This window comes from Saccopteryx bilineata, chromosome 3 (assembly GCF_036850765.1).
Source record: "Saccopteryx bilineata isolate mSacBil1 chromosome 3, mSacBil1_pri_phased_curated, whole genome shotgun sequence".
Lineage (NCBI taxonomy): Eukaryota > Metazoa > Chordata > Mammalia > Chiroptera > Emballonuridae > Saccopteryx > Saccopteryx bilineata.
The window spans coordinates 71,465,896-71,537,984 of record NC_089492.1 but is presented as its reverse complement, the minus strand read 5'-3'; the positions used below and the strand labels follow the sequence as shown (position 1 = coordinate 71,537,984).

At 39.4% G+C, this 72,089-nt stretch overlaps 1 protein-coding gene across 2 annotated transcripts; it reads right to left on the bottom strand.

The window, feature by feature from the left end:
- Window positions 1–36,969: 36,969 nt before the first annotated feature.
- On the bottom strand, window positions 36,970–67,669 carry GDAP1 (ganglioside induced differentiation associated protein 1). 2 transcript variants are annotated; one of them, XM_066266343.1, is made up of 6 exons: window positions 67,489–67,669; window positions 66,066–66,258; window positions 44,528–44,701; window positions 42,175–42,269; window positions 41,077–41,191; window positions 36,970–40,111 (listed from the first exon to the last, which is right to left on the bottom strand). In XM_066266343.1, the coding sequence occupies exons 1-6, from the start codon at window positions 67,603–67,605 to the stop codon at window positions 39,729–39,731; spliced, it is 1,077 nt and encodes a 358-aa protein (XP_066122440.1). In that variant the 5' UTR covers window positions 67,606–67,669; the 3' UTR covers window positions 36,970–39,728. The 2 variants fall into 2 exon arrangements, with proteins under 2 accessions (XP_066122440.1, XP_066122441.1); XM_066266344.1 differs by having other exon boundaries at window positions 66,211–66,258; window positions 67,489–67,515.
- Between the last annotated feature and the right edge of the window lie 4,420 nt (window positions 67,670–72,089).

Below are 72,089 nucleotides of genomic sequence, written 5' to 3'. Positions count from 1 at the left end.
ACCAGGATTTTCAGCAAGAAAAACATGAATAATAATGAATTTTGAACTGTAATATGAAACTAAAGCCATGAACTGATAATTGGATGTTCCCTGACTTCTCATGTTGCTCAGCTGTTCAATTCTTCACCACTATGTTCATGGTCAGTACTGTGTTGAGTGTCCAGTCTACCTTGTATTCTGACTTGGTTGGTATAGAAAATCACCTTTCTTCTTTTGTCACACCAATTATTCCCAACTTGAGCAGGTTCACCTTCTGCTGTGTTGTAAGACATGTTTGGATAACCTCTTACTTTTTGTAAAATTGATTCCTAATCACTGATTAAACTTTAAATTCTTTTAGTGCAAGAAACAGAAACTGGCTCTAGCTGGATTCTGGGTAGCAGGAGCCAAGAGAGAGACAGTTATTGGAAAAACTCTGAGTACCTCTTGGAATCAAAGGAAAATTTAGGAATAGAAAGTTTTAGGGATTTCTGCATCAAATATATCGGTCTTTTTTCCAGAGCTCTACCATTTTAAAAACTCAGCCCCAAATAACCTTAAGTTTCCTGGTCATTCCTTTTGTTTTTGTTTTTGTTTTTTTAAGTTTTTTAAATTTTTTAAAATTAATTTTAATTTATTGTGTCAACGTGAATTCAAGTGTCCCTCTCAATATAACTCCCTCATCCCCACCCCCTTGTCCTCCATAGCCACCCCTCCCCCCTTCCCTTTGGGATTTGCTGTCCTATTTTCAGTATCTATGTGTTATCTATATATAAGTTCATTAATCACCGCACTTTCTCTGATCCCATCGTCTAATCCTCCTTCCCTCTGACAGCTGTCCCTCTGCTCCCTGTGACCCCGCCTCTGCCTCTATTCCATTCCTTAGTTCACCTTGTCCATTAGATTCCACATGTAAGTGAAATCATACAATATTTGTCTTTTTTCTGCCTGCCTTATTTCACTTAGCATAATACTCTCCAGGTTCATTCAAGCCATTGTGAAAGGTAATATTTATTTCTTTTTCACAGCTGTGTAGTGTTTCATTGTGTATATGTACCACTGCTTTTTAATCCACTCGTCCACAGATGGACACTTGGGCTGTTTCCAGATCTTGGCTATTGTAAACAATGCTGCAATAAACATGGGGGTGCATATCTTCTTTTGAATCAGTGTTTGGTATTCTTAGGGTATATTTCTAAAAGTGGAATAACGCGGTCAAAAGGCAGTTCCATTTTTAATATTTTGAGGAAACACCATACAGTTCTCCACAATGGCTGCACCAGTCTGCATTCCCACCAGCAGTGCAGGAGGGTTTCCTTTTCTCCACAGCCTTGCCAGCACTCATTATGAGTTAATGAGAGCCATTCTGGCAGGTGTGAGGTGATATGTTATTGTGGTTTAAATTTGCATTTCTCTGATGATTAATGACCTTGAACATTTTTTCATCTGTCTGTTGGCCATCTGTATGTCCTCTTTGGATAAGTGTCTTCTCAGTTCTTTTGTCCATTTTTTAATTGGATTGTTTACCTTCCTGTGTTGAGTTTTAGAAGCTTTTTATAAATTTTGGTTATTAACCCCTTATCAGATGTATTGGCAAATATGTTCTCCCATTGTGTGTGTTGTCTTTTTATTTTGTTTATGGTGTCTTTTGCTGTGCAAAAGCTTTTTAGTTTCATATAGTCTCATTTGTTTATTTTGTCCTTTATTGCACTTGCCCATGGAGAGAAATCGGCAAAAATATTGCTATGAGAGATATCGGAGAGTTTACTGCCTATGTTTACTTCCAAGATGTTTATAGTTCCATAACTCACATTTAAGTCTTTTATCCATTTTGAGTTTATTTTTGTGAATGGTGTAAGTTGGTGGTCTAGTTTCATTTTTTTGCATGTACCTGTCTAATTTTCCCAACACCATTTATTAAAAAGACTGTATTTACTCCACTGTATGCTCTTACCTCCTTTGTCACATATCAATTGACCATAAAGGTGTGGGTTTAATTCTGGGTTCTCTGTTCTGTTCCATTGATCTGTATGCCTGTTCTTATGCCATGACCAAGGGGTTTTGTTTACGATGGCCTTGTATATAACTTGATATTAGAAAGTGATATACCTCCCACTTTATTCTTCATTTTCAAGATTTCTGAGGCTATTTGTGTTCTTTTTTGGTTCTATATAAAATTTTGTAATATTTGTTCTATACCTTTGAAGTATGCCATTGGTATTTTAATAGGAATTGCAAGAATTTATAGATTGCCTTGGGTAGTATAGACATTTTAATGATGTTTATTCTTCCTATCTAGGAACATGGTTTATGCTTCCACTTGTTTGTATCTTCCTTGATTTCCTTTTTCAATGTCATATAATTTTCCGAGTACAAGTCTTTTACCTCCTTGCTTAAATTTACTCCTAGCTACTTTATTATTTTTGTTGCAATAGTGAAGAAGATTGTTTCCTTAATTTCTCTTTCAGACAGTTCATTGTTGGTGTATAAAAATGCCACTGATTTCTGAGTATTAATATTATATCTTGCCACCTTGCCAAATTAATTTATCAGGTCTAGTAGTTTTTTTACTGAGATTTCAGGGTTTTCTATGTACAGTATTGTGTCATCAGCAAATAATGATAGTTTTACTTCTCTTCAAATTTGGGTGCCTTTTATTTAATCTTCTTGTCTGATTGCTGTGGCTAAGACTTCCAGAATTATGTTGAATAAGAGTGGTGAAAGGGGGCACCCCTACCTTGTTCCTGATTTCAAGGGGATTGTTTTTCATTTTTGTACATTGACTATGATGTTGGCTGTGAGTTTGTCATAGATGGCCTCTATTATGTTGAGGTATGTTCCCTATATACCCACTTTGCTGAGAGTTTTGATTATAAATGGGTGTTGGATTTTATCAAATGCTTTTTCTGCATCTATTGATACAAACATGTGATTTTTATCCTCCTTTAGTTTATGTGATGAATCACATTGATTGATTTGCCAATATTGTACCAACCTTGCCTCCCCAGTATAAATCCCACTTAATAATGATGTATGACTTTTTTTAATGTATTGCTGGATCCGGTTTGCTAATATTTTGTTGAAAATTTTAGCATCTATGTTCATCAAGGATATTGGCCTATAATTTTCTTTCTTTGTAGTGTCTTTACCAGGTTTTGAAATGAGTATAATGCTTGCCTGATAAAAGGAGCTTGGAAGTCTTTTCTTCTCTTGAATTTTTTGAAATACCTTGAAAAGGATAGGTGTTAGATTTTTGAATATTTGGTAAAATTCTCCTGTGAAGCCATCCAGTCCAGGACTTTTTTTGTTGGGAGTTTTGATTTAATTTGTTGTAATTGGTCTGTTTAGGTTTTCTGATTCTTCCAGATTGAGTCTTGAAGATTATATGTTTCTAGAAATTTTTCCATTTCTCTTAAGTTGTTCAATTTTTTAGTATATATATCTTCATAGTATTTTCTTACAATTCTTTGTATTTCTGCAGTGTCAGTTGTTACTTCTCCTTATTTACTTCTAATTTTATTTATTTGAGTTCTCTTTTTCTCTTGATGAGTCTGAATAAAGGTATGTCAATTTTATTTATCTTTTCAAAGAACCAGCTGTTGGTTTCATTAATGTTTTGTTGGGTTTTTTTAGCCTCTATGTCATTTATTTCTGCTCTGATCTTTATTATTTTCTCCCTTCTACTTCCTCTGGGCTTTATTTGTTGTTGTTCTTCTAGTTCTTTTAGATAAAGGGTTAAGTTGTTTATTTGAGCTTGTTCTTGCTTCTTTTTTTTTTTTTTTTTTTTTTTTTTTTAATTTTTCTGAAGCTGGAAACAGGGAGAGACAGTCAGACAGACTCCCGTATGTGCCCGACCGGGATCCACCTGGCACGCCCACCAGGGACGATGCTCTGCCCCCCAGGGGGTGATGCTCTGCCCATCCTGGGCATTGCCATATTGCGACCAGAGCCACTCTAGCGCCTGAGGCAGAGGCCACAGAGCCATCCCCAGTGCCCGGGCCATCTTTGTTCCAATGGAGCCTTGGCTGCGGGAGGGGAAGAGAGAGACAGAGAGGAAAGTGCGGCGGAGGGGTGGAGAAGCAAATGGGCGCTTCTCCTATGTGCCCTGGCCAGGAATCGAACCCGGGTCCTCCGCACGCTAGGCCAACGCGAGCTTGTTCTTGCTTCTTAAGGTATGCCTGTAATGCTATGAACTTCCCTCTCAGGACTGCTTTTGCTGTGTCCTATAAATTTTGAGCTGTTTTATGTTCTTTTTCATTTGTTTCAAGAAAAAATTTAATTTCTTCCTTGACATCATTAACCCATTTGTTATTTAATACCATGCTATTTAGCCTCCAAGTGTTTGAATATTTTTCAGTTTTTCTATTGTAATTGATTTTTACTTTCATGCCATTGTGATCAGAGAAGATGCTTGATATGATTTTGATCTTTTTAAATTTATTGAGACTTGTTTTCTGTCCTAACATGTGATCTATCCTAGAAAAGGTATCATGACTACTTGAAAAGAATGTATATTCTGCTGCTTTGGAGTGAAAGGTTCTGAAGATATCTATTAAATCCATTTGATCTAGTGTGTCATTTACGGCTGCTGTTTCTTTGTTAATTTTCTGTCTGGAAGATCTATCCATTGATATTAGTGAGGTATTAAAATTCCCTACTATTATAGTATTGCTGTTGATCTCGCCCTTTATGTCCATCAAAATCTGCTTTATGTATTTAGGTGCTCCTATATTAAGCACATAAATATTTACAATGACTATCCTCCTGTTGGATTGCTCCCTTTATCATTATCCAGTGACCTTCTTTATCCTTTACTATAGCCTTCATTTTAAAGTCTATTTTCTCAAACACAAGTATTGCTAACCCAGCATTTTTTTTTCATTTCTCTTTGCATGAAATACTTTCTTCCATCCCTTCACTTTCAGTCTATGTGTATCTTTTCTTCTGAGGTGGGTCTCTTGTAGACAAAATAAGTATGGGTCTTGATTTCTTATCCCATGCAGCTACCCTATGTCTTCTAATTGGAGTATTTAATCCATTTACATTTAAGGCTATTATTGACATGTACTTATTTATTGCCATTTTATTCTTTAAATCTACAATCCTCTTTTTCTAGATTTTCTTTCCTTTGCTCTTCTTACGGCAGACCCCTTAACATTTCTTACAGCACTGGTTTGGTTGTAATAAATTCTTTGAGTTTTGTGGGGGGTTTTTCTTTTCTTTTTTGTCTGTGAAGCTTTTTATTTCTCCTTTAATTTTACATGATAGACTTCCTGGATAAAAAAGTCTTGGCTATAGGTTCTTGTTTTTCATCACTTTAAATATTTCTTGCCAATTCTTTCTGGTCTCAAATGTTTCTGTTGAGAATTCAGATGTCATCCTTATGAGGACTCCTCTGTAGATAATTCACTGCTTTTCTCTTGCAGCTTTTAGTATCCCTTCTTTCTCTCTTAACTTTGGCACTTTAATTATGATGTGCCTTGGTGTAAACCTCCTTGGGTTCTTCTTTAATCGTACTCTCTGTGCTTCTTGACCTTGTGTGACCTTTTCCTTCATCAATTTAGGGCAGTTTTCATGTATGATTTCTTCAAACAGGTTCTCTATCCCTTGTTAGTTCTCTTTTCCTTCAGGAAACCCTATGATCCGGATGTTGTTTCTCTTCATGTTTTCACAGAGCTCTCTTAGAGTTTCCTCTGTCTTTTTAAGTCTCTTTTCTTTTTGCTGCTCTGCTTCCAAGCTTTCGTTTATCTTGTCCTCTAAATTGCTGATTCAGTCCTCTGCTTCATCCTGCCTGCTGTTGATTCCTTCTAGTGCAGTCTTCATTTCTGATATTGTATTTGTCATTTCTGACTGGTTATTTTTTATGATATCAATGTTCTTTTTTTGATGCTTGCTATCTATTTATTTAGGTGCTCATTATGTCCATCTATTGTTGCTCTAAGATCCTTGAGCATCCTAATAATCATTATTTTAAATTCTGCATCTGGTAGTTTGGTTTCTTCTATCTCATTCAGTTCTTTTTCTGGTGATTTCTCTTGTTGATTAATTTGGGTCATATTTCTCTGTCTTTTCATTTTGTCTGTGCATTAGATAGCACTAACTTTGAAATTTTTGTGGTGTCTTTATAAAGAAGATGGGTTTGCTGGTACTGTCTGGCAGACCACCTGTATTCCTTGTTCTAGGAATGCTTCTTGAGGATACTGTTTTCCCTCTTATTGTATGTGAGTACTACATGTAATTGGTCCTTTCATGGTACAGTTATTCCTTCAGGCTCGCTGGCTCTAAGGGTCAACCTTAATCATGTGTATTACGTACTGTACATTGTCTATCCTGTTGGGCATATTTATTCTCCACAGTGTCTGGTGCCTGCTAGACTCCACCTTTGAGCATTCTGCTTATATAGGTAGCTGAGTCTAGGGTTGTTGCTGTCTGCCACCCACTATTGGTTGTACTGGCTCTAGATCTTCTTGAGTTGGTGTCAGCTGTTGTTTGTAACCTGCTGTGGGATACCTGTCTGCAGCTACTGCACTTTTTGCTGTTTGTGTCTACATTTTCTGTGCCTGGGTACTGTGGGAGGGGCCAACCATTGTATAAGGATCAGCTTCCTCCTGCTTAGAGATGACAGCAGCTCCATAAAAGCCCAAAACTCTGTAAGATATGGCTCCACTTTTCAGCTGCTCCTTCTCCACTTGCAGCTGCCTGGTCTTCCCACAGTCTTCTGTAGTGTGGGCTAAGATGGGCCTCATCCAACCAACCCCTTTACAGGTTGTATGCTTGGTAGGTTAGGGCAGCTGAGGTTGTGAATACAATATTAGTGGACCCCTTACATCAGGGATCTCTTGGTCAGGAGCTTAGTATGGGGAATGTGGTCCCTACTCCAGAGCATAATCCCTCAGCCACTGCTGAGTACTTAAATTGTATTTCTCCTCAGCAAGATAAGCAGCAGGCTCAGACCTAGTATGGTTGACAGTCCCCTCTGCAGAAGTTATTTCAGCTGGTAAGACCCCAGTCTCAGAGAGGAAGACTAAGAGAGTCCTCTCTTGCGGCAGACTATGCCTGCCCCAAAGGTAGCTAAGCCCCTTGACCAGATACAACAATAGACTCACAAGGACCCTTTAAATGCCCATGCTCCAAGCCTCTCTCCCTTTTCCCTGTTGAATCTAGCCCCACATAGCAGGATATCCAGCACCCAAACTGACTTACTATGAAGCTCCACCCTACTCAATGAACATGAGCCACTGTGCTGGTGCTAGTGCTAATCACAGAGAGTAGAACTTGCCTCAGTTGGATCAGGTATGAGGAGCTTTTCCTTAAGATATCACTCTAGCAAAGGTTGTTAGGTCCTGAACCAATGCTTTCTGCAGCTGGCCCCTGGTTGTGCCAGCTCTGGGCCTCTGGCAGGAACCTGGCACAGAGCAGTGGGAGACACTGCCCATGACTGGCCCTCAGCAACCTTTTTGGGGCTACAAGCAATCCAGAATTTTTGGCTGCCTCTGCTGGGCCCAGGTATACAGGGAAATACCAAGCTGCACTCCTAGGCTGGCTTTTACCCACTCTGGGTCTGGGGCAATGTCCTCTTAAAAGGCCAAGTTTCCCTGAGTCCTGTTTCCTGCAGCCTCTCTGCTGGCTGCTTGTTGGGCTCAGCCACTGAAAAAAACTTCTTCTAGAGTCTAGCGCCTGCAGCAATTCAGGTATTATGAAGGGTGGTGGGTGTAGCTCCACCCCTCAGCCCCAGGTGTCAGTCTTTCCAGACTTTTTTCACAGACCTCAGGAGGGTGTGGCCCCAAGAATCCGGTGAGTGTGGCCTCTGAGACCCAAAAGTGTGGTCTGCCTGCTCTCTGGACAGTTTCTAATGAGTCTCCCATGAGATGGAAGCACCAGTGCTAGAGTCAGGAGCCTGTTTGGAAACGCTCTGGTCTCAACACCAGAAAGCTGAGTCACTAATGCGCCCCCTGCTTTCTGGCCCCTCAGAATGACTCACGGCCATGTGAGTCACTAATGCGCTCCCTGTTTTCTGGCCTCTTAGAGTGACTCATGGCCATGCTTGGGGTAGGAAAGACTACCAAGGGCAGAATAGTTGCTTTTCCCCAGGCTGATGCCACACAAAGGGGATGTTCCACCCAAGAAATATGGTGACTGCAGTATTGGAGAATTGCTCAGCACAGGGTTTCTGGCGGACATCCCCCACAGTGTCTCTCACTGGGCCTCCAACTTTAAACTTTCCTCATGCAACTCAAGTCCTCTCAGCTCTCCCTGGGTAAGTGGCTGTGAACAAGATTTTCTGCACGGGGCCCTTTAACAAAGCCTGCATTTCTAAGAGCTCAGTCTCTTTCTCTTAGACAGAAGCCCTGGCTCTTTTCCCCACCAAATGCTGTCTGGGCACTTTTAGGCTCTGGGGCTCTAGGCTGGGGTTCCTGGCCTGGGACTGAGTTCCCACACCTCTCAGGGCGACCCTCCCTGCAGTGAGAGTCCCTCCAGACCCTTCACCGCTGCTTGCTCCTGGGAGCAGGGCAGCTCTTTCCGCATCTCCACCCTTCCTACCTGTCTCAGTGTGGCTTCTCCTTGCTATCTTGGACTTTCCTGATCATTCTTTCCCAATTCTTTAATTCCTCAGATACAGATTCTAATTGGTCCAACTTGTATGAAATACATGTATACTTTTAGTTCATCTGACTGTGTGGGTAGAGCCATGTATTCCTGACAAAGTCCAGCCCCTGTGTATTAATGCCAATTTCCAGAAAGCATTTATTGGGAGCCAGAAGGCAACCCCAAAAGTAGTCTCCTATGAGCAGCCTGTGCATGACTTGGGTCACATGAGGAGTGTGTTTGTCTGCTTTGTGTTAACAGCTGAAAGAGTTTCACCCTGGAATCAGCCCAAGGAAGTGCATTTTGATAATATTCCATATATTTCTCCTATTCTTGACATTGTGGGGGTGATTTGAGCTCATTCATATTTTTGAGCTAATGTTGAACCACCAGTTGGAACAATTTGATTACTTTAAAAATTAAAACAAATGTTTTTGCATTCAAGCCTTACAAACTGAAAATTTTAGGCAGAGAATTCAGAGTTGATTTGTACTATTTGGGGCAAAGTAGAAATGTTTCTAACAAGTTTCTTTTTGAAATTCAAGATAGATACCTTAACAACCAAAGTTAATGCTTACATGCCACTAAAGAGTTTTACTCTTTGATTTGCAAACTAATGAGTTTGCCTATTTTTCTAGAGACCCAGAATCTTTCTGCTTTGATACATCCTATTTGTATGGTTTAAAATTCAGATGCGTTCCAGGAATTTTCACAATCATGAAAATTATCCTCTTTAAAATTCAAGCTTCTCATTTGAATTGGATGGAGTAACAAGCAAAGACAGGCTCAGACTCGGTGGAAATTTCACCTCTTTCATCGCTCTATGCATTAACTCTGAATTGCCTCTGAAAATATGCTCCTGTGTTTTCCAATATGATGTTTCTCTTGCCCTCTTTGAAAATACTAGTCAGCTCTTATGTGTCAGTCTACCTGTTTCAGGATTCATATTTGTAATATTTTATATCACATCTCTCCTGTTTTAAATAGTGAGCTTTATAAGATTACAGACTGTGTCTTTTCACTGCTTAATATGGGTCAGTCTTGGATCCCATGTTATGTCATATTATAATGATACCAGAAAGCAGAGATTTCTAAGAAATAATTTTCAATAAATGGTCTGCCTATTCATTATATTTACAAGTAATATTGACTCCCATTTCCTTCACATAAGTAGAATAGAAATTGTATCATGCATGAAAAAAAATGACTGCCATTTGAGATGTTTTTAAAACAATTAATTTTAGTAGATTCTAATAATGGGTTGAAATATGGAAATAGGAAAAAGTTTTCATTGTCTGCAAAGAAACAGAATGGAAGTTTAGATACACTACAAAAACAGGATAAGAACTTGAAATACCTATGTTTTTGAGCTCACGTCTCTTGATAGATGGACAATTCAATTTTGTGTGAAGTCACCTTATGTTCTCTGTTTGAAATCACCTAAGCATCACTTGTTGACTATCACCTTGAAAAAAAGTATCATTAGATGATTGTAATCTCTTCTGGAACCAGGGATAACAAGAGAAATCTGGAAAACTATGGTTGTTACGGGAAGGTAGAAGGCATCTGGTATCACATTGAACACAGACATTCAACATGAACATCTTTTTCACCTACTTGTATAGGAGGTGCTCTGGTTCTTCTGGTCATGGAAAAAACCTGTGGTTGTCTTCCTTTGTATTTCACCACTCAGAAGGAACATCTCTTCAAAGATGGTGATAATCTTTTCCTTTGTTTCCCTACAGGACTATTCTTTAGGGAAGATTGAAAGATCATGCAACTAAATCAGTGGAAAATACTGAACTGATCTTGAGCAGATCTTGCCTCTGGAGATTGAGATGCAACTAGAATTTCAGTAACCACATGATTTCTTTAAAAAACCATCTTGCCTCTAGATGTTGTCAAGGATAAAGTTTTTTTATATACCTTTTTAATGTGAATTAATTTTTAACTACTTTTAAAATTTTTAAAATATGAAAGGTAATAGATGCACAAGGCACAAAATTCTAATATTCCCTTACAAAAGGATTATGCAAAGGAGTGTGTCCACCCCTGTTCTACCCAGTTTCTAACAATTTTCTTCTAAATGTACAATGAAAAGGAAAGTGGAATGAAACTGCCCAGAACAATAAATAGTTACATTATTTTGCTTCTTTATGAATGTGTTTTTTATTGGATTTTTCAGTAATAACCTATAGTCCTCTTAGGATACAAAAAGAATAAATCATTGATAAATTAGGTTACAAAAGAAAATAAAAAAAATTATCTACTTTAGGATAAGACTTCTGTGAATAAATTATTTTTATAACAAGAGAAATGATTGTCCACGGAAAGTGAATGCTTCTGAGACTCATGTATCTACCCCTGAGCTCCTTTGTCAGGAGCTTTTATAGGGTCTATCAGTTATCATTGCTCTATAACAAACCACCCCAAGATTTTCTGCTAAAAGAAAAATTTTGTCACAATTCTGTGAGTCAGTGATTTGGGCTGGCCTGGGCTTAGCTAAGCAGTTCCTATGCTGGTTTCACCTGGGATCACACATACGCCTGCAATGATTTGTGACTCAGCTGGGACTCATTGGCAGAAAGTGGCCTCAACCACGTGTCTGGCAGGTGGTTCTGGCTCACAGAACCTGGTCATGTGTCTCCAGCGCATTAACCCAGGCTTCTTCATAAGGTGCACATTTCAAGAGGGAAGACCCAGATAAGCAAGCACTTTCTTAGCCTCTGTTTGCATCACATTGGCTGAATCCCATTGGCCAAGTTATGTCACATGGCCAAGCCCAGAGTTAAGGTAGAAACGGACCACGTACGGGTACGGATATAGGAAAGCATGAAGCCATTCCTGTAAGAATCTACCACACAGGTACTAAGATCAAACTAAGCAAAATGCCATCAGGATAGAGTCCTATAATTTGTGGATAAGTGTGAGTGATAGAAAAAAAGGACTTAAAATAATGAAGTAGATATTTCCTACACATTCCCTGTGTAGCCTACTTAAAGAAGTTTAAAATTTAAAAAAAAAAAAAAAAAAAAAAAAGGCCCTCAGGACATGAAAGTATGTCATGGCAAGCAATCAAAAAGGTATCTGTTCAAAGAGAGAAAACTAATTGTCATAGAAGCAATAGATAAAAAGAGAAATAAGGATTAGAGAAAATCCTACTCTCCTACTTTCAGTCTGGAAGACAATGTATGCTTACAACTACACTCCCATTCCCGAATCTAAAACCTCTTCCAGGAAAACGGCGATCAGTAGTTAAGAAGAGCAATATGATACAGTTATAAAACGTGTTACATTTCCAGGTGTAATTAAGAGACACAGAACTGAAAGAAAAGAAATGAACCCCAAGAAAAAGGTAAAGTTTCTATTGTATAAGCTGCTGACTAACCTGGAGCCTTTAAGTCTTTCAAATATGCTTACCCATTTAAGCCAGAAAATGAAACTTCATGTTAGGTGAAGATTTGTGGCTGTGCCTTGACTCTACCCAGACAATAGAATAAATCGGAAGCTTAGTTATAGTGTCTCTGTTCCCAAGAGCAAGAATGATCAGAATGGCTCCTGCCAATAGGAAAGAAATCTATGTAAGTTCATCCTATCAAAATCTATATATGTCTTATCATGCCAGAGTTTTGACAAAGATAAAGGGAAAAGTTTTGGGATAGTGAAGAAAAATACTTCATCACAATCATGATAGAAAGAACCTAGGGATGAGTCTATTATAATATAATTTGAAGTAAACAGAATTTGGTCTCATCGATCTGTGTACTTCCTCCCTAACCTACATAACATTATACAACCTGAGATTCAATTCTTTCATCTGTGAAATGAGGATAAAAATACCTACCTCTGAGAGCCACTTTAGGGATGAAACAAGCAAAGTGAAACAGAGGACTAACACAATAATCAGACACCTTCAATACATGGTTCTGCAGACGTTTTTGTAGTTGACATGCTGTTTTTGTTAAAGATGATGAACAGTTAGAAGTCTTTATTGTCCGAAATTTTCTTTCAACATTTTACTTGGCTCTATTCTATGCTAATCTTCAGAGGTCAAAGGAAGCTTAGAGTTCCTCTTTGACACTTTCATTTTATAAGTGGAGAAAGTAAGGTCCTGAAAATCAAACAATTAATCCAACAATATGAATCTGGGTCTACAAATTACAAATGCTAAGCTTTTCCTACTACCTTATGTTGCTACAGCCAGAATCTGGGCATGAAAGGCCTGGCTACTTCCATTTTTATGTACTCCCATTATATTTAAAAAAAAAATTGGCCTCTGTCAAAATCCAACTAGGCCCTGGCTGGTTGGCTCAGCGGTAGAGCGTCGGCCTAGCGTGTGGAGGACCCGGGTTCGATTCCCGGCCAGGGCACATAGGAGAAGCGCCCATTTGCTTCTCCACCCCTCCGCCGCGCTTTCCTCTCTGTCTCTCTCTTCCCTTCCTGCAGCCAAGGCTCCATTGGAGCAAAGATGGCCCGGGCACTGGGGATGGCTCTGTGGCCTCTGCCTCAGGCGCTAGAGTGGCTCTGGTCGCAATATGGCGACGCTCAGGATGGGCAGAGCATCGCCCCCTGGTGGGCAGAGCGTCGCCCCTGGTGGGCGTGCCGGGTGGATCCCGGTCGGGCGCATGCGGGAGTCTGTCTGACTGTCTCTCCCCGTTTCCAGCTTCAGAAAAATGAAAAAAAAAAAAAATCCAACTAGCCTTTTTTTGCAAAAATGAAAAAGCCAATGCTAATATTCATATGGAATTGCAACAGATCCCAGTAACCAAAAAAATTTTGAAAAAGTTTACCATTTTAAAATTTACTACAAAACTATGGTAAGCAAAAGAGTATAGTACTGGCACAGAATAAATGTATAGATTAGTGGAATAAAGTGAAGACTCCAGAAATAAATCTGTACATCCATGACCAATTAATTTTCATCAAGGATGTCAGAAACATTCAATAGAGAAAAAAATATTCTCTTCAATAAATGGTGCTGGAACTAAAGTTGGACTCCCTACCTCACACCATGAACAAAACTTAAAAGGAATTAGTTATCTAAATATAAAAACTGCCTGACCTGTGGTGGCGCAGTGGATAAAGCGTTGACCTGGAAATGCTGAGGTCACCGGTTCAAAACCCTGGGCTTGCCTGGTCAAGGCACATATGGGAGTTGATGCTTCCAGCTCCTCCCCCTTCTCTCTCTCCTCTCTCTCACTCTCTGTCTTTCTCTCTCCCTCTCTCTGTCCTCTCTAAAAATGAATAAATATAAAAACTAAAGCCACAACTCTTAGAAGAAAACACTTAGATAAGTCTTCATAACCTTGGGTTTGGCCATCAGTTCTTAAATATGACATCAAAAGCACAAGCAACAAAAGAAAAAATAAATTGGAGTTCATCAAATTAAAAAAGTTTTATACATCAAAGAGATTATTGAGAAAGTGAAAAGACAACCTACCAAATGAAAGCAAACATTTGCCAATCATACACCTGATAAGAGTCTAGTATCCAGAATATAAAAGAAAGGTTAAAAACTCAACAACAAAATAGACAAGCAACCCAGTTTAAAAATGGGTAAATCTCAAACCTCTGATTTGTTCTCCATCTTTATTGTTTTCTTTGAAGAGTGTAATATAAATGGAATGTAATCTTTGGAGACTGACTTTTCTCTAATTGAATACCTTTGAGATCCATCCAAGTTGTTGTAGGTACCTGTTGTTCATTTCTTTGTACTGGTAAGAACTATTCCATTATATCATATGAATACACCACAACTTATTTACTTGTTGAAGGACATTTGGGTAATTTATTTTGGGGGAAGAACAATGAAGAAATCTGCTATGAACAATTATATATAGATTTTCACAAGTTTTTATTTCTCTATAGTTTTTATTGCTAAGTTCCATTTGCTTATATTTTGTTAAGTATTTTTGCATCATCATTAGGGATATTAGCCTTTGGTTTTATTACTGTTGTTTGTTTCTGCTGTCTTTATCTGGTTTTGGTATCAGGGTTACACTAGCCTCATAACATGAGTTGAAAATTGTCCCCTCCTCTTTTATTTTTCTGGAACAAATTGTTTTAAAATAGTGTCAAAAATCTTTGCTTTCAATTTTCAAACCTGTTTTAAAGAGTTCCATAGAATAGTCTATTCTATTTACCCAGATAGATCCATTACTGTTGCTCCTCCCTCATTCTTGTTATTTCAAGTTCCCTTTCCTCTGATCAACTTTCTTTCGCATTTCTTTTAGCACTGGTCTGCTTACAAATTCTTTTACTTTTCCTTCGCCTGAGGCTGTTTTTTCTCTGCTTCTGAAGAATATTTTTTACCAGATATAGACTTTTAAGTTAATATAACAAAGGAGCCAAGAATATACATTGCAAGATAATGGTCCAGCCAAGTGAGCCATCCAGCCAGGACGCCAAGAATATACAATAGTGTCTTTGATAAAAGGTGCTGGGGAAAATGGCCAATTACATACAAAGATATGAAATTGGACCACTGTCTTACACCGTACACAAATATCAACTTAAATTTGATTGAAGACTTGAACATAAGACCTGAACCATAAAAATCCTGGAAGAAAACATAGGTGGTATGGTCTTTGATAGGGTCTTTGATGATGATTTTTTAGATTTGACACCAATAGCAAAGGTAACAAAAATAAAAATAAGTAAGTGGGACTACATTATACTATAATAAAAGTTTCTACACAGCAAAGGAAATCATTAACAAAATGTAAAGGCCACTAATGAAATGGAAGAAAATTTTGCAAATCAAATATCTGATAAGGGGGTTAGTTAATACCCAAAAACATATAAAGAACTCATACACAACTCAATAGCCAAAAACAAAAAATCCAATTCAAAAATAGGCAGAACACCTGAACAGATATTATCAAAAAGACAGGTGACAGGTGTTGGTGAGGACAGGCAGAAAAGGGAAACCTTGTTCATTGTAGGTGGGATTGGAAGTCAGTGCAGCTACTATGGAAAGCCATATGGAGGTTCCTCAAAAAACTAAAAATAGAACTACATGTGATCCAGCAATCCCATTTCTGAGTATATTTCCAAAGAAAATGAAAACAGGATTTCAAAGAGATATCTGTATTCCCATGTTTAATGCAGCATTATTCACAATAGCCAAGGTGTGAAAACTACTTGAGTGTCAATAGATAAAGATGTGGTATATATAATGGAATATTATTCAGTCATAATAAAGAAGGAAATTCTACCATTTGTTACATGGATAGAACCAGAAAAAAGACAAATATTGTGTCATGGTATCACTTACATGTAGAATCTAAAATAAAAAAAAAAAGAAGAAGTCAAACTCAGAAAAGCAGAGAGTAGAAAACAGTTGTCAGAGGTGGAGGAAAAAGAGAGAGGTTGGTAAAAGTGTACAAAGTGTCATCTATAAGGTGAATAAAGTCTGAGGATCTCATGTAAAACATGAAGATTATAGTTGAAAACTATGTAAATTCATTTTGTGTTTTGTTTTATTTTAGATTTTTAGATTTTTATTATGGAGGGGAGACAGGAAGCATCAACTCCCATATGTCCCTTGACCAGGCAAGCCCAGGGTTTCAAACCGGTGACCTCAGCATTCCAGGTCAACACTTGAGACACTGTGCCACCACAGGTCAGACAAATTCATTTGTTTTTGGTTTTGGTTTTTATTTTTCAATTTTTAAGAAGAAATTAGTCCCAAAATTTCTATTTGGTGATTTTTTTATATCTTTAATTACTTTGCTGTGACTTTCTTTCCATTTCTTTCAAGGATGTTTGTCCTTACTTATTTGAGCATTTTTGTAATATCTGCTTTAAGGTCTTTGTCAGGTAATTTCAACGTCTTTGTTATCTCAACCTATGAATCTGTCGATTGTATTTTCCCCTGTGAATTACACATTTCTGGCTCTTCATCTGCCAAGTAATTTGGATTATAACCTAGACCCTCTGGATATTGTGTTAGGAGACTCGGGGCCTTCTTTCTACCCTGCGGATCATACTGATACTTCTGTGTAGGCAGGCAATTAACCAGCTGGATTCAATCCACCTTCTCAGGGGTACTGCTCCAGTATCCATTCAGTTTCCAAAGCCTCTCCAGTACAGTGTTACTGTGTTCTCTCCTGCGTGTGCCCTTGCCATGGACTAGTCTGGGATTTGGGAGTCAGTCTACCACCTGATGCTGCAGAACCTCTCAAAGCTGTATTCCTTCCAAGTCTGTGCAAGTTGGTATTGCCAACTGGTTTCTAGAGAGAATTTTTTTCTTTTCTCAATGACTTTTGAATCAATATCAAGTTATCTCTCCTCCCCACTATCTTTCTTGTCCCTTTGAGGATATCCTTGGAACACCGAGGTACAGAGTAAGTGTTGGTTGAACGGAATCAAATTGAAATGCACCATGGCTCCTGGGGCCTGGGAGCTCCCCTCTGTGCTCTGTTAGCCTCCTCTTCGTGGCTTTCCATTTGCACTTACCAAGAGTTGGCTGCTGTGGTATGTGGACAGAATTTTTTTTCTTGGATTTACAAATATTCCTTTTAAGTAAATAGGCACATTGTTTTTTAAAATTGCTAACCCCGTCTTGATATAGCAGCATTGAAGCATTTTAGTAAATCCTGACATTGAGCAAGGAGAGAGGTTGAGGGACTCAAACACGAGCGAGCTTCCTGAGGGTGAAATCAATCCAAGGGAGTAGAATTTCAATACTTCAGCCCTGGAGGCCAGTCATGAATATGACATGGAGAACATTAAGGGGAGCTGTTGGGGTACAAAACGCTGTGTTCTGGCAATGAATAGATGTCTTGAGGAGACATTTTGAACTGTGAAAGTTTCCACATGGGACATTTCCCAAGGAGCCAAAAATATATTGGAATCAATAAATGTCAGTAGCTTGCATAGGCTTTTAAACCATTTTAATGAGGGGAATATCAAGCCCTTGGCATAAACAAAAGCTAACTGCTCAACCAGATCCACATGCCTTGGCTCATCAGAGACACTCACCTAAACTAGTCTTAGGTTAAATCCTGTTTTTAATAACTGCTGAGCTGTAACTCTTAGACCCGGAAAGGCAGACGAGGTAAAAATGTGTGGCACACATGTCTCTTCAGCAACACAGCAATACGTTGAGAGGACTTGTGGCTCAAATTAAAGTTTAGGACAGGCGGTGCCATTAATGAATTCTGGGTTAGCAATGATAAATAAACAGTGACTCAACAACACTGTTTATTTTCTATGCTCGAGACTTTACTTTGGAGCGGGCCCTGTAAACACACATGCTCTCCTAACAGGACTGGCACTCAAGTGATCCTCTGTGATACGGGGAGAACCTGGCCTGCAACATCAGCTCTGCCTTAATGGACAGTTTCCTTCACTCCTTAGTACAAGGACCCATGGACATTATACTTCCAGCAGCAGCCTCCTTTAAAGAGCTTCTATACTGGGAACATCTTTAGGGTCACTTCAGTTTGGCAACTACTGCTCTTCCTTTGAAACCAATAGACAGGAGAGCGAAGGTCACACACGGTGAAGATTTTTACATAATAATTCGACACCACTTCAAGCTTTACTTCACCCTGGTTTCCAACAGCGAACTGTAGCTATTGACAAATAATTGTTCGAATGGGTACTAGCAAAGTCCCAGAAGTTACCTCACCATGCAATAACTCACGTTGCAAAGCTAGAGTAGGGTTTCCCTAAATGACCTGTTGGTAACTGTGTGTAATTGACTTACAAGGAAGTGTTTACTTCGAATAACAGCTAGGAAGCAGGCCCACCAGGTAGATCTCAGCTGCCTGCTCTTAGAGTCATCATGGCGGGATTTTCTCTGTTGACATTATGCTAAATTGCAGTTGGCACAATTGAAGAACCAAATCTGCCTAAAATACTCTCTCCTCTAGACTTGGGTCTTATCCCTTTCTCAACATTCCAGAACCAAATGAAACTCCCCAAACTAAAATCCTCCAGAGTCCATGTGACAGCTCCATCTTCACGCAGCCTGCTTAAATACCCTTAAATTTCACAATCCTTTCACACTTTTCAGCCTCCCAAGTCTCTCACACCACAGGCCAGCGATAATGCTTCAGAATAAGAGATGAGGGGAGAAAAGGGGAATATTCCTGCTTTCTATCTCTTCTTGGAGGATAATGCTGTCTTGCATTTGTATGGCAGTGCAGAATGTACTGTCCACCAGGGATGGGTGGATTGTCTTGTCTCCAGGTGTCTCCCCGTGAGGATGGGAAACAGGATAGAATGGGGCATTGTTCTCCTAGTTCTCTGCCCAAACACGAGGGTCCAGATGGAGTCCAAGTCCTTGGACCCTTCTAATGTGTGCATGGGTGGTCCCACGAGGATCATGAGGCTATGGGGCACAGACGCTAAGCAAATGACCCCATTATAAGCAGCTTCAAATTGGTAAAGAATCTCTATCTAATCTCTTTTCCAGGTGAATTGAGGTGGAACCCTTGTCGAGCTCCAAGGGCAATGTTTGTCCCAGGTCACCTGCATCACAGCCATTCTGGGTGCTTGTAAATACCATCATATGCTGTTTACCAACAGGAATACATTCTGAGCAATGTGTCCCTAGGTAATTCTCTCCTTGCACAAACATCATAGAGTGAGCTTCCACACACCTAGCTGGAACAGGCTACTACTGCACAACCAGGCTTGGTGGTACAGCCTGTTGCTCCCAGGCTACAAGCCTGTATAGCACATTACTGTACAAAACAACATGTGATTAAATCAAGCACAAGAGAAAAAGATGCAATCTAGAGATGCAATAAACACAAGATATATGGAGCTGCTGCCAGCATAACATGGCCTACTCCTACACAGAAAGCATTTTTATGTAAGTAGAAAAAGTCTACTCTAAAATAATGATAAACAGTATAGTATAGTAAGTACCTAAGTCAGTAACATGGTTGTTTATCATTATCAAGTACTATGTACTGTACATAACTAGATATTCATAGAAATTTCAGAACGTTCTGAGTTACTTGTACTGTATGAACTCAAAACACTCACTCTCCTAGCTTCTTTCTCCTTGAAAACAGTTCCTATTTCAAGATTGGACATGTTACATTTTTAATAAAGAGACCAAAGGACAAAGCTTTCCAGATACCATACATCTCAAAACCTTAAACATGGCATCCAATTTGAGTACTGAGTTTTTTAAAAGCTCTACTGAATCTACACCAAAGAGCAGCCCAATCACGTTCCATGTTTAAATATGGGTGGTGCCTCCCACAGGGCACCTCACTGTCAAATTGCATGGTCTCTAAGAGCCAATGAGGTACACCCCACATAGACTACCGACCAGAACCCAGATGCTCCTGCTGGAACCCTGGTGACATTCAGGGGATCTGTTTCATCCATGAAAGCTCAACACGAGCACCTAACATTTACCAATATCTGGTGGCCTTATTTAGAAGGACTATTCCATCATCTGGGTTCATGTGCAAGTCTAACTCTCTCTCCCAGAGAGGGAGAGGATGGAGATCATCGCCCTGATAAAACATGTAAACATATCCTGTCTTTTATCTGACTGGACAAAAAAAAAAAAAAAGAATTAAACTTTTAATTCTGTTTGTAATCCCCTCTTCTAATATTTTTTCCTTTTAAATTTTATTCAAATGAAACAGTAAAATGCAGTCAATAGTATAACAAAACTAGTGGGAGGGAGACCCCAATACTAATAAAACTTAAACAATTAAGCAGAATCATCAGTCCCATAAAGTAATACCTAAATATAACAAAACTAAATATATTCACATTTGAAATAAACCAAACACACCCAGTGAATGACTCTTTATCCCCATGATTCGAAAGTATAAAATTAGCTTATATTTTTAATACACTTTTCGGCCATTATCATCATGTATGTATTTGTAATGAAAATGTTCATTACTATGTTATAGAGGTTTTTCTAGTCATTTAATTTCCACCTATTAACTGTTTTTCCTATTAGCTTTTGAAGAATGTTATACATTGAGACCAAATTATTTTCTTCTTTTACTTAAGCCAAGCTCAAAAACAACACAAAATATATCTTCAGATATATTTGATAGGTAATTTTATGGAAGATTAACTTCTGCTAAATTGGAAGTTTAAAAGATTAACATGAAGATTTTTCACAGATACAAAAAATCATTTCTACATACTTGAAAAAATTATGTTTGCTTTTAGTGCAAAAATTAAAAGTTTTATTCTATGAGATAATATTACATTGGAATTGTGAAAAACCAATGATTGCATGGGTTTTTGTTTCCATTTTCTGACATTTAAAAATATCTCTTTTTTAGGATTTTTTTTAAAAAGCTACATGGGAGAGAAGCTTTTAGTTCCCAAAAGATTAGCATGTAAATTCTAGTTTTTCCATAGCGAAACTCCTCAAAGCAGCGGCTCTGAAACCCCATGATTATGACACACAGTGAGGAATATCTTTTACATCCTAACCCAGTACACGTGTGTCCATGTGGAAAAAACTGCTCAGGAAAGTAATACTTCTCCTTACTACATCTGAGCCATTCTATTAATTCTCCTGTTTTATTCTACGCTGTTACCTTTCCTTCCTTTTTAATGTTGATTATGGTCTACTGAATTAATTTCACTGTCCCTAAATGAGTTGTTATCACGAGCTTGAAAATGCTGCCTTACATTTATGCTGTGTCTGTCATTCCTTTGAACCTGTTTCTCTGTCACTGTTAGATCTAAAACAGTATGGTATATATGCTAGATGCTAAACAAGTGTGTGTGTGTGTGTGTGTGTGTGGTTTCTTTAAACAAACTTTTATTAAAACTAAAATCAAATGACTTGAGATATGCGTACAGACAAGGTCAAATTTGCATTAGTTAGGTTTGACTGAAGACACAATGAAGCCCACTGCCAGTGTTAGAGTACTGCAGTATTAACACCTACACAGAATAGAGAATCGGCAAATTACTGAAGGGCGACATGCCGGGCTCATTGTTTGAAAGCAGGATTACGTGACCCTAAACTTCATCTCTCAGTACTCCATCCATACTCTCAACACTGTGGTCTTGAGATCACTGTACAGTGTGACCCTCTTGTGTACAGAAAAGACTGATTCTTGCTCCTCATCCAGTTCACTCCTTGCTCTGCACACACAGGACATGAAACTAAGATTCCTGTTTTCTGTGTGTTTTAATCTACCCCTGACTTTCTTTTCTTCACTGAAGTACTAGAGCCTTTACAAATAAATCAGAGACAGTGCTTATAAGGTGTGACCAAGTCCCTGGACTTATCAGTAAGGTTGATAGTCACTAAATTACCCCGCATTCTAACTAACATATTGGAGCTTTGTCCATACTCACTAACAGGTGTAAGAGCTTTGATGAACCCCTAGGTTTATCATCTATAAAATAAGGTGAACAGTATCTTTCAGAATTTGTCCAACTCATTTAACACTCAGTGTCTGGGCACGTGAAACTGAATTCAGATTTATAAAATAGAGAAGAGGGTCACAAGGTGTTCACAGGCCAGCAAAGATGACAGATGTGGTCCAGTGATACCCCACATGGATGAAACCAATTGAAAACTCCAGTAAAGCAATATCTGGGCCCTAGGCACACGTTTTCTTTGCAGTTGATGCAACTTCAGGTTTCATGGGTTGACCTCCTGACCTGACCCCGTTACCATGGTAGCTCCCTAACAGCTCTGGGCATTCTCTGGATCCCGTTTCCAGGGCCCTGTCTTTCACTCTGCATTCAGCACCCCTCTTGGTTCCCAGCTCAGCAGAACTCAGGGTCCTCTCTTGAGTCATCACTGCATCGAGCTTTTCTGCTCAACCCCCTGGTCAATAGCAGCACATAAAAATGAGTGTATTGATGAGAAATATGGACTAAATGCTTTAGAAGCCAAAGCAGGAGAGATAACCTCTGCCTGGGGAAGTCAAAGAATGTGTTTGGCATGAACGCCAAAGTTGAGAAGAGTACCTAGGAAGAGAGATACTGGAGACAACTACTAGAAAGTTCTATAGAAAGTGGTTGATTGGCCCTGGTGGGTTGGCTCAGTGGTAGAGCGTCGGCCAGGCATGTGGGTTTCCCAGGTTCAATTCTGGGTCAGGGCACACAGAAGTGACCATCTGCTTCTCCACCCCTCCCCCTCTCCCTACTCTTTCTCCATCTATCTTTCTTTTCTCCTTTTGCAGCCATGGCCTGGTTGTAGCAAGTTGGCCCTGGGCAGTGAGGATGGCTGTATGGACCCACCTTGGAGCTAAAATAGCTTAGTTGCTGCACAATGAAGCAACAGACCCAGATGGGCAGAGCATCACCCCATAGGGGGCTTACCGGGTGGATCCCAGTCAGGGCGCATGTGGGAGTCTGTCTCTCTGCCTTCCCGCTTCTCACTTAAGAAAAATTTTTTTTAAAAGAAGAAAATGGTTGATTACCTCTCCTCACTCACAGCAAATGTTCCCATGAGGATGTTACCAGACATTGCCCTGGGGAAGAGCAGAGTTACAAAAGAAGGGGAGAAGGGGGCAGTGTACAAGGAGAAAAGCAGGTTTCGCCAAATAACCCCTATGACTACCACCTTGGTGGTTCTAGTCTCCTCAGGTACATCTCTCAAAAGCTAAAGAAATATCTATTTAGTACTTAAGTATTCACAGAAACATATGCCCTGGTAAAAGACATTTTTCCCCATTTAACTGAATTTAAGTGTTAACTGACAGGTTTATGATCATTTTTTTTAACTACTCGTTATGGTAATATTTCATAATCTGCTTTTTGTTGGCAGGAGTTTAGTTTTTTTAATCAAAATATGATACATTTTTTTTTTGTTTCCCAGATCAACATGAGGCACTTGGGTTGTTGAAATCCATGGAAATTTTTTTTTTTTTTACTTCTCTGTCCCATATTTTTTCTTTCCTTGGTACCAATAAAAAGATCTAAAATAGTCATTATCATCTTTCTAGACTGCTCGGGACATTTTGATCCTGGATAACTTACATAGTTCATGCACATTAAATAGAAATCTGGAGCCAAGTTTTTCCATCTAAGATTCCCTGAGGTCTTTCATTCCCACCTCCTGCCTGCACAGCGTCCCTCATCCCAAACGTACTCGGCTCACTCAGCAGAAGAGAGAAAATCACCTGCCAAGGTTTCAAAGCCAGCGGTCAAGGAAGTGAAGAGAAGGGCTTTAAAATTTGTTTTTCTCTTTTTGTTACTAAGCCAAAAATTTTCAGGTTCTCTTTGGTATTTTTTTTCCAGTCTTTTTACTAAAAAGGAACAATCACTTAAGTCATTGAAATTATATAGCTTCAATTAGGAAATCTAAAGATGGTTTATATGCCATCATATAATTCTCATGGTTGTTAATATTATCCCATATGATACAATATTAAGACACTGATCAATACATTAAATGTTCTCCTTATAAATCTAAAGTTCTTTTTAATACCTTAGTATTTCAGTATTGATAAAAATAACACACATAGGAGATAGGTATAAAATACATTTGGTATTAGTAAGAATAATGCTAGCATCCATAACAAGTAAACTCCCAAATGTCCATGGCTTAGCCCTATAAATCTTTCCTGATAATGTAAGTATGGGTGTTCTTGATCAGCAGCAAATTTCCCCAGACTCTGTGGGTCCTTCTGTCTTTTGACTCTGCCATTCTCTGAGCCTAGATGTGTGTGTCTGCTCTAGTGAGAGGAGAAGGTGTGTGGGAAGGACCAGGGAAGGTTTCTATGGGCCAGGTCTCTTTATTACAGAAACCACTTGGATCTGGTTTATCTAATTCCAACCTGCAGAAGAAGTACCACTGTAAAAAAAAGGAAAAGAAAACAAAATTCCCCAGAACCCCCTTCACTTCTGTGGTTCTAGGTCTTTTAGAAGTTAATAGATGATCATTTAACAATTAGTATCTATGTCGTTTGTTTAGCAACTTTTAATAGCATTCATCTGTGGTTTAGAATCGATCCACATCCATATAATGTTGTTCCCTCGCACACTCTTTTGTGTAATTTCAAGAGGTGGAGTCAATATTGGAATTTTAGCTGCAAATAAAACGTGCATAATTGCACTGACTGCAAAACACAGAGTGCATGTCATTCGAGGCTTAGACATAAATTAGCACTGGTAAGCAGTGATGCATGAGCAAGCATTTCACCAGCAACAGAAATCATCTCCTGCTAGTGTTGCTCCACAGTTTTTTTATAAAGTTATATTGAATTTTTATACTGAAACCTGAAACCAAATGAAACTTTCTTGATGTGGGGTTTATTTCTGGAGGTTTGGGGTTTGTCTATAAACTCCAAATCCATGTGTGGTTCATAGAAAATGTTGGTAAAATTCAATCAACTTTGAGAAAACCTGGGTAGAATTTCAAGCAATTAGGACCAAGAGAATGAATGTGTGTTGTTTACTTTAGACCAGATTCTGTGGGTTTTGAATTTAGAATTGAACAATTGGGGTTTAAGTTCCATTCACAGGGAAACATGACTTTCTAGTGGAAAAAAAGACCTGAAGAAAACAAATTTTACTTTGGAAAAATATAAAAATTGTTCATGCATGGGCTCTGGAACAAAGCGTCGTGGTTGAAAAGAGGTCGCCTGAGAGGAATTTAAAGAAATTGTGTAATACAGTATGTTACCGCTGGTTGTTATTCTCCCCGTTGAAGTGAATTCCCAGAAACGACAAGAGGTGTCAACACACACAATCTCCTGGTTGGGCAAGAAAATGTTAACATGAGCCTTACGTTAATGGACAAAATTCAACAGATTGTTTTTAAAATACACGACAGCATGTTTTAAAAAGCAAACAGTCCGTGCATTGTTTGAATTCGGCTGATTGTATTCCCAGGGATAGGTTCCTGGGAGGTAAATGAATGAAGTCATTCTTCTCATCGTTCCTGAGGCAGAAAGTCTGCGACTGGGTGTTAAGGGTTGACTCCATGTGCGCTATGTGATACCAACCTCACCGCCCAGACGACAGCTACTCCAAGCCCGGGCAGATTCACACAATGAAGGAAACCCTGACCATTACGGGTTTGGGCGCTTATGTTTTTCCTTTCTGGCCGTTCATAGATTTTGATTGGAAGGCTGTGTGGAAGAAGTGAATCTGCAAAAGGTACAGCTAAAAAAAAAAAAAAAAAGGATAACTGGCATCATAAGAGAGAAAAAAAACACAACAACACTCCTTGCAGTTATGGGAAGGGAGTGTGAAGAGGTATGGATCACAAATGTTAGAGGATGTAGTTAAAGGTGATTAAGTCCCAGACCTGGGAAGATGAAGAGAGAGATTTGGAAACAAGCAGATTTCTGTCACGGCTTATATACAGTATTGGACTCTCTTTTGCTAAAAAAAAAAAAAAACACACTTTTAAATTAAGGATGGAAATATTTGTAGAAGTTCAAACAGACTATTAAATCTGAAACTCCTAAAATCAGGTCTAGGCCTCCAAATGCAGCCAGATTTTTCTCTCCCAAGAGAAAAATAGGAGATTTCTAGAGATGAGTTTTGGACTAATGTAGGCTGCAGTTTGAGTGGGATTCATTTGCTAACAAGCCTGGGTCAGTTCTAAAGCCAGTGCAGTCTGGTTTCCCAATAAACCTGGCCAGGGGGAAAGCCTGGGCTGAAAGCCATGGAAACCTGCAAACAGGTGAAATTTAACAAAGCAAGGTAATTTGAATTGATTTTTTAAGATTTCCCCCAACCCACCTTTGGAGGGGCCAACTAAAATATGGAATGGTTGTTCCGGATTTGGATTAGTTTAAGTACAATTGCATGCAAACACCCAAGAAAACAAAATGTCATATTTTGTAAAACATTTCTTAATTTGAAAGCTATATCCTGAAAAGACCCAGACTTAATCCAGGATTATAAAAAGTATTGGAAAGTTTTACATTTTGTAAGCTGATTGACTCGTAAGCAAATTGAAGAACTTTGCCTTTTGTTTTCTGGGGGGTTTTCTTTGTTTTTTGTTTTAGTGTAATATAATTCAGAGTTCATGAATTCTAAGTGTTTAAGTTAACAACTAGGGGGTGAGAATCTTAGAAATGCTGGAAAGAAGAGATTCTAAATACGGAGTAAATGAAATAAAAGGTGGACAGAATTAATAATCCAAAAACTCTTCACTTGAATAATTCAAACTCCCTAGCAGAAGCATACTCAGAAAAAAAGGAAAAGAATTTTAAACAGAGAACCTTTGTTACAATTTCATCCAGGAGGCAGATGACAACAAAACTCCAGCCTGTAATAGGTAAAGGAATTAAGGGGGAGGGAACCTCCAACCTGTCATTTTTCTCATTAATTATTTCTTTAAACAGATTATTTTAAAGTTCTAATAATGTACTTAATAAAATCGTCTGAACCAGCAATGATAAAGAGAAGTCAGAAGCAACGTGGAAAAGAGGATAATAAACTCAGGGATTAACTGAGAACATAGCATTTAACATTTTTATATTCTTAGGCAAAATCTGTAAACTACAATTAAACTATAAATTTGTTGGCAATCAGTGACAGTATTTTCTTGATCCTTTTCAAATACCCAAGGTATCTAACAATGTGTTTACTATAAAGTAGATCTTATTCCAAGTTTGAACTTTTAAAAATGCTTTTAGAATATAGTAATCTGTAACCACTGAAAAGATCTAAAAAAAAAAATATATCAACCCAAAAGCAGTGACCAACCATCATACCAATTTTTCACTATCAGGAACCTATGAGAGCTCTTTGAGAAAATTGCTGATTCCCAGCCTGGGACAGGAAATGTAAAATGTGCACTTGAAGCACTTCACATTTCGGAAAGAAAGGAAGCTATCAAATGACATTATGAACAGAATGACAACTCAGGAGCCAACTTGAATAGGCTTCTAGTGGCCCAAGATAAGACAATTTGAGCATCAGTAAGATAATAAAGTCAATGGATTGAAACACATTTATGTTTAAATCCCTGAGTTCACAATAGTATCCAAAAAAGCCATCTCTGGTCATAGGATAGATACTAGAAAATGAAGGAACCATTTTGAAAAATAGAAACTAAATAGAAAAAGATCAAGCTTTTAGAGGATATGAAGGAGAAAACAGGGAATCAAGTGCTCAAAGATCAACAAGCTAAACTTATAAACTGTGGAAGATGAAGTAAGAAGTTTAAGTGCTCTCCCTGACATAGCTTTCCACCATTCTAATGACTTCTCCAGAGTCAACCACTATGAAGAGTTTTAGAGTTAATTTTTTATGTGCTTACATATTTCTTTATATGAATGAAATTATATAAAACACACATTAATCTTCAGTTTGCTCTTAACAATCTTTCCACTTAATCTTTTAATAGCTATGTAGTATTATGGATGTGTCATAATTTATTAATTCTCTTATTGATTAAAGAGAAAAAAGATTGTTTCCAGGTTTTTGTTCCAAACTCTGTTACCATGCATATCCTTACTCATATATCTCTGTATACATATGCAATTATTTAAATAAAATAGAGTCCTAAAAGTCAAATTAATGGGTATGATGAAATATGTAATTTTAATAGTTCCCTTGATATACAATTTATATTAAACAATTCAATAAATTTTGATATACAAGTGTAATTATGACACCAGCCCCACCTACACACAAAAAAAGAAAGGCATGTCCACCTCCCTAAAGTGTTCTCATGGCCCTGGTAATCCGTCCCCTCACACCTGCCCCAGTCCTCAGGCAATCATTGATCTGCTTTCTATCACTTGTCAAAGAAAACTGCACTGGATTAAGTTAAACACCTAGGAAGACTCTACTCTCAAGACCATTGCAGTAGAAGTAAAGACTATTTCAATAGGCTGAGTTTTTACATCTCAAAGGGGTTGACAAAGAATTTACCATTGTAACTTTCCAAAGAAAATTCTTTAAGAAAAGGGAGGTCAGAGGCAATAGTCAGAAGGAAATCTGCTTAATGTTTAGTTGCCCTAAGAGAATGGTAAGGTGGTCTGAGTCTCACTGTACATTAGTTTGTATTTTCTAGAATTTCAAGTAAATAGACTCTTAAAGGAAGTAGACTTTTCATCAGGCTTCTTCTACTCAGCATAAATATTTTTATATCCATCAGTGCTGCTACACATATCAATTGTTCTTTTTTACTGCGAGTAGTATTACATTCACACATTGCAATTTGTTTATCCTTTTATCAGGGTCATTTCCAGCTTGGGACTATGCCATATAAAGTAAAGCTACTACTGTAAAGATTCATGTGCAAGTCATTGCATGGAATATAGTTTCATTTCTCCTGGTTAAATGCTGGGGAATTGAACAGTTAGTATATACCTACCATATGTTTTTAAAAACTACCAACTTGGTTTTAGTCTATATTCCCAGCAGCAGTATATGAGATTTCCAGTTGCTCCACATCCTCATCACCACTTGTTCTGCACCATCTTTATGATAGTAGACATTTTAGTAGGTGTGTAGCAGTATCTCTGCAATTTCAATTTACATTTCCCTAAAGACCAATGAGGAGCACCTCTTCATGGCCTCATTTGTTATTTGCATGGCCTCTTTGATAAAATGTCAGTTCCATTTTCTTGCCTATATTTTTGTTGGGTTCTTTCCTCATTTAAATTTTTTATCTAGTTAGTGTAGAAATTCTTGATGAGATATGAGAATTGCAAACATTTTCCCAATTGTGATTTGTCTTTTTATACTTATAACCATCTCTTTCAAAAAGCAGCAGTTCTTGCCTGACCAGGCAGTGGTGCAGTGGATAGAGCGTCGGACTGGGATGCCGAGGACCCAGTTTGAGACCCCGAGGTCGCCAGCTTTAGCACGGGATCATCTGGTTTAAGCAAAAAGCTCACCAGCTTGGACCCAAGGTCCTGGCTCGAGCAAGGGGTTACTCAGTCTGCTGAAGGCCTGCAGTCAAGGCTCATATGAAAAAGCAATCAATGAACAACTAAGGTGTTGCAATACGCAATGAAAAACTAATGATTGATGATTCTCATCTCTCCGTTCTTGTCTGTCTGTCCCTGTCTATCCCTCTCTCTGACTCTCTCTCTGTAAAAAAATAAATAAAAAGAAAGTCTTAAAAAACAAGCAGCAGTTCTTTATTTTTTTAAACATTCTTTTCTTTTTTAATTTTTTTTAATTTATTCATTATTTTTTAGAGAGGAGAGAGAGAGGGAGAGACAGAGACAGAGAGAGAGCAAGGAGAGAGAGACAGAGAGAGAGAAGGGGGAGGAGCTGGAAGCTCCCATATGTGCCTTGACCAGGCAAGCCCAGGGTTTCGAACCGGCGACCTCAGCATTTCCAGGTCGACGCTTTATCCATTGCGCCACCACAGGTCAGGTCAAGCAGCAGTTCTTAATTTGGATTAAGTCCAATTTATCAATTTTTTTTATGGGGTGTGCCTTTGGTATTGTTACAAGAAATCTTTGCCAAACACAATGTCACAAAAGATTTTCTCTTAGGTTTCCTTCTAGACATTATTTTATAGTTTTAGGTTTTACATGCAGATCTATGATCTGTTTTGAGTTGGATTTTGTGCATATGCGAAGTTTGGGTGAAACTGGTTTTTTGCATATAGATATCCAATTGTTCCAAGCATCACTTGGTGAAAGACTATATTTGCCACTGAATTAGTTCAGCATCTCAGTCAAAAATAAGTTGAACACACAAGTCAGTTGATGAGGAAATGTAGTGTTGCATTCTCAGAGTCCATAATGCATTTGCTGAGGAAAGCAATAGAAAATGAGGGATTGCTAATTGGCAGTTATTTAAAGTAATAACAACAAATGTAATTGCTATGAACCCATTGCCTTGGTTAGTCAAATGGTCATTTGGCCATGCCCTTTGGTTTCTCCCCTGAACAGGCTTTCTCGTTTTTTTATATACATGGGTTGATAATTTCCCAAATCTTTAAGGTCCTTTTCCTTTCTGATTAACAATTCCATCTTTAGGCCATTTTTCTCTTCTCACATTTTATTATAAGCAGTCAAGAGAAGCCAAGCCGCACCTTCAACACATGGCTTAGAAGTTTCCTCAGCCGGGGATCCAATTTCATCACTCATAAGTTCTCCCTTCCACAAAACACAAGAGCATGAACACTGTTCAGCCAAGTTCTTCACCACTTTATAACAAGGATGGACTTCCCTCCCGTTTCCAATAACATGTTCCTCGTTTCCGCCTGAGACCTCATCGGAATGGCCTTTACCACCCACATCCCTACCAAAGTTCTGTTTAGGATTACATAAGTTTTTCTAAGAAGATTGAGGCTTTGACTACAGCATTTCTTTCTTTCTGTGCCCTCACCAGAATTGACCTTGATAACTTAATATTACTGAGTGGGTTTTTTAGAAGATGCTTTAGGATTTCTATATAGAAATGGAGACAGTTTTTCTTCTTCCTTTCCAATTTTATCCCTTTATTTCTTTTAGCCACTTTATTGCACTAACTAGTATTCCAAAAGGGCAATGAATAAAAGTGATGACAGTGGGCATTCCTGATCTAAGAGGGGAAACATCAATCTTTTACCATTCAATGATACTAACTTGGATTTTTCGTGGATGCTGTTATCAGATTCAGGAAGTTTTCTTCTATGCCTACTATGCTGCAGTTTCTTTTTTACTTTGAATATGTGTTGAATTTTACCAAAATGTTCTGCATTTGCTGACATGTTCATATGTTTCATCTTTATTCAGTTAACACGATTAATTATATAGTGTCATTTTTAAACATTAAAACAAGCTTGCATTCCTTAGATAAACTCTACTTGGCCATAATGTAGGATGGATCCTTTTCTGTATATTAATGGGTTCAATTTACCAATACTTGGTTGATGATTTTTTAATCTATGAGGGATACTGGTCTCTATCTTAGTCAATTCAGGCAGCTGTAACAGAATACCATTGACTAGGCAGCTTATAAACAACACATTTATTTCTCACAGTTTTGAAGGCTGGAAGTCCAAGATTATGGTAGCAGATGGTTGAGTTCTGGTAAGAGCACTTCTGCCGGTTTGCACATTTCTCATTGTATTTTACATGGCAGAGAGCAGACAGTAACTAAACTCTAATCCCTTTAAGGAGGGTACCCAAGCCCCAAACCTCATCTAATCTTAATTACCTCCCAAGACACACCTCCTAATATCATATCAGGATGGTGAGGTTTAACATGAGGATTTTAGGGGGACACAAACATTTAGTCCACAGCAGTCTCTGTTCTCTTATAAATCTTGGTTAGATTTTATTATCAGTGTTACACAGACCACATAAAATGCACTTCTGTAGTTTCTGAAAGTTCATGTCTGATTGGCATTATTCACTTTTTACTCGATAGAATTTACCAGTGAAACCATCTAGGCCTTGAGTTTTCTTTGCAAAAAGGTTATTACTATTATTATTATTACAAATTCAAGGTTTTCCATAGTTACATGGTTATTCCAATTTTTACTTGTTCTTGAGTCATTTTTGGTAAGCTGGGTTTTTCAATAAATGTATTCATTTCAATGTAGTTGCCAAATTTATTGGCCCAATTTGTTCCTAATATTCTTTTATGTTCCTATTTAAACTGGTAAGATATGTAATGAAATTCCTTCTTTTATTTATAATATTGGTAATTTACATTTATCTCTCTGTTTCTTGATTTGTCCATTGGGCTTATCAATTTTATTAATCTTTCAAAGAATGAATTTTGAGCTTTATTTTTTTTTCAAAATCATGAACTTATGTACTCTTATTTTTTCTTCTTATTTGTCTTTCTTTAGTTCTTAAAGTGAAAAGTTACATCAAAATTTTAAATCTTCCTTTTATTTCATTACAGGTATTTACAGCTATAAATTTCCCTCTAAGTACTGCCTTTACTGCATACCCACAAATTTTGATATGTTGTATTTTTATTATCATTCAACTCAAAATATTTACCTGTTCTCTTATGGTTTTATCTTTTAGTCATAGGTTACTTAGATATGTGTTATTTAATTTCCAAATGTTTAGATGATTTCTAAATACTTGAATTACTGGTTTTTGATTTAACTCTATGGTTAAAGGATACACTCTGTAATACACAAATCTTTAGAAATTTATTTTATGACCTAGTATATGTCTTCTTTGATAAATACTCCATATGCACTTGAAAAAAATTCCACAGCTATTGGGTACAATGTTTTGTAAATGTCAATTAGCTCAAGTTGGTTGATAGTGTGCTCAGTTCTTCTATGTCCAAGCTAATTTTTGTCTACTTGTTCTATTAATTGCTGAAAGAGTGGTGTTAAGCTCTCCAACTATTTTTCCTATTGGTTCTGTCAGTTTTTGCTTCATGAATTTTAAAGCTTTGCTATTAGACCCAAATATATTTATGATTATATCATCCTAATGAATTGATCTTTTAGTGATTTATAAATATGCCTCTTTATCTCTTGTAAAATGCTTTGTGTTAAAGTCTATGCTTTCTGAAATTAATATAGCCGTACTAGGCTTTCTTATGCCATTTGCGTGGTACATCACTTTCCATTCTTTTATGTTCAATTTATGCATATCTTTACATTTAATGTGTATTTCTAATAGATGTATATATTTGTATCTTGCATTTTTATCTAATATAATAATTCCTGACTTTCAACTGGAACATTTTACAGTTAATGTCATTTATATTACATTTATTTTCATATCATTGTTGCTGTGGTATATTTAAGTGTTTCACCTTGTTAATTATTTTTTCATTTTTCTCTTCTGTTCTTTTAACTCTGTTGCTTTTTTCATTGGTATTTTGTTTTTATCCATTAGTTTCTTGGCTCTTTCTTAAAAGTTAATTTTTAGTGTTAACAATGCATTGTTTATTCATCAGTCTATTCAGAATCAAAATTGTATGCTTCCCACTTTCCACTTGTTACTTTGCACTTAACACAGTTCTCGTCACACTTCATACTTCACACTCCACAAATCTAATAGCCTTACAAGAGTACCATTCAATAATATAATTCCATTTACCCACCCCCCCAATTTTTGTGCTTTTTTGGTTACATATTTATTTCTACAGATATTATAAAGTCCACCTTACAATGCTATTATTTTGTTTTGCTTTAAACAGCCAGTGCCTTCTGAGGAAATTATGAAGTGATAAAAATAATCTTTTATACCATCCACTCACTTACTTGCCTGTTCCTGGCACCCTTTTATTTTGACTTTTTTGCTTACTGCAGATTTGTGTTTCCATTGAGCATCATTCCTCCATCAGTCTGAAGAATGCCTCCAGCATTTTTTGTTCTGCAAGTCTGCTGGATCCAATCCTCTTAGCTTCCATGAACCTGAAAATGTTTTCATTCACTCAGTCTTTAAGGGCTATTTTCTCGTACATAGAATTCTGCGGATTTTCTCCCCATCACCACTTGTTTCTGACATCCACCATTTCGGATGGGAACTTGGCCGACATTCACATGGTGGTTCACTTCTATGTTCTGTGACATTTTCCCCTCATGCAGCTTCTAAGGTTCTCTTCATCTCTTTAGCTTTCAGCAAGTCTGACTCTGATGTGCCTAGGTCATCTGTCTTGGTATTTCTCTTCTACTGAGTTCCATAATTTTCTTAGATTTGTAAGTCATCGTTTTTCATCAAATTTGAAGAAATGTGGGCTTGTTCAACTACATTTTTTGTTTCCTGCCCATTCTCACTTTCCTGTCTTTCTAGGACTCCTATAACACATACAGGGTTGGGCAAAAGTAGGTTTACAGTTGAAATGCATATAAATTATACAATGAGTAATAAATAATAATACAAGAACAAACTGTTTCGTGCACTCACGACTGCACACTGACTTTGGCCCCTCCCTGTGGGTTAGCGTTGCTATCCTCCTGTGTCCCTGAGGTTCTGTTCCTTGATCCTCCCTTCCCCACCTCCCACCAGCTGTGAAGCCCCTCCTGGAAATTTTCCATTTCAGGTACAGTACTCTTCCTCTTTAGATTTTTCCATTTGATTCTTTATTATGGTTTTTATTTCTCAGCTGAGATTCCTTACCTGTTGACTGCATCAGACTACGTTTTCTTTCAATTCTATGAATGCATGTTGTCTTTTGCTGATCCAGCATTTGACTTACACCACACTGTGTTCCTGTTTACTATGGCTTTTTTGATTGACTGGGGACCCTATTTTTATATTTGCATGTGTAGTAATTTTTTTTTATTGTTTACTCCATGTTGTTCGTGATACATTAGAAAAACTCTGGCTCCTGTTCTCTCCCCTCTGAAGGGTATTAATTCCTGTTGTTACTGGCTAATAACCTCTAAATCATGTAGGTTTGCTTTTATGCTTTGTTATGGGGGATGTAGGAACCTGAGATGTCTCCCAAGCACTTCTAATTTGCAGGATTCAACCTCTAAAACCTGCTTCCCCTGCAGATCTTGTCAGGGCTTGGTGCTAGGCTTTGTTAGGGTGAATGCAGAGCAGTGAAAAGTCAATGGGATGACGTTCTCCCTAGGTGACATGGTAATATCTGAGGACACTGTGGACTGTCACTACAGATCAAGGGGGAGCTACTGGTATTTAGTGGATACAGGCCAGGGATGCTGCTAAGTATCCTACAACATGAAAAACAGCTCTACACAAGAACTATCTGCCCAAAATATCAGTAGTGCCGAAACTTAAAAACTCTGGTCTACCTTGGGCCTTACTCCAGGACATGGTTCTTACTTCTGCCTGAGGGATTAACGAGGTCCCTCTGCTCTTCCTGGATTGGACCATCAATGACTTTAATCACCACTTGGGTTCTAATCTCTCTGATAAGCTCCTCTCTGGGGAGTCTAAAGTAGTTATGCTCTGAGGATGCTGTTTTTCGATGGGAGGATTGTTAGTTCATATTATTTTCTCAGTGTAGACCTTTACTTTCTCTTGAGCATGGAACTTAGTAATTGTGGAATATCTGAAAGTGTATCATATATTTTTATTATGATGTATATCTGATGATGCTAATTATTGAATATCAGTTTCTTAAATTCAAAATTTAGCTTAATCTGATGACAGAAAAAGTTATATATATATATATATATATATATATATATATATATATATATATATATATATATATATATACTGGCCATATGCATATAAAGTTACCTCTCTGATTAGGAATTAACTCACACATATAGATGTGAATATTGCTGTTGGCATGGAAACCTGACCCTTTGCATTACATTTTATTAGCATCTTATATTTCTACCCCTATTGGTTTCTCCTAATAACAGAGTTTAATGACAGCACATTGTAATGACAGAGCTGATGTAGAAACAATGAACAAAGTGAAAGACTGAAGAAAAAAACTTCTAACCTTCCCTAGCGAGTTTTATGACCAGGTAATAAGGATGAGACCCACCACCCTCCTTGAGTCAGAGTAGATGAAGGCCCATCAGAAGCATGTTTCGTCTCAAGCTCCACGTGGCCTTGTCATCTTGCACTCAGCCCCGGCTGTACCCCACCCACACCTTCTGACCCATTTGTCAGTCCTTCCTCCCTCCTCAGTCAAATCCCAGTGTTCAACTCAGAAGCAAGCAATCCAGGGAGGGTATTTTTATCAGTGCACTGCCTTTCTAATCCACAGAGTAAGTTCTCTTCTCTACCTCTCTGTTTTCATTGTGAAACACACAATTAAAACTATTATCCCCACACTAGAAATTATACTTCTTCACATGGCTTCGAATCTACAACCTTACCACGTAAAACAAAAGTGTTCTGTGGAACTAGACAATCGAGACATTATGATTTGAATAGTGGAGATCATAAAAATGGGCCAAATATTTGGCATAAATAATATCAAGATGAGTCTAAATACTAAATTATTTATTGCGTTAATATGACTTTTGTGTCTTTACCATGGTGCTTTTTACTTTTCTGAAAAGACTAGTTGTATATGCACTTGACTTTCCATGGATATTCAAAATTGTTCCTTTTTTGGGGTTTTTTTTTGCCAACTTAGGGAAAATACGGTCAATTTAAGTTTCATTTAATTTGCTTTGCTCAATATAAAATAAAAGAAGTACTCAGTGTCTACCTGATGATTCAAAATATGGATGGTAATTTGAGTATTTATAATTCAAAACTTAATAGAAGAAAATTAGCTATATCAAAACAGACATGAATAGCATAAGAGTAATATTTGAAACCTAGTAAACATGTAACAAAACTATTTTGAAAAAACATATACTTTCTCAGCGTTTCTCATTTCCATGCTCTCCTCTGTTAGGTGGCCGGCTGCAGAAGACATCCATCAGTGGTCAGCGTCAATATGTGATTCTTTAAGCTAACATTCATTTTAACCAGAAAAAAATGTGTGTGTTTAAATAAATCATGAGTCATTAATTTTTATTATGAGGAAAATATGTCATTCTATAGCTAAATATCTTGAGTACTTAACTTCTATTTTTTTTACGATTTACCACATTATGTTTTGATTTTAAATGAAACAAGTACATCTGTTTTCTCAAAAAGATTACAAAATTAGTACTTGCAGGGTACATATTTATTTTCCAATTACTTTTATTGATCTTACAGGCAGAATAGTATCTTGATCTCTATTACAGTCAACAACACCAAAATAATCTAAACTCTGGTGTCAATATCCGTAACTACTAAGAATCGTGCAAGCAATTTACCACTATCTGCAATTAAAGAAAATGGCTTCAAAAAGCATATAATTGCAATAACAATAAAATAGCATTTATGCAGTAAGTCACAAATAGCTGACATAAATTTGGTACCTCAGGCATTTTTCTAATTGTGATAGTTACACAACTTTGGGAAACTGAGGAGCAGAAACACATAAAAAGTGCCTATTTTGCTAATAGTACACGTTCAGCTCTTTAGCTTGACATTGTGGGGTATGTTATCCCTTCCAAAGTGTGAGAAATCAATACTACATGTGCCTCAAGCTTTTCTACAGATGAATGATTTGATAAAGATGCCCTCATTTTAGAAACTGAGATCGTTAATGTTTATCTTCAACTGAAACATTTCAGGTTTGCTGAACCTGAATACCGCCTAATCTCAGAATACTGGATGAACAGCGACATCTAGTGGTCATAATATCCCTACACAAACATTTTAAAAGTAGACTCACAAGGGTAGCCATAAAGCAAGTGAAATAGCCACGATGCATAATCTTTAATATTGACACAAGCACGTATCCAATGAAAGAAAATTATAGAGATTTCCTAGTATATTTTATCTGATTCACTAATAATATAAATTTAAGGAAAAGCTAGCACTGGGCTTCTAATCTTTATTCTTTTAATGAACAACCCTTCTACAGGTAAATACACTCCGTAGATTTTTATAAAAACCCAATTTTAATTTCTTCATGTCTGAGTTCCTGCTTCTAACAGAATAACAAGTAACACTATGAACTAATGAATAATTCATTTTGTGGATCTTTTATGAATACATGGATTGGAATGTTCCAGCAATAAATTTCATTTTATACAACAGTGCACTGAGGGGCAAAATGAAGACAGTACAAAAGCTGCCAGCCTGTTAGTAATTATTGGATTCAGCGTACACTGGAAATGTTATCAATTTTTTTGTAAATGCAGAGCATCCAGTTCACCAAGCTTTTCTGAAACTGGATCATGAATTAGAATTAAGAGTATCCTTTGACCATCAAAAAGTCATTTTCTCCTCAGCATGACTGATTCCTATTCATGAAAAAGTCCATACAGTCTGTGGCTATTTTGCACAGCCAATCAGAGGTGGTCCAAGCAAACTTATGTTGTTTGCTGGAAAGTTAGCTCCTTATTCTCTGCATATACTTTCTGCCAAAGACCTGAAACAACTCCCAAAGACTTTCTGCCTAGCTCCAAAAAAACTGTATTCCTGTCATCATGAAAGATTTTTCCTGAGCCACAAACTGTATGCCATAGCTGCGTGGTTGTTCATGGGTCACACTGGGATCATCCTTTTGCAGGCAGACTGAGGTACGCCCCCCAAAATGCATAGACATATAGGAATATTGGTGGACATCACTCTCCAGCCATTACTTCGTCTCCCCTAAATTAATTGCCAAGGTCTAAGACTAGACCTTTCTCTGCCTCTGTCGCTTCTAAAGCTTTGTAGATGATCACAAACAGATGCAAAACCTGAACAACAGTTTTGGGGATAACGCATCAGTCTCCCAAAAGCAAAATGGGCATATTTAGTACTCTCGGGTCATCAGATCCTACTGCCCAGCCACATGCCACACTAGTGATTAGCTGGGACATTCACCTAATGCCACCTGTGCACATGAAGGGGACTGCAGAGGCCATGTCCCCAGTGGCTGAACAGGACAGTCCATAGATACCATCGAATTGGGGAACCATGAAAAGAAAGGAATCATTTTGCTGTCACCTCAGATTTTCATGTAAATGCCAAGCAGGCATGTTCCAGGGGGCATCTCACCCCCAACCATAAAAAGCCATTCATCTTATTAAATCAATGTGTGGGATTCACATGCGTATAAAGTGAACAGTAAAGTCGAACAAGGTGCTGTGAATATAAAGCCTGACGTTTTCTCCAGCCCACTCCACCTAATAACTTCTTAAGTCTTATTTTCCTATGGTTCTCAACTACAGGAGACTGTGCGGGCAGGCGGCGGACATGTCGTAATGGTAATGTCTCTGAGGGGTGGGCAGCCCGAGTAGCTCTGGAGGCTTCCTGGAAGTCGCATTCCACTGCTCTGCACTGTACAGTGTAGACGCCTCTCTCCCTTTTCCCTTTGCCTCCCTACTTCTGCCTGAAGCCAGCGGTGCAACAGCCATGCTGCTGTCTAAGCCCCATGCTGTGTGACGACAGTGAGGTCTGAGTCCCGGAGGGAGCTGCTGCTAACTCCACAACACTCAGTATATCCAGATAGTCTCAGATAAAGGCCTGTAGGCAACCTCAAATTATTGTTACTGTCTGCTTGTAATAACCTCCCCCCTAAAAAAAATTCAGAACTTGAATTGGCATTTTGAGTGAAAGGACTGTTCTCTGTCTATCAGTACTGACATTCCTAGACCTTGCGCATGTTCTGAGGATAGCTTAGTTCAGGTTTATAAATCAGTCATCTCAACGTTACCAACCCACAAAAAACTTTCATTGCCTCCTCTAGCTGCATAAACTACCCATAGAGTAACGTAAAATGTGTTTTTTACTAGTTGCCTGGGGTCAGCCTTCCCTGGGCCTGGCACAGTGGACAAGGTCGATCTAAATGATAGGGTGAGTTACCACCACCGGATCCCCGCAAGCCTAGAAATAATTCGGTCTGGGTCTCAGTGCTAACATCACGCTTCCAAGTCTCCTCCTGAACAGCATAAAAGCAAAGTATCCCATTCCTGCAAGCAAACCGACCACAAGGGTAGTGCCGAGAACTTTAGGGGCCCTTTTCTTGGCCACCCGGAGCGCCGTCGGCAGCACTGCGGAGATTAATATATTGTTGACGTGCCCTAAAACCTTGTTAAATGTTTTTCTCTTCAAGACACGCTCGTAATAGGTTTCCAAGTTGGGTCGCTTTCCGTTCCCCCAGTTTCTCCTCGCAAAGCCCAGGAACTTGAGTCGATGCAGCGTGACGGCAAGCGAGACGTCTGCCAGGGTGAAGGCCTCTCCACAGAGCCACGGCTGGTGGCCTTCTTCTGATCAGAGAAAGGGACACGGAATTAGGGGCGAGCGCCACAGGGACACACTCTAGCTTTCTTCTCTGTCTGGAGGGCAAGAGTGAGGACAGCAGAGGAGGGAGGTTGTGGCACATTTTCTTGCCAATCATTCTCAATTAGTACTTTTATGCTAAAAAACAAAGTCTGTGGAAACGTATCCCACACTAAGGGAGCCTTGACTTTGGCCAGCCATCTAGGCCACTAAGTGAAACTGGGGCCACTTGAGCTCAAAACCTGTCTGTCATTCTGTAAATAACTCTGAGAGGCTGAGGGCCCCCACACCAGAGGAGTTAACAGATAGTTCCTTCTGGGTTAGGAAAACAACAGGTGAGTCTTAGTAACCGTATAGCTGGGCCCAAAACACTCAGTTAGTGCCGCTCTTGGTTTCTTATTAAAAGCATAACAGGGTCCCTGTTGTGAAGCAAGTTTCAGGTAATATGGTCCTCAATTTTGTTGTCAACTGGCATATGGCAGCGGGCAGGGATTAGTGTGCTGGCACCGGGCACTGGCTGCACCATGAAGTCAGGTTCACAGGTGCGGGGCACTGACACTCCCGGCCGCATATTTTATCCTCAACTGCAGATTAGCGGTTGTCTCCCTGCCTCAGGAAAGAACTAGAAGGAGCATTCAAGCAATTACCCAGGTCATTCAACCAAACTAACTACTGTCATTACAAATTTGTGAAAGAGGCTCAGTTGGAATTTTGCACCAGTAATTTAAATTGTGCAGAAAAAATTCTTGGCCAGCCATATTTCACGTAGAGGCAGGCGGACTTATAATTAGACATCTGGGTTTTGCTGAATTCGATGTTATTGTTGTTATCCTAATTTAAACTGCCCAGGAAAACAACGATTACTGAACATTCTTATGAAATTCTAAGACTGCTGCCATAAATAGCCCTGGCGTCCCAGAAAAGGGAAAAACAAAACACTATGAGGACCTACCTGGGGTTTCCTCATTTCTTCTCTGCAATTCAGTTTCAACTTGATCCAAGACTTTCTCCAGCTCGTCAAGAATTTTCTTCAAATATTTGACATTGTCATGGTCAAGCAGCTTTGACTAGTTAATAAAAAATAACTTGTGAGATTATTTATGCCTGTGAAAACAAGCAGTGTACAGCAAAGAAGATAAAAGCCACTGCAGAGTTGAAAACTTTATTCTTGACATGAGAAGAATTAGAATAACTTCATTAAAGCAAAAGTCAAGTTGGGGGGAAATTCACCGGCTGTACAAACACACCAGGGCCAGACCCACCGCCCACCTCCCACTCCTGTGGGACCAGATGACCAGAGAGGGTGAAGACTGAGAGGGGCACAGACTCCTCTAGGCCCAACTCAAGATTGGAATTCTGCAGGTGCCACTGAATGAGAAACTTGAGTAATGAAGGCTGAGGGTGAGAGAAAAGTCTGTGTGCAGGGAGGTAAGGATCCCGTGGGATGAGATGGAGGGAGATGAGGTGATGAAGGGAGGAGGTGTGGATGCTGCTACATCTTTCATACGGGAGTGGCTTGCAGGGGTTGCTGGGCCACAGAAAAGAATCAGCAGAAAGACAAGGGCTGACCATGGCTGATGCCGAGACCTGCCCCAGAGGAGGCAGACGGGCCACAGACAGAGGTCGGCCTAAGCCCAAGCATGGCAGACTACCTACAGCAGTTTATGAACCTGCTTTTACATTCTATATGACTTTCCTTTGCAACCAGCAGGCACAATATCTGCTTTTTTAAGCAGTTGTCATTTAGGTTTGAAAATATCAAGCAACTGTTATGAGTTGATGCTTCCCTCTCTTCTATACCCCCTTCTCCCTCTCCCTCTTTTTCTCTCTCCCTCTCTGTTTCTCTCTCTTCTCTCTAAAAGAAAAATAATAATAATAATAAATAAAATAAAAATCCTCTCTAAAAGCACAGCATAAGCCAAAGGTAAGTTTTGTACTAATAACTTGCTATATTTAATAGAAGATATTCTAGAAACAGTGACACTTGTCAAAGAGTGGAACATTCAGCACAATCAGTAGGTGTCCACCGAGGACGTCCCAGTTTACTTACTTTGAGCCGCTTCTGTTTGGCGATGTATGCCTCTTGTAGATCTGGGTTTTCTTCTGCAAGTTTCTTTAGTTCAGACTCTGTATTACCAATTTGGCCTGTTAACAAAATCATTTTTGAAACAGAGAATTACTTCCTTCCTTCTGTGTAAGAAAATAGAAGAAGCAGGGAACTCAATGGTGACATCAGCTCGGGGATTTGTGCCCTGCTCTGCCTCGGGCTTGCCCTCTCTGTGCCTTGGTTTCCCTCCTTTAACCTGGAACTGTCAGAGGATCTGTGGCTCGGGGTGAGGACTCAGTGGGAAGTACTGCAGAAAACCCAGTACCCAGTCTCCATCGTAAGTGCTCAGGGCGGGGTACCTGGTTCACCTTTCAATGCCTTTCAAGTTTTCTGTAAGGAACTTCTATATAAAGAGAAGGAAAAGGCCTTGTTTAAATATATGTATACTGCTCACAAAAATTAGAAGATATTTTATCGCTTCATATTCGTTTTGAAATATCCCCTAGTCTGACCAGGCAGTGGTGCAGTGGATAGAGCATCGGACTGGGATGCAGAGGACCCAGGTTTGAAACCTCGAGGTCACTGGCAGGCTCATCTGGTTTGAGCAAAGCTCACCAGCTTGGACTCAAGGTCGTTGGCTTGAGCAAGGGGTCACTCACTCTGCTGAAGCCCCACAGTCAAGGCACATATGAGAAAGCAATCAATGAGCAACTAAGGTGCTGCAATGAAGAACTGATGCTTCTCATCTCTCTCCCTTCCTGTCTGTCTGTCCTTATCTGTCCCTCTCTCTGTTTCTCTCTCTGTCTCTGTCACCAAAAAAAAAACACCCCCAAACAAACAAAAAACCAAATATCCTCTAATTCTTGTGAGCAGATGATAAAATTCTTTCTATCAGAATACTTGTTTCAAATCATATATGGCTACTTATGAAGAGAAGGAAGGGGAGCGAGAGGAAGGTGAGAAGCAGGAGAGAGAGGAGAAAAAGAGTGGAGAAAAGAAAAACAAAGAAGAGTGATATCAAAAGGGAAGAAAAATAACATGAGAGAATGTTAAAGGTGAGGTATGGTCTTTGGAAAGAATGTAGTTTCTAGATTTAGAAGATCTAGGTGTGACTGTTCCTGGTCAGACAGCCCCGAGTCTGACCACAGCCAGCCACCAGCCACAACCTTCCTGTCCCTGATTACTATGCCACAGAGCACCCCTCTTTCTGCCCCATGCCTTATGTACCAGCCCTACTCCCTCCTCAGGACCAGACAGGACAGGACAGGACAGGGCTGGACTCCACAGCTCAAACCTGTCACTCTGCAGTCACTGACTCAGAGGGAGAGTAACGGCTGCACAGCCTCAGTCCAGCTCCCTCACATAATGACTTAACAGGAAGGACCAGCATGTGAACTCAGCTGCCTGCAGCCCCCAGATCCCAGCTTTCCTCATTCCCAGTCCACCTGGTCTCTGGTCTTTACTTCTCTGCAGGCCACTCTTCTGAGTTTTATCCAAACTTGGCCCTCAAGGTCGAGAGCTAGACAATCAGGACCTATGGACAATCCCAGTCCAGCTGAGCAGCTGAAGTACAGATGCATCTGATGGTGCCTGGATCAAGCTAAAACATGCACGTCAATGGAGCAAACTCACCTCTGCTCAAGTCTCTCAATGATCACAAGATGGGCTAGGTCTCAAAATGAATTAAAAGAAACTCAAGACAGGCCTGACCTGTGGTGGTGCAGCAGATAAAGCATCGACCTGGAACGCTGAGGTCAATAGTTGGAAACCCTAAGCTTGCCCAGTCAAGGCACATTCAACAAGCAACCAATGAACAACTAAAGTGAAGCAACTATGCTCCCCCTACCTATCTCTCTCCTCTCTCTGTAAAATCAATAAATAAAATCTTCTAAAAGAAACTCAAGGCCCTGGCCGGTTGGCTCAGCGGTAGAGCGTCGGCCTGGAGTGCAGGGGACCCGGGTTCGATTCCCGGCCAGGGCACATAGGAGAAGGGCCCATTTGCTTCTCCACCCCCACCCCCTCCTTCCTCTCTGTCTCTCTCTTCCCCTCCCGCAGCCAAGGCTCCATTGGAGCAGGGATGGCCCGGGCGCTGGGGATGGCTCCTTGGCCTCTGCCCCAGGCGCTAGAGTGGCTCTGGTCGCAGCAGAGCGAAGCCACGGAGGGGCAGAGCATCACCCCCTGGTGGGCAGAGCGTTGCCCCTGGTGGGTGTGCCGGGTGGATCCCGGTCGGGCGCATGCGGGAGTCTGTCTGACTGTCTCTCCCCGTTTCCAGCTTCAGAAAAATACAAAATAAATAAATAAATAAATAAAATAGAAACTCAAGCTAGAACTCCAGGTCTTTAAGGTTTTTACATACTGCGAATCCTTGTCGTCGCATAAGCTGGGATCATGGAGTCCACAGTTAGCTCAGGGTGCAGGATGCAGCCGTGTGTATAGGCATCCATTGGCAAGGAGTCCAGCAGTTCTCGATAGTGTTGTACACGAGGGTAATACATGCTTCCTTTATCAGGCATTAGCCTGGGTGTTTTTTCTAAAATGCATATAAAAACATACACATAAACAAGGAAGGAAAAGTTACAAGTGAAATAGGACATCAAAAGCAAAAACAAAAACCCCAACCATCTTATCATTAACACCTTCAATATTACATCTAAGCATTTAAAAGAATGCTTCCCCAGCCCAGACATTCAAAATTCAAAATGGCCTGATGTACCAAACCAGATCCCAGATCATGATCACACTGGCATTCTCACACTTCTCTACCTCATGAACTCCTTGCTAGCCCATAAGGCCTATTGATTTATGACAGCTCCTCCACAGGGCGCCCCTGAGTTTCTTGGATGACCAGCATCTGTCTGGGTCAGGTATGCATTCCTCTGTCCACACAAAACACCTTGTGCATACTCCATCAGAGCCCTGATCACCTTCATTATTTGTATATTATTGCCCTTTCAGGGTAAGGAACCTGTGGCCCAGGGCTAGCATAGTGCCTCATGAACTCTAGCCCCTTGGTAAAGGTTAAGAATGCAAGCTCATTATAGAAAGATGTTTGGGGACTACTCTATTCTAAGTTCCAATAAATACCAAGAGCAGCCCTACTGATGCTATGAAAATGTGAAATAATCTTCATAGAATTTCTAGTATTTTCTCTCTGGAAAGTGCATACTACACAAATCCTCATTTGCTGGTTCAAATCTAGACCCTAGACTCCTTGAGGGGCATGGTACAAGTCCTCTGTTGCATCCTCAGTACCTGACATATTATTTGACTCATAGTGGGTGTACAGTAAATTTTAATTAATGAATTAATATATTCCCAATTTCTAGTTCTTATAAAATACAACAGACCTGTGTATTCATGGTTTTTCTTTCCTTGGTTTCAGCAACCCATGTTGAACCACAGTCCAAAAATATTAAATGAAAAGTTCCAGAAACAAACCATTTACAAGTTTTAAATTGTACGCTGTTCTGAGTAGTGTGATGAGATTCACACTGTCCCCTCCCGTTAGTCACTGAGTAGCTATCTCAGTTATCAGATCAACTGTCCCAGCATCACAGTGATCATGTTCAAGTCACCCTTACTTTACTTCATAAAGGTCCCAAAGCCACTCACATAACTTCTATTACAGTGTATTGTGATAATTTTTTTATCAGTGCTATTATTGTCCATCTCTTTCTGTACTAAATGTATGTTAAACTTTATCACAGATATATCCGTATAGGAAAAAATATGGTATATAGGGTTTGGTACTCTCTACAGTTACAGATATCCACTGGGGGTCTTGTATCTATCTCCCAAGGAAAAGGGGGACTGATGCATTTGAGCTGAAGATGCTCTGTTGTACAAGGACACTGAGATATGGAAGCCAAGCAGTCCTCCCGAGATCCCACAGGTAATTAGAAGAACAAGAACTAAAGTCAGCTCCTAATGCAGGACTCTGCCTTATTATGTCATCACAACATCTTCAAGGTGTTTACTTTTTAGAGACTATCCAAGAAAGACAAAGATGAAGCATGTGACCCACAAGCCAGGGCAATGTCCCTTCACAATCACTTTCCTCTTCTGGCTCTCAAATTGCACCTAAAAATTACAACTAATTTATTCCACCAAGTGGAAAGAACAGCCTCAATTTTAGTGATTTATTTCTAAGTGCAGGTTATTTAAGTCCAAATCCTTCTGAGCATCACCCCCTCACTCCTAAGTGTTGACAATTCAGGGTTGGTTACAGAGGATTTCAGGCAAGATTTGATCGCACCAGACCAAGCTTCAGAACAAGCTTCTGAAGCCAACAGGCCACTTCTGACTCTCTAAGAAAATAGGAGATACATTCCTCTTTGAACTCACTGGGGAGCCCAGTTCTGAAGGTTGCATCAGACTCATCAAGAATGAAGCATTAGCCTGACCAGGTGGTGGCACAGTGAATAGAGCGTCGGACTGGAAAACAGAGGACCCAGGTTCAAAACCCCAAGGTCGCCAGCTTGAGCGCAGGCTCATCTCGTTTGAGCAAGGCTCACCAGCTTGAGCCCAAGGTTGCTGGCTTAAGCAAGGGGTCACTCAGTCTGTAGTATCCCCCTGGTCAAGGCACATATGAGAAAGCAATCAATGCACAACTAAGGTGCCACAACAAAGAATTTATGCTTCTCATCTCTCTCCCTTCCTATCCATCTGTCCTATCTGTCCCTCTCTCCATCTTTGTAACAAAAAAATAAAAAAAAAGAATAAAGCATCAGCTGCACCCTGCCTGTCAGCAGGGGATTCACCCAACTCAAGCACCCTTCCTCGCTGATCCTTCCAGATCTCTTCATCTCAGCGCATCACCAGGATGCCAATCAATGCCTGGTAGACACTTCTTGCTTCCACCCGGACAACATGCTGGAGGCCTTCTAAGGTCCTTAAAATTCTAGAGTTCTTAATCTTTTGTGTGCCAGTGCCCTCCTCTGAAAATAGTGTTCTTAAACGTATAATTACAAACACAGGATTGCATAGGAAATTGATTATACTAATATATAGTGATGAAAGTAATTTTAACTGATAAAATGCTAATATGGGTGCCTACTTCTTAATACAGTAACAAGACCTAACAGTAGGCCTACCATAATTTCAAAATAAGAGGAGCATAAGTTACATTTTCAAATATTTGTAATAACTTGATATGCTATGAATACATCTGTGATTTCTGCTGGTGACAGAGTCACAGGCACTCCTGATACGGCTGTGGATTATGCTTACAATAGAAATGAAAGGAAACAGTAAATTTCTATTGGAAATCAATGAAAACAAGATATAAACATTCTTCCCAAGCTAAAAATCACAAATCTCTTGAATTCTATTCATAGACCACTAAGGGCAAAGTGTGTTCAGAGAATCCTTGACCTTCCCCAAGACACTCAGGGGCTCCACAACATCAAAGCTATTTTTACAGTAAGTCTAAGATGTTATCTGTGTTTTCACTCTTCTTCCTTCTCAAGTGTGCAGCCTTATTGTGCAGGGGCTACATGACACATCTATAGCTACTCCATCACTTTGATGGTTCATGATGTGTATTTGTGTATTCTTGTGTTTTAAACTTGCTACCGCTTTAATTTCCAATCTATAGATGTGGCCCATATAAACAAAAGCTCTCAGGTATCCTCAATAATGTTTAATACAAAGGGGCCCTAAAACCAAAAAGTTTAAGAATCACTGCTTTAGGAATCTAAGAATCTCAGGTTAATACGATAAATGGCCCATTTAAAAATGCTTCTAAAATGGTTAAATGTGTGATCACGGGATCCAGATGCCTTCCAGGGCCAGGCTTGAGGCTTGTGTCCAGGAGAGCCACTCCATCCTGGAAAGTGAATGAGGGAACCTGGCCAGACAGCTCGGTTGGTTAGAGCATTGTCCAGAAGCACAGAGGTTGCCAGTTCAATATCTAGTCAGGGCAACAGGAACAAATGTGGCTCTCTCATGCTCTCTCTCTCTCTCTCTCTCTCTCTCTAAAATCAACAAAATAAACATTTTTAAAAAAGTAAATGAATTGTGGTTGCTTTCTGGGGAGGTTCCACATGGCCAGGCCTAAACTCTTCCAAGAAGGACAAATGCTGAAATGTGTCCTTCTACTCAGTATACCATTGCTGTGCAACTATCTCTTGAAAGGCCGTGTCAGAGCAGAGAGCACCCCGGCCTGTCCTCCTCCAGTTTCACCTGCCCCAAGGGCATAGCAGGTGCACAACACGCGGCCATCCTCCTCCTCTCCCCAGAGCACCCCGGCCTGTCCTCCAGTCACACCTCTCTCCAAGGGCGCAGCAGGTGCACAACACGCAGCCATCCTCCTCCTCTCCCCAGAGCACCCCGGCCTGTCCTCCAGTCACACCTCTCTCCAAGGGCGCAGCAGGTGCATAACACGCGGCCATCCTCCTCCTCTCCCCAGAGCACCCCGGCCTGTCCTCCAGTCACACCTCTCTCCAAGGGCGCAGCAGGTGCACAACACACCGCCATCCTCCTCCTCTCCCCAGAGCACCCCGGCCTGTCCTCCTCCAGTCACACCTCTCTCCAAGGGCACAGCAGGTGCACAACACACCACCATCCTCCTCCTCTCCCCAGAGCACCCCGGCCTGTCCTCCTCCAGTCACACCTCTCTCCAAGGGCGCAGCAGGTGCACAACACACCGCCATCCTCCTCCTCTCCCCAGAGCACCCCGGCCTGTCCTCCAGTCACACCTCTCTCCAAGGGCGCAGCAGGTGCACAACACGCAGCCATCCTCCTCCTCTCCCCAGAGCACTCCGGCCTGTCCTCCAGTCACACCTCTCTCCAAGGGCGCAGCAGGTGCACAACACACCGCTATCCTCCTCCTCTCCCCAGAGCACCCCGGCCTGTCCTCCAGTCACATCTCTCTCCAAGGGTGCAGCAGGTGCACAACACACCGCCATCCTCCTCCTCTCCCCAGAGCACCCCGGCCTGTCCTCCAGTCACACCTCTCTCCAAGGGCGCAGCAGGTGCACAACACACCGCCATCCTCCTCCTCTCCCCAGAGCATCCTGGCCTGTCCTCCAGTCACACCTCTCTCCAAGGATGCCACAGGTGCACAATGCACCGCCATCCTCCTCCTCTCCCCAGAGCACCCCGGCCTGTCCTCCTCCAGTCACACCTCTCTCCAAGGGCGCAGCAGGTGCACAACACGCGGCCATCCTCCTCCTCTCCCCAGAGCACCCCGGCCTGTCCTCCTCCAGTCACACCTCTCTCCAAGGGCGCAGCAGGTGCACAACACGCGGCCATCCTCCTCTCCCCAGAGCACCCCGGCCTGTCCTCCTCCAGTCACACCTCTCTCCAAGGGCGCAGCAGGTGTACAACATGCGGCCATCCTCCTCCTCTCCCCAGAGCACCCCAGCCTGTCCTCCTCCAGTCGCACCTCTCTCCAAGGGCACAGCAGGTGCACAACACACCGCCATCCTCCTTCTCTCCCCAGAGCACCCCGGCCTGTCCTCCAGTCACACCTCTCTCCAAGGGCGCAGCAGGTGCACAACACACCGCCATCCTCCTTCTCTCCCCAGAGCACCCCGGCCTGTCCTCCAGTCACACCTCTCTCCAAGGGCGCAGCAGGTGCACAACACACCGCCATCCTCCTTCTCTCCCCAGAGCACCCCGGCCTGTCCTCCAGTCACACCTCTCTCCAAGGGTGCCACAGGTGCACAACGCACCGCCATCCTTCTCCTCTCACCAGAGCACCCTGGTGTCCACAACCTCTGAAAACAGCTTTTCAAAATGCAACTGGAGAGATGACGTCAGAGTAATGGCGGAGTAGGAAGCGATACCGATAAATCTCCCCCAAACCTCAACAAGATCTTCAACCAGAAACAGAAAAACCTATCCTTAGAACCTCCAGATGTTTTGCAATACACCCAAAGGTATGATCGAGTGAAAGATTGGCTAAATATATAACCAAACCCCGAAGGAAATAGGGAGTAAGAAATGCTCCGCCTTCCTCACTAACCTAAACAGGGCAATTTTCACTGGAAACTGAGAATATAGAAACTAAGGCGGGCAAAGGGGGTGATTAGATCCAGGCCACGGCACAAACGGCCGAACCAGGCTGTGGCACGGAGATCCAAGCCAAGGAAAAACTGTTCCTGTGACAACCTGGGCAATACAGCTAACACCCGCGCCAAACCCAGACAAAGAAAGACAAGCAGAGCAGCCTTTTTACCTGATCCCCTGGTAGCCGCATAGTGGGCGAGAGATTCCTTCCAAAGCCCCTGGAGGGTGCGCCCATGTTACTCCACAGAGAGGCAGAGTCAGAGGCCTTTGTGTGGGCCGAAAGCCTCCGGGCTGCCCCAGCACCCGGGGAGAGCCGCACATGGGGAGGAAGCAAGAGATAATTCCAACACTGGAACTTTTCAGTGCGGGCGGGAGGTTTCACTCAGAGGGCGAGACTCCGGCCTCACATCCTGGTCTGCGCATGGAGAGTGGGAAGGAGACTCCTCCCAGCACCTCCGGAGTGGGAGCCCGTGTTGTCCCACGGAGGGGCAGAGTCGGGGGCCTTTGTGTGGGCCGAGGGCGGAGTCACGGGCTGCCCCAGCGCCTTGAAAGAGCGGCACACAGGGACGAGCGAGAGCTAATTCCAACATTGGAACTTTTCAGTGCGGGCGGGGGGTTTCACTCAGAGGGCGAGACTTCCGGTCTAACATCCTGGTCTGCGTGCGCAGATCCGCCCGTGTTACCAGACAGAGTGACAGAGCCAGAGGTATTTCAGTAGGCGAAAGCCCCGCCTGATTATGCTAGCAGCTCTGACTGACTGAGCCTTACCCAGAGCCCTGTGCTGAGTGGAAATAAGAGTGGGGAGTTGCCCGCTCTTTGAGCCTCTTACTATCCAGGCAGAGGCAGCAGCAACCCCATAGCTGGATTCTCAGGCTGCTGGTTGAGGAAGGAAAGACTAGGAGAGAGGCTCCTGGAACACGGACTCTCTCACTGTCGGAGCCTATAAACGCTAATGAGCCTCCACTGCCAACGAGACTGAAGCACAATACATGACATCGCCATAGAGACTTATCAACTGCAAACCTCTACCTGAGCGTGCCAAAGGGGCAGAACCCGGGGTACAGAGTCGCCGACCAGGAAGAGGGAGAGAAAAGAAAAAGCAAGAAGATAACCTCTCAAAATCAGAATAATCCGCAGACTTTATAACCTATCCCATTTTATTATATTTGTTCGTTTGTTTCTCCTATCTTCATCCTTGATTTTTTTTTCTTTTTTCTTTTTTTTTTTCCTCCTCCAATTTGGTCGTTTAACTCCCTACCGGTCTTACTCTCTCCTCTCCTTGAACTACACTACCCATAAGTGTTACATCTCCCATTATCTTTTCTTTCCTCTTCCTTTCTCTCTATGAGGGTTGCACTCCAAAACCCTTAACTCTCTCTCTCTCTCTCTCTCTCTCTCCTCTTTTTTATTTTTTCTTCTTTTAGTGGTTCCCTCTTTTTTTTTTCTCTCTCTCTTCTTTTCTCCCTCTATATTAGTTTCTTCCTTTTTCCTTTACATCTCCTCTCATTCAAACCTCAATAACAAATTATTTTATCTGGGACTCAAACTTATGTTTGTGGCATTTTGGGGGGTTTTTACTTCACCTTTTTAACTCACTAGCAGTGCTCCCATCCCTGGCTCTCCATTTTATCAAGCTCTTGTTCCACTAAATACAATAGTAATTTTTTAATTTGTCCCCCCATTTTCCTGTTTCCCTCTTACTCCTCTCATCATAACTCTTAGTCAACCAACACCTAAACGCAAATCATTTTATTCTTGATCCAAATTTTTTCATTATTTGCTTTTTGTGGGTCCATACCCCCACCCCTTTTTTAAATTTATTTTTTTTTCTTGCCCCTTTATTACTTTTCCCCAATTCAGGCCCTCCATTACAGGCATTGTTTGTTCTATTAAATACAATATAATTCACAGTTCACCACAAGATTTTCTCAAGAAAGAGGGGAGAGGAGAGGAGAGAAAAAAAGGAGGGGGGGAATAATTTCCTTTTTTTAAATTTTTATTTTATTTTATTTTTCTTTATTTCATTATTAATTTTTTTAAAAAAAACTTTTTTCAATTTTTTATTTTTTTAACTTTTTATTTTTTATTAAATCTCATTAATACTATCAACAAAACCACCCTCAGATGCCATTAAGGAAGAGAAAATCGAATATCATGGATACAAAAGAAAGAGAGGTAACACAGACAGATGAGGAAAAATCTATGGAGAAATAATTTAATATATTGGAAACCTTGGAGTTAAATGACAGAGAATTCAAGATAGAAATCCTAAAAATACTCAGAGATATACAAGAAAACACAGAAAGGCAATTTAGGGAGCTCAGAAAACAACTCAATGAACACAAAGAATATATGTCCAAGGAAATTGAAACTATAAAAACAAATCAAACAGAGATGAAAAACTCAATTCACGAGCTGAAAAACGAGGTAACAAGCTTGGCTAATAGAACAGGCCAGATAGAAGAGAGGATTAGTGAAATAGGAGACAAGCAACTTGAGGCACAACAGAGAGAGGAAGAAAGAGACTCAAAAATTAAAAAAAATGAGATAGCCCTACAAGAATTATCTGACTCCATCAGAAAGAATAACATAAGAATAATAGGTATATCAGAGGGAGAAGAGAGAGAAAATGGAATGGAGAACATACTCAAACAAATAATAGATGAGAACTTCCCAAGCCTGTGGAAAGAACTAAAGCCTCAAATTCATGAAGCAAACAGAACTCCGAGTTTTCTTAACCCCAACAAACCTACTCCAAGGCACATCATAATGAAATTGGCACAAACCAATGGCAAAGAAAAAATTCTCAAAGCAGCCAGGGAAAAGAAGAATACAACATATAAAGGAAGGCCCATTAGATTATCATCAGATTTCTCAGCAGAAACTCTACAAGCTAGAAGAGAGTGGACCCCAATATTTAAAGTCCTGAAAGAGAAGAACTTTCAGCCACGAATACTATACCCATCAAAGCTATCCTTCAAATATGAAGGAGAAATAAAAACATTCACAGATACAGAAAAGATGAGGGAATTTATCATCAGAAAACCCCCACTCCAGGAATTACTAAAGGAGGTTCTCCAATAGAATACAAAGAACAAAAAAAAAAATAAAGCCACAAGTAAAAGCTCCAAGAAGAACACAATAAAACCAAATTTAAACTGTGACAACAACAAAAAGAAAGGGGGGAGAGGATGGAGATTAACAGTAGCAAAGGACGATGGAGTGCAAAAGTACTTACAAAATAGTGCGCTACAATGAACAGGGTAGGAACCCTTTTCATTACCTAAAGGTAACCACCATTGAAAAAACCACCACAGAAGCACATGAGATAAAAAAGATAGCAACAGTGGAAAGATGTATGGAATACAACCAAATAAAAACAAAAGATAAAAAAACGAAAGAGAAAGATCAAACAAGACACAAAACTAACAGAAAGCAATCTATAAAATGGCAATAGGAAACTCACAAGTGTCAATAATTACACTAAATGTAAACGGATTAAACTCACCAATAAAAAGACACAGAGTAGCAGAATGGATTAAAAAAGAAAATCCAACTGTATGCTGCCTACAGGAAACTCATCTAAGTAACAAGGATAAAAACAAACTCAAAGTGAAAGGCTGGAAAACAATACTCCAAGCAAATAACATTCAAAAAAAAAGCAGGCGTAGCAATACTCATATCTGATAATGCTGACTACAAGACAACAAAAGTACTCAGAGACAAAAATGGCCATTTCATAATGGCTAAGGGGACACTGAATCAAGAAGACATAACAATTCTTAATATATATGCACCAAACCAAGGAGCACCAAAATATATAAGACAGCTACTTATTGACCTTAAAACAAAAACTGACAAAATACAATCATACTTGGAGACCTCAATACACCGCTGACGGCTCTAGATCGGTCATCCAAACAGAGAATCAACAAAGATATAGTGGCCTTAAACAAAACACTAGAGCACCTGGATATGATAGACATCTATAGGACATTTCATCCCAAAGTGACTGAGTATACATTTTTCTCCAGTGTACATGGATCATTCTCAAGAACTGACCATATGTTGGGCCACAAAAACAACATCAGCAAATTCAGAAAAATCGAAGTTGTACCAAGCATATTTTCTGATCATAAAGCCTTGAAACTAGAATTCAACTGCAAAAAGGAGGGAAAAAATCCCACAAAAATGTGGAAACTAAACAACATTCTTTTAAAAAATGAATGGGTCAAAGAAGAAATAAGTGCAGAGATCAAAAGATATATACAGACTAATGAAAATGACAATACGACATATCAGAATCTATGGGATGCAGCAAAAGCAGTGATAAGAGGGAAGTTCATATCACTTCAGGCATATATGAACAAACAAGAGACAGCCCAAGTGAACTACTTAACTTCACACCTTAAGGAACTAGAAAAAGAAGAACAAAAACAACCCAAAACTAGCCGAAGAAAGGAGATAATAAAAATTAGAGCAGAAATAAATGAAATAGAGAACAGTAAAACTATAGAAAAAATTAATAGAACAAAGAGCTGGTTCTTTGAAAAGATCAATAAAATCGACAAACCCTTGGCAAGACTTACCAAGGAAAAAAGAGAAAGAATTCATATAAACAAAATCCAAAATGAAAGAGGAGAAATCACCACGGACACCGTAGATATACAAAGAATTATTGTAGAATACTATGAAAAACTTTATGCCACTAAATTCAACAATCTAGAAGAAATGGATAAATTCCTAGAACAATACAACCTTCCTAGACTGAGTCAAGAAGAAGCAGAAAGCCTAAACAGACCTATTAGTAGAGAAGAAAAAGAAAAAACCATTAAAAACCTTCCCAAAAATAAAAGTCCAGGACCTGACGGCTATACCAGCGAATTTTATCAAACATTCAAAGAAGACTTGGTTTCTATTCTACTGAAAGTCTTCCAAAAAATTGAAGAAGAAGCAATACTTCCAAACACATTTTATGAGGCCAACATAACCCTCATACCAAAACCAGGCAAGGATGGCACAAAAAAAGAAAACTGCACACCAATATCTCTAATGAATACAGATGCTAAAATACTAAACAAAATACTAGCAAATCGAATACAACAACATATTAAAAAAATAATACATCACGATCAAGTGGGATTCATCCCAGAATCTCAAGGATGGTTCGACATACGTAAAACGGTTAACATAATACACCATATCAACAAAACAAAGAACAAAAACCACATGATCTTAACAATAGATGCAGAAAAGGCTTTCGATAAAATACAACACAATTTTATGTTTAAGACTCTCAACAAAATGGGTATAGAAGGAAAATATCTCAACATAATAAAGGCCATATATGATAAACCATCAGCTAACATCATATTAAATGGCACAAAACTGAAGCCTTTCCCCCTTAAATCAGGAACAAGACAGGGTTGTCCACTCTCTCCACTCTTATTTAATGTGGTACTAGAGGTTCTAGCCAGAGCAATCAGACAAGACAAAGAAATAAAAGGCATCCATATCGGAAAAGAAGAAGTAAAGGTATCACTTTTTGCAGATGATATGAACCTATACATCAAAAACCCCAAAGAATCCACAAAAAGACTACTAGAAACAATAAGCCAATACAGTAAGGTCACAGGATACAAAATTAACATACAGAAGTCAATAGCCTTTTTTATATGCCAACAATGAAACAATTGAGAATGAACTCAAAAGAATAATCCCCTTCACAATTGCAACAAAAAAAATAAAATACTTAGGAATAAACATAACAAAGAATGTAAAGGACTTATATAATGAAAACTATAAACCATTGTTAAGAGAAATTTAGAAAGATATAATGAGATGGAAGAATATTCCTTGTTCTTGGTTAGGAAGAATAAATATAATCAAGATGGCTATATTACCCAAAGCAATATACAAATTTAATGCAATTCCCATCAAAATTCCAATGACATTTTTAAAAGAAATACACCAAAAAATCATCAGATTTATATGGAACTATAAAAAACCCCGAATAGCCAAAGCAATCCTAAAGAAAAAGAATGAAGCTGGGGGCATTACAATACCTGACTTCAAACTCTATTATAGGGCCATGACAATCAAAACAGCATGGTATTGGCAGAAAAATAGACACTCAGACCAATGGAACAGAATAGAAAACCCAGAAATAAAACCACATATATATAGTCAAATAATTTTTGATAAAGGGGCCAAGAACATACAATGGAGAAAAGAAAGCCTCTTCAATAAATGGTGCTGGGAAAACTGGAAAGCCACATGCAAAAGAATGAAACTGGACTACAGTTTTCCCCCTGTACTAAAATTAACTCAAAATGGATCAAAGATCTAAACATAAGACCTGAAACAATAAAGTACATAGAAGAAGACATAGGTACTAAATCATGGACCTGGGTTTTAAAGAGCATTTTATGAATTTGACTCCAATGGCAAGAGAAGTGAAGGCAAAAATTAATGAATGGGACTACATCAGACTAGGAAGTTTTTGCTCAGCAAGAGAAACTGATAATAAAATAAACAGAAAGCCAACTAAATGGGAAATGATATTTTCAAACAATAGCTCAGATAAGGGCCTAATATCCAAAATATACAAAGAACTCATAAAACTCAACAACAAACAAACAAACAATCCAATAAAAAAAATGGGAAGAGGACATGAACAGACACTTCTCCCAGGAGGAAGTACAAATGGCCAACAGATATATGAAAAGATGCTCATCTTCTTTAGTTATTAGAGAAATGCAAATCAAAACTGCAATGAGATACCACCTCACACCTGTTAGATTAGCTATTATTAACAAGACAGGTAATAGCAAATGTTGGAGAGGCTGTGAAGAAAAAGGAACCCTCATACACTGTTGGTGGGAATGTAAAGTAGTACAGCCATTATGGAAGAAAGTATGGTGGTTCCTCAAAAAACTGAAAATAGAACTACCTTATGACCCAGCAATCCCTCTACTGGGTATATACCCCAAGAACTCAGAAACATTGATACGTAAAGACACATGCAGCCCCATGTTCACTGCAGCATTGTTCACAGTGGCCAGGACATGGAAACAACCAAAAAGCCCGTCAATAGACGACTGGATAAAGAAGATGTGGCACATATACACTATGGAATACTACTCAGCCATAAGAAATGATGACATCGGATCATTTACAGCAAAATGGTGGGATCTTGATAACATTATACGAAGTGAAATAAGTAAATCGGAAAAAACCAGGAACTGCATTATTCCATACGTAGGTGGGACATAAAAGTGAAACTAAGAGACATTGATAAGAGTGTGGTGGTTACGGGGGGGAGGGGGGAAAGGGAGAAGGAAAGGGGGAGGGGGAGGGGCACAAAGAAAACTAGATAGAAGGTGACAGAGAACAATCTGACTTTGGGTGATGGGTATGCAACATAATTTAAAGACAAGATAACCTGGACTTGTTGATCTTTGAATATATGTAACCTGATTTATTGATGTCGTCCCATTAAAAAATAAAATTATAATTAAAAAAAAAAAAGAAGAAACTACAAAATGCAACTGGAACTCTTCTTTCAATTAGAAAGATCTTCCCTGTCACTCATCAAATTTTATCTTCTAGTCCTTACACCTTTGTCATAATACTGTAAAAATTAATAAACAGAACGCTCTTTAAATGGAGTCAGGAGGCTAGACAAGAAACTCACCCACATGGATCACTCAGTGCTCACGACTGACCCCAGCAGGAAGAGACATACCTGCATCTCCAATGGGAGGGGACACTTTGTACCTCGGCTGGAGGAGAAAAAGGTTCCTCCCAGTAACAGCTCAGCCAATGTGAAGCCACCAGAACTCAACCAATGAGAAGTCACTATATTTGAACTTTCAATTTCCTCTAATGGATTCTCTTTTTACAAGTCCCTCCCAAGTCCATACATAATCTTTCCTCTCCTTTAGTTTCTCAGTACATGGTTCACCATGAGACCATGTCTCGCAAATTGCAATTCTTTCTCAATCCCAAATAAACGCATTGTGCAAGAGAAATATGTGGCTAGTTGTTAAATATCAGTAATACTAATATATATATATACACACACATAAATACTAATATATACATATATAATTTTGTATAATATATACATATATAATTTGTAATTAGTATTATATATAATACTAATATATAATTTTTTTTTCTTGGAATTGTACTCAATCAGGTACAGGAAAGCAATCGAAGGCTTATAGGACAGGATTAGGGGACTTTAAAGAAGCCAGCAATGAGAAGAGTCCCAGCTTTCGGGAATAGGTTTGCAATAGTGGAAACCATGATTAGTGACTAAGCTGGAAGAACAAGAGAGAATAAATAAGTTGGCATAAGACCTGATTTCCTAGAATGCTGAGTAGGAGACAAGCTAGGTCTTGTATTGAACCTAAATTTTGGCAACAACCTAGAAACAGGCAGCTAGATATAAAGCAGAATGCTGTGATAACAAGGAGAGAAAACAAAATTTAAAAACCAGAAAGAAACAATAAAAGCATTTTGCAGCCATTTAATAGCGACAGACAGCTCTGCACATTCTAAAGACCCTGTATTGCTGGTTAGAACAACAATGGCCATCAGCCATTTAAAAACTTACCTTCAGTTCCCCCAAGAGGAAAAATTAAAAAGGATCTAAAAGCTTAAAGGCATAAGCTTCCATTATTTAACTAAATTCACTACTTTGATTTCCTACATCCCCCAGTGATGGCAGATGAAAGAGGCATTATTACTCACTTGTTTTCAAGAAAGACTCACCCAGGTCTACTTGAATAATTTTCAGGTATTACTACCTGAATGAAAATATATTAGACTTTACTTCTAACTCAAACCTTTTGTTGACTTTTTTATTCTACTTAGATCACTTAGTGACAACAGTAGTACATAAGATAATATGCATCAAGTAGCTGAATAAGAGTGTGCCCTTCAACTGGTCATACATCTGGCCATTTGAAAATATAATAATTAATTGAGGAAGAGGCAATCAATACTTCTGAACACATTTTATGAGGTCAACATAAGCCTGATATCAAGACCTAGCAAGGACAACACTCACAAAAAAGGAAAATTACACCCCCTGGCTGGTTGGCTCAGTGGTAGAGTGTCGGCCTGGCCTGCAGAAGTCCCGGGTTCGATTTCCGGCCAGGGCTCACAGGAGAGGCGCCCATCTGCTTCTCCACCCCTCCCCCTCTCCTTCCTCTCTGTCTCTCTCTTTCTCTCCCGCAGCTAAGGCTCCATTGGAGCAAAGATGGCCTGGGCACTGGGGATGGCTCTGTGGCCTCTGCCTCAGGTGCTAGAGTGGCTCTGGTTGCAACATAGCAACGCCCAGGATGGGCAGAGCATCACCCCTGGTGGGCGTGCCGGGTGGATCCCGGTCGGGCACATGCGGGAGTCTGTCTGACTGTCTCTCCCCGTTTCCAGCTTCAGAAAAAGAAAAAAAGAAAAGAAAAATAAAAAGGAAAATTACAGGACAATATCTAATGAATACAGATGCAAAAATCCTAACAGAACACTAGCAAATTGAATATAACACTACCTCAAAAAATAATAATACATCACGATCAAGTGGGGTTTATTCCAAGAGCATGAGGATGGTTCAGCATACACAAATCAATCAATGTAATACACCACACTGACAAAACACAGGACAGAAATCATATGGCCCTATCAATAGATACAGAAAAGGCATTTGATAAAATATCCTTTTATGATTAAAACATTCAATCAAAAGGGTACAGAAGGAAAATACCTCAACATAATAAAGGCCATATATGACAAACCCTCAGCCAATATCATACTCAATGGTGAAAAACTGAAAGCTTTTCCTGTAAAATCAAAAACAAGGTCGGATGCCCACTCTTTCCACTGTTATCAACATAGTTCTGGAAGTCCTAGCCAGAGCAATCAGGCAAGAGAAATAAATAAAAGACATTCATATTGGGGAAGAAGTAAAGGTATCACTTTTTGCAGATGACATGATTCTATATATAGAAAATCACCTCCGTTCCTGTCTGTCTGTCCCTATCTATCCCTCTATCTGACTCTCTCTCTCTGTCCCTGTAAAAAAAAAAAAGAAAGAAAATCCCAAAGGCTCCACACACAAAAAAAACTATTAGAAACAATAAGCCAATACAGTAAAGTCACAGAATACAAATAAGTACACAAAAGTCTACTGCATTCCTATACACCAACAATGAAACCTCAGAAAATGATTTTTTTAAAAAATTCCTTTTAGAATTGCAACAAAAAATAAAATATCTATAAATAAACTTAACAAAGGATGTAAAGGACCTATATCCTGAAAACTATAAAGCATTATTAAAAGAGATTGAAAAAGACACAATGAAATGGAGAGATGTTCTGTGTATGTTGTTTTGTGTTGATTCTGTGAAAGAATCAACATAATTAAAATGGCTACATTACCTAAAGCAATATAAAGATTTAATGCCAAACCCATTAAAAATCTCAATGTTATTTTTTAAAGAAATGGAACAAAAAAATCATCTGATTTGTATGGAACCACAAAAGATGCCAAATAGCCAAAGCAATCTGAGGAAAAATGAGTAAAGCTGGAGGTATCACACTACCTGACTTCAAATTATACTACAGAACCATGATAATCAAAACAGCATGGTATTGTCAGAGAAACAGACACACAGATCAATAGAACAAAGTCGAGAGCCCGAAATAACACTACATGTATATGGGCAGATCATTTTTGACAAAGGAGCCAAAACACACAATGGAGAAAAGAAATCATCTTCAATAAATGGTGCTGGGAAAACTGAAAAGCCACATGCAAAAGAATAAAACTTGACTACAGTTTGTCCCCATGCACAAAAATTAATTCAAAATGCATCAAAAACCTAAATATAAGATCTAAAATAAAAAATTACATAGAAGAAAACATAGTTGCTAAACTCGTGGACCTTGGCTGCAGAGAACATTTCATGAATTTGACCCCAAAGGCCAGGGAAGTATAGGCAAAAATAAATGTATGGGACTATATCCAACTAAAAGGTTGCACAGCAAAAGACACAGAGAACCAAGTAGTAGGTGATATTTGCAAACAGCTCCGACAAGGTGTTTATATCCAAAATATATAAAGAATTCACAAAGTTCAACAACAATCAAGTAAGCAATCCAATTTAAAAATGGAGAGAAGATCTGGACACTTCTTGCATGAAGACATACAGACAGCAAATAAACATATGAAAAGATGCTCATCTTAACTAGCTATTAGAGAAATGCAAATCAAAACTGCAATGAGATACCACCTCACACCTGTTAGATTAGCTATTATCAACAAGACAGGTAATAACAAGTGTTGGAGAGGCTGTGGAGAAAAAGGAACCCTCATTCACTGCTGGTAGAAGTGTAAACTGGTACAGCCACTATGGAAGACAGTATGGCAGTTCCTCAAAAAATTAAGAATAGAGGTACCATATGACACAGCAATCCCTTTACTGGGTATGTATTCAAAAAACTTAAAAACATTTGTATGCAGACATATGCTCCCCCATGTTCAACACAGCATTATTCACGGTGGCCAAGACATGGAAACAACCAAAGTGTTCCTCGATAAAGGACTGGATAAAGAAGATGTGGTACATATATACAATGGAATACTACTCAGCCATAAAAAATGATGACATATTGCCATTTTCGAAAACATGGATGGACCTAGAGAATGTTATGCTAAGCAAAATAAGACAATTAGGAAAAGCTAAGAACAGTATGATTTCACATATAAAGTGGGATATAAAACTGAGACTCATAGACATAGAAGTGAAGTGGTTAACAGAGAGAGGAGGGTAGGGAGAAGGGGTGTAAAGGGAGCCAAGTATACTATGACAGAAAATGGTTTGACTTTGGGTGATGTGCACACAACACAATGAGTAGTTCACATGCTATGGAAATGGACACTTGAAACCTATGTGTTCCTATGGACCAATGTCACCCAAAATTTTAAAAATAAAAATATAATACTGGTAAACAAGTTATGACCTGAAATAAAAGGTATGATTAAAAACTATAATTCAAGGCTATTTTAACTTCAGTGCTAGAAAGATCAAATCTAAACACAGACAGGAAAAATTCTAGTATAATCCCCAGCTGATAGACTAATACAGGATAGCAAACAGTAACAGGGAAGGAGATACCAATTCACTATACTCTGTTCTTGAGATAAATGGATACACTTAAAATCTTCTATTATAACCATGGGCAACTATATACCTCGTGAAATCCATTCGCTTAGTATCATTCTAACTTACCAACTTCAGTTTCACACATTATTGGACAAAAAAAAATGGACATATTCCAACCAGCTAAGAATGTAGCAGGTTACTTACTCTTCACTACACTCTGGATAGAACCTACACTTTTAAAACAATTTCAGATCACAATAGCCTTTTGTTTTATTATTGGCTTTTATTGGTAATTTATTATCCAGCCAAGCCTCCAATCCTTCATTAATGGAGGTGAGTTTTAAAAACAAAATTCACATACACATTTATCCTTGTTAAACTTTACCTTAGTTATTTTTCCATGGTTCCATTAGAAACTCTTCATGAACTAGTCAGCATTTTAGCTATCCTCATTTGTCTGTCATCTACAAATGTAATAGTGTTTCTGCCATGTCTTTATTCAAGTCATTTATGAAACTGTTAGGCTCCTCAAAGAATAGAAGCCTAGTAGAACACCAGGAGAGATCACTGTCCAGATTGAGATCAGTTTTCAATAATTCATTCATTTTAATTATTCAAATATATTTATTACATTCCTACTAAAGAACAACTCACCCTATGAGACATTGGGAATACAGTTTGTTAATGAGACAGACACTATCTCTGACCTCATGATGCTTAGAGTGGTCTACAAGCAATTGAAATAATTAAAATAAAATGAGATAAAATTACTATAGGTTAAGTAAAATGACAGTCTGTAGCTAAAGGAGCAACCTGGTGTAAGAAATCTAAAATGAGTATTCTTCAATGTGGTGGTTTATTCATCTGAAAATATACATTTCATCTAGCCATACTGCTCCTTCATTCTACAAGGGTATCATATGAAGACATCGTAAGTGTATCAGTTAAGTCATAATGCACTATATGTAGAATCATGCCTGGCATATAAGAATCATTTTTTTAAAAAAGGTGTTAGCTAATGGCATTCTCCAGTAATGTAAACTTAAACTGGTTCCTCTTAACTGAGATACTCAAAATTTATATCTATTTCTTTATATTCTTGACAATCCATTCTAGAATTCTGCCACAATTAAAGATACTTATTTATAGCACTACTTAAACTTAAACAATTACTTAATGCACATTAATTTATAGCAGTGCTTCTCAAACTTTAATGTATATTTGAATCACTTGGGGACCTTGTTAAAATGCAGGTTCTGAGTCACGAGATGAGCAGTAGTGTCTGGGGCCCTGCATTTCTGACAAGCTCCCAGTGATACCAGTGCTGCCAGTCAATGGAATGCACTTTAAATAACAAGGATTGGTGGACTCCCCATCCCCCTTCCACAGTTGTGATAACATTTGTCTATCGCTTGTCTGGCTCTTCTAATCTCTCTGAGTTCCTAATGACAAATATAAAGTATTTCCATGTCATTGTAATAACACACGTTTATGGTTTAATACTTTGAGATAAACATCTGTAGACTAGAACAGCCTTCATTTATGTAACTGTTCTCTTACTGTCTTTATATCTACCATGGATTTTAGATCCTTTAATCTTTTTCAGCCCTATCCAATTGCATGACTATTGTCCTAGGGAAAAGAAATGAGTAAAAAGGGAACCAGTTGGACTTGCTTTAATTCCATAATTGATTAAAAAGAAAAACAAAAAACTCTATCACCTAATCCAAGATAACAAACAGAAAAGGCAAGTCACCAAGAATATCCAATAAGTTAGGGCCAGCTTTGACTAAAGCTAGGGTTCTTGACTGCTTAATTCACCTATTGGTACAACTAGATTTAAAGTCCTTCAGTTTCCATATTTTCATCTTAACATTTAGCCCACAATGCCTTCTCTTCTGAGTCAATAAACAGTAATGAAAACCTAGTATTACCCCCTGTTAGAGCAGGGCTCAGAATGTTTTTCAGTTTTGTTATTAAAGAGTCAAAGAAAAAGTAAAAGCTTAAGGACAATTTTAAGAAAGGCTAATGATCATTAACATAACAATGTTATAAAGTAACATATTTCATATTACCGAGTATCTTAGAGGAGAAACAATGTAAGGAGAAAAAGAAAAAGGAGAAGGAGGAGGAGAATGGTAGTAGTAGTTACAAAAGACTTAAATATGATTTTTCATTGACTGTATCTTTTTACAGTGTGTGATTACTTAAAACAGAGTTCTTGTACAATTATTTTTGTTTTTTCACATTATTATAATCACATTTCCCAAGAAATACAAATTATAGTTAAATAGACTTGTCCATTTCCAAAAAGCTCAAGATTGAGAAAAATTGTATTAAGTCAATTAGCCACCATTTTCAACACAATCCCCAGCATACAAATTCAGAGGGACAGCAAGTAATGGTGGAGGAAAATGTAGTCCATTCAATTCTTAGGTTTAGATCAATGGCCACCTCTAATCAAACCTCCAATCAGAATACTAGAGAACTAAACATTTGGATTAAGAACAGGAGTGCCCATTGCTCATCTATTCCCTGGGGTCCCTGCCCCATTCAGGTCCCACATCTATCTTTGAAAGTAAAACCTCGGACATTTTGGCAGGGGCAATTTCTTTTCTCAGTTTCCAGTAATCTGAGGTTCTATTCTGGTTTAAATCTGCCCATTAACATCAACACAACTTGGTAGGAGACGGACAGTACCTGGGCCTCATGCAGCTTCCTCTTCAGAAGAGTGCTCAGCTGAAAGCTAGCAGCTCTATGATCTATCTGTTTCCAGCCCTGCCAGGGATCAGCTGTGTAATCTTGGGCAAATCAGTGAAGCCACAGTTTATCTCAAAGGGTGGTCTTGAGAAACAAGTGACACCATGCTATAAGTGATAATGACTATGAAAGACAGTTGGTATAATATGAAGGTTTGGATTTGAAAGACTTGCATTCGGGCCCTCCCTGCCATAAAATAACTACATTACCTTAGGCAACCCATCGTGTACAAAATGACAATAACTAGTTTACCGTACCTCTCAGATCGGTTCTTTGAAGACTGACTAGAACAGAAATGGTAAAATGCCTGGTATATAACAGGCTATTCATAAGTGATTATTACTTAAAAGCACTACATAAATTTAAGCCCTATAATTTTTTTTTACAAAAGATAGGAAACTAACTATCCAGGAGTAACAGGGACAAAGAACTCAAAGTACACTAACATTCTATTCTCCCTTGCCTAAAATTTATTCCTCTTTTTCCCTCATATTTTTTTGACAATGGAACCATTTGATAGAACAGGTGAAACTGATTTTCATAGTGTTCATTTTAAATCAATATTATAAATTTGACATCCAGGCAACTAAATTACCACCACAAACCACATATCTGTAGGGTGTTTTGCAAATTTAAGACATTAAAATTTGCTGTTTACATAAAATTCTTTTCAATGGAGTTATACTGGTTCATACAAAATTTATATTACTGACCTATTTTATTTTTGTGTGCTTATGGAAATGGAAAAGGTTTTTATTTTTTATCACTAAATCATCATGAAATCCAAAAAAAAAAAAGGGGGGGGAAGGAAGGAATGGTGGGAGGGAGGAATGAAGGGAGTGAGGAACAAAGGGAGGAACAAAGGAAGGAATGTAAGGAGGGATGGAGGGAACACACAAATTTGTGTTAAACGTAAATCCAAGAAATCACAAATAGCCTTAACATTACCATCCAGGAAAGTCTGTTCAAGATAATCAATGATCTGAGTGGCCTCACAAATAATGTTTTCCCCGTGGATAAGGACAGGCACTTCTCCAGTTGAGTTCAAACGCATAAACCAAGGCTCATTGTGCTCACTCAGGGGCAGACTTACATCATGTTCCTCGCACTTCAATGCCTTTTCAGCAATTACCAAGCGCACCTGGAAGAGTTCACACCGGTTACCACAGTGCATGTAGGCTCTCAATGAAATGACATCCCTGGATACCACTCAGCAGCTTTTCTGTGCTTCCCTGAGTGATGGATATGTTAAACATGCTTTTTAACTATAGTCATGTTACATAACTCTAGTACCTTTAAGTCAGCAACAGACTCCACATACAACAGCAGTCCTATGAGGTCATAATGAAGGTGAAAAACCCTTATCACTGAGTGATGTCTTAGCCATCCTAACATCATAGCACAACACATCACTCAGGTTTTTGTGGGGGTGCTGGTGCAAATAAACCTACTGTGCTGCCAGTCGTATAAAATTATGTACAGGCTATTTATACAGTACCTAATACCTGATGATGATCATAAATGACTATGTTACTGGTTTGTGTATGTCCTTTTTACCATTACTTTAGGACATACTTGTAAAACAGTGTGTCATGTTGCACCAGCAGCAGCCCCATACATGTTGTTTACCGGTCTCTTGATTGCATCGTTTTCTCTTGTGCTTGATTTAATCTTGTGTAGTTTTGTTCAGTAGCATGTTTTGTACAGTAGCCACAGCCTAGGTGTACAGCAGGCCACCCACCTAGGCTGGTGTACCTGCACTCCATGATGTCCACAGAGAGACATCTCCTAACGATGCGTTTCTCAGAACGTGTCCCTGTTGTTAAGCCCCGTGTGACTGTTTTTTATTCTAGAATTAAGTCAAGTACATTCTAGCATCTTGTCCTTATAAATTAGAGAAGATAAGTAATGAAAATTACTGTCTGTCTGTAATGATCGGCAGTCACCCTCCCTCCAGTACTTTTCTTTGAGCCCTAAACCTAATTACATCCTCCCCAGACGGGGAAAAAAAAAAAAAAAAAAAAAAAAACGAAAAACACGTGAACTACAGCTACACGAGGCCTTGGGAAAGAGTGCAAGGGAACAAAATGGAGTAAAGGCAGAAACTGGAGGTTACTCGTCTGTTTCTCTGCCTCATCTGCAAAGCCTGGGGACGGGCCTCCAGCGCAAACACCCAGGGTTACGCTCTGGTGTTTGCTGAGCGGCAGAGCCGAGTCCTAGCCTTCCCTCTCCAGCTGATTGTTCGGGTTCCCGCTGAGACGCGTCCCAGCCCCAAGGGAGCGAGCGCAGCGGGTGAGGCGGGCCCAGCCCGCAGGGAGCTGTCCGGTGCTGAAACCCGATCCTCCCGCCGCCGCCGGGCCGCGGCCTTTACCTTTTGGGAGCTGAAGGAATGCGTCCAATGGTACAGAATGAGCTTAACCTCCGCATCCGGCCTGCCTTCCGCCCCCAAGGGCGTGCCCCCTCGCTGCTCTCCCTGCACCCGAGCCATGTTGGGGTCGCCTTGAGCTTCTCCCACCCGCCCGCGCCGCCAGCAGAGCGTCGGCTGTGTTCCCGCGTCGCCTCGGGAGCCAGGACGGAGGGTGCGCACCCGCGCGCGCACAGACGAGCCTCTGGGAAGTGTAGTTTTTGCGGAGGCGCCGGAAAGCTTGTGATGTGCGCAGCCGCAGGGGCGGGTAGGGGGGAGTGTGCACGCTTTCCAGGGGAGCAACCTAAAGAGCAAAGAGAGTCCTTGGTTATTAAAGAGAGTAATAAGTCCTGCTGATTGCAAATCACTTGTTGGTTTTGGAGATGGAGTAGAGAGAGATTGCTCAGGTACAAAACACAGCAATTTTCCAAGTCACTTAGGGTTCTCCAGGGAACGTCTGTGCCTTTGGTGGAGCGGAAGTTCCAATTGCCAGACAGAGCAAACGGATAAGGATCTATGTGTGTCATTAGAAGACGCTACTACGAGTCACACAAAATTATTATTCTCATAAACAGCTAACACAATGATGAGGTAACATAGCTTAGTTGATAAACACAAATTTTAGGACTGATTTACCTAGATTTTTTAATTTTCCCCATTTTTGTACTAGAAATCCTTTATTACCCTAATAAATAATAAGGCTTTTCTGACAATAAAGTAATTAAATACAATGTTAAACACTGAAAACAGCCTAGCATGCTGTAGGCATTCAATATTATTCACAGGTTGAGTTGACTTTCTTTAAATTTTTTTTATTTTGAAATTAAATTTAATGGGGTACCATTGATCAATAAGAATACACAGGTTGCAGGTGAACATCTCTGTAGCATTTGAACTGTTGATTGTGTTGTGTGCCCATCATCCAAAGTCAGATCATTTTCCATCACCATATTTTTTCTCTTTACTCTCCTCCCCTCACCCCCTCCCTCAGATAACCATTTCATTTTTATCTATGTGGTTGAGTTGCCTTTTAAACATTCTCTTTATAGCCATAGTCAGAATCATAATTTTATATTAGTCTAGTTATTATTATACACCTCTTAAAATTTGGTGTCATAGTAAATTAATAAAATTTCTCTTTTAGTAAATATGAATTAATATGGCCATGAATGCTTATATAATGCATTCAGCAAATATTTATTGAGCACCTACTCTGTTCCAAGCACTAGGTTGGGCCATGGGAATTCAAAGATGTGCAACACCTACTACCTGGCAACCAAGATATAAATCTGGTGGCAGAGACAACAAAATAAATAGCCAACTATAACAGAGATAAGATCTATATGTGCCATAGAGTGAACACAAGGCACTATGAGAAAAGAGAGGCAGGTATCCAACTAAAGTCAAAAAAGGTCAAAAAAGGCCCCTGGAAGATATAACTCTCATAAGGTTCTTCTTCCTCTTTACAACACTTCACAGTCAATTCAAACACTACAGCAAAAGTGATCTTACCAAATGTGTTTTTTATCAGTTCATGCTTCAGAATAGAAGGGAAAAAAGCAAAACTTTGAAATCAGACAGAATGGGATTTAAATTCCAGCTCCACCCCTCAAGACCTCTCTTGAGTCTTCACTCTGTCCTGTGTGAAAAGTAGATCTATAGAAATATATGGCTACTCTGGAAGCTGAAGGAGAGACTGTATGTAAAGCACTTAGGACACTGCCTGCAATATGGCCGTTGATGAAAGCATGCCTGGAAAGCCCCTCCCGACATTAAAAGGACATCGTATTACACTTACTCACCTCTCTTTAGGTCTCACCATTTATGCAACTACTTATATTGATATAATCCCCCTCTCCATTACTCTTCAGAAGAACCTCATTTTTAATTCTCCAGCTGCAGGTCCTAACCTGTACTATCCCTCAATATAGGAATAAACTCAATACTCTAGGTAAGCCATCTATCACTTGCAACTGAAAGAGCCCTGACAGTAAAGCCCAGGTATGTCAAACACTGAGTGCTCTCTATCACATCTCCCCCCACCCTCCCCAGCAAAGCCATGTAGTAAAACATTGAATGAGCTGATTGAGCCCTGTGTTTAATATAAAATATTTGTACATATCCTTGGGATTATAAACATGAACAGAGCTTCTGAAGGGAAATTTATCAATGTGCATCAAAAACCTTGAAAATGGTTATGACTTTTAACCTTCCAATTCCTAAGAAATAACCATGGCAAACTGTCAGCCCTAAAAATCCATTTGTTTCTTCTTGAATGGTAACAGAAATTTTAGCTAAACACATGGCTGCTGAGAATAAAGACTATGTTTCTAGGCTCCATTGTAGCTAAAGGTGGCCCTGTGACTGCATTCTAACAAATAGGATGTAATGGACCTACCACAGGGCAAATTCTAGGAAGCCTCCTTAAAGATACAGCTAGCCCTGTGCCTCTTCTTCTTCAGAAAGGTGGATGCTGACTTGGATCAGTAGGAATAGGGCCACACCCTAAGGATGGGCAAGGTCTGAGCTGGAGGGAAACTGAGCCCCTGAGGATAGAATATTGTGGACATCACTCATTTAAAGGGTCCCTGGGAGTCAGGAGTCAGAGCCAACTCAATTGCATGTAACACACACTAGGACATTAGGAAGCAGAGCCACCATACCCATCTGAGTCTGCATACCTCCAAACCTTTACTTGAAGAAGAAATGAAGTACCTTGTTTAAGCGCTGTTTTTTGGTGCTTTCCAAGTGCTATTATCTTAACCTGTCTTCACTAAGACATCAACCTTGAAAATATCGGTGGCTTTTATTTTTCCTTCTCTATATTGTCATTTTCCTATAGTAAATATGTGCTGCTTTTACTTCTTAAAGATTTGGACATCAAAATAATGTCAGTAAACAGATGAGGTACAGAAACATGAAGATGTTTTGGTTTAAGACACGACAGGCATAGAAAAGAATTGAGAGCATCTAAATGCATTGATTCATAATCCCTGTTATTTTCCATCTCACTTATAAAAAGCTGCTTGTAGGTAATAAAAAGATATTGTTCTCCATTCACATGTTTATTCAGAGCTTCTACTAAATTGTGCATGTATTCTGTTGCCGTGTGTCTTTGTACATCACGTCAGAGTGTAGGCTCCTGGAGAGCAGGAGCAGATCCAGGTCAGTTTATGCTTTCAGTGTACATTTGTTGAGTTTTCCTGTTTCAGGAATAGTGTTAAATACAGAGGATATGGAGTTAAAAGTCGCAGTCACTAACCTCAGGAAACTCAAGTGTGGAAGGAGGGAGATGAGATTGCAACACAGTGTGGTAATTGCTTGGATACCCAGGAGCTTAAGAGAGCAATATAGAGAAGGGTTCCTAGCATAGTGTCTTCCCAGAAGAAGAGATGCCTCTTATCATAACTATTATGACACTGGTGAAATTATCAACATATGTAGTTGTTTTAAAGCATCTTTTATGCACCAGGAACTAAATTGGATTCCTAGGGATGATAAAATGAATAATATTGGGCCTTGCCCTTAAGAGCTCTGAGTCTAATACACAAGAAAGACATATAAACAGTAGTTTGATACTGTAGTTTGTGCCTTAATAGAAACATATATACCTATGTGGACTGATTTTCAAGAAAGTGGCTATATTTTCCCAAAGCCTACCACCGGCTCATATAGGCTTATGAAAGCAGATTGCTAAATTTTCAGGAATTTTGCAAGCTGGATGTTCAACACAGCTAATGTAAAAATTAAATAAAATCTTATTGCATTTAAATAATTTTAAAATAGATTTAGCAAATACTCAAAACTTATCAATTCCTAATCATTTTACTATATTTATTATTATCTATATTCTTGAGATTATTAATGTCTACTCTACTCACATGATGAAAATCTTCTAGAAGGATGTGCTGCTGTGTGCACCTCTTTCTGACTCCCAATGCAGTGATGTTATGTCAGTAGCCTTGAATGGGCCATGGCAGGAGTATTTACACTACAGAAATAAGCCAGTGCTAACTATCATGTTTGTTTTTTCCAAAGAGTTGATTATTAAACATTTACCTGCACACCATGGAATAAATGAATTTTATTTAGTGTTTAGTGGATTATTTTGATGATGATGATGATGATGATGATGATGATGATGATGATGATGATCAGGAGAACTCTGGGTAAACTGATGAATGGGTGAGTTTGTATGTTAATCTGCTTTTGGTACCTTCACCTGTCCTGACCAGCTTAGTTCTACTTTCTTGTCCATTACTCAGACACCCGCTACCCTTATGACATTTTCATCCTCCTCACTGTACTTAGGAAGAAAATAGATATGCACATGCCTACCTGCCCACCGTCAAACACAGCACTTTCTCTAGCACATCTTCCCAGCAGCAAAACCACAAGCCAGGAAACACTGAGCAAACTGATTATGGCATCGGTGTTTGGTATTTATAATACCCTATGAAAAAAGTATAATGCAGCACTTTGTCTAAGGATCACAGACCACTTACTTACAGCCTCATTTGATCCACATGATAGCCTAAGGTTGCTATCATCCCTAATTTACAATTGAG

Coding starts and splice junctions, on each gene's coding strand:
- GDAP1 (XM_066266343.1), bottom strand. CDS start 67,605: ATGGCTCGGGTGCAGGGAGAGCAGCGAGGGGGCACGCCCTTGGGGGCG. Junction 42,270..44,527: donor TGCGACGACAAGGATTCGCA/GTATGTAAAAAC, acceptor TTTTGTTAACAG/GCCAAATTGGTAATACAGAG. Junction 41,192..42,174: donor CCAAACAGAAGCGGCTCAAA/GTAAGTAAACTG, acceptor TTTATTAACTAG/TCAAAGCTGCTTGACCATGA.